Here is a 72,089-nt window from a genome sequence, read left to right as displayed (position 1 = left end):
ACCTCATCTTTCGATTAGACACTTTACAGCCTTCTGGACTCAACATTGATTTTAACAATTTCAGACCATAACCTCTGCCCCTATCTTTTTTTATCTCTCTCTCACATGGCAGCTGTCGATCATTCAGCCAGTGCCATTTACGCTTCATCTAGAGTCATCTTTTGTTTCTTTACTTGTCCCATTACCATCTCCTTTTGCCTTGCACCATCATCCCTTTTGTCTCTTAATCTCTCCTGCCTTCCATCCCATCACAGACCTACCATTTTGTTCTTTCCTCCCCTCCCCCCTTTCTCTGCCCCTACACTTGCTTAAAGACCTGTTACATCTCCAACTTTTTCCAGTTCTGACGAAGGGTCGTCGACCCGAAACATTAACTCTGTTTCTCTCTCCACAGATGCTGCCTGGCCTGCTGAGTATTTCCAGCATTTTCTGTTTTTATTGCACAGAATACCGGTTTTCCACTCTGCTTTGGTTTCTGGTTCATGATGGATCAGAATCCTGCTCACCCAATTTACATAGATTTACACTGAAATCACAGCACAGAAACAGGCCATTCGGCCTGTTGTGTATGTACCTTTAAGGGAAGAACTGGTTTTAGACTGCAGTACCGGCAGTGACCACCCCTGTATAAAAGGCCCGAGCAGGCTTCTGTATTTCAGTCTGACGTTGCCCTCCTGTTCAGTAAAGTACCTGTTAAACTGTTCTCCCGAAGTCCGTGTATTATTGAGGCACGGACTTTACAGTGGCGACGAGTAAGTTCGAACTCACCTGCAGTGTTGTATCATCTCACGGGGATCTCATCCTGAGAGGAGGTTTCTTGGAGGTCGTAGTCTGAGCAACGGGCGTCGACCGCGGGCAACCGCCCAAAGGATTCATCGGTGTTCGGAGAATTGCGGGAGAGGCTGTGGAGAGCTGTGCTTGGCTCCCCAGTTAAGGTGTTCCAGCAAATCGTGCTGGTAGCAGGTAGTGCGCTGACCCTTCCGGACTGCGGCGGGCTCAAGCTCGATCGAGCGGCTCTACAAAACGGGCCGCGCAGCATCGCCAGGGAAAGAAAACGAGAGAGAGAGAGGTTGGAGCGTACAGGGTGTGGTCGGTACTCAAGAACCAGGCAGCGGAGAGAAAATAAACGGGGGGAAGGAAAGCGAGACGCACCGAAGCCGCGGGTCGCCGCCATTACCCTGTAGAACACTAGGAGCAGCGTGGCAGCAAGGGGAAGAAGGAAAAGCGTGGGAGGCGCCATTTTATCCCGTTGGGGAAGAAGGAAAAGCGCGGGAGGCGCCATTTTATTCCATTGGGGAAGAAGAAAAAGCGCGGGAGGTGCCATTTTAAATCACCCAAGATGCCGAAAAGTGGCAGTATCACTGCTTTCGACAACGAGGTAGAAGACTGAACCATGTATGTGGAAAGAATTGAAGTGTACTGCAAGGCAAATGAGGTGGCCGATGGAAAGAGGGCGCCGGTATTATTGAATTTGATGGGCGCGAGTACGTACGGCCTATTGCGGAATTTAATTACCCCAGCTAAACCAATGGAGAAAAGTTTTGAGGAGATTGTTAATATCTTACAGGAACACCTAAACCCTACACCGCTGCTGATAGCAGAAAGATTCAAGTTCCATAAAAGAAACCGGCACAAAGAGGGACCCGGGTTCGAATCCGGCCTCGGGTGACTGTCTGTGTGGAGTTTGCACATTCTCCCCGTGTCTGCGTGGGTTTCCTCCGGGTGCTCCGGTTTCCTCCCACAGTCCAAAGATGTGCGGGTTAGGTCGATTGGCTATGATAAATTGACCCTTAGTGTTAGGGGGATTAAATACGTGGGGTTACGGGGATAGGGTGGGATATGTGTTGGTGTAGGGGTTACGGGGATCGGGTGGGATATGTGTCGGTGCAGGCTCGATGGGCCGAAATGGCCTCTATCTGCACTGTGGGGCTTCTGTGATTCTGTGATTCTGTGGAAAGATGAGAGCAATGCTGACTATCTTACGGAACTACGCAAGTTATCGAAGCACTGCCAGTTCGGAGCAGGACTGGCAGACACCTTACGGGATAAGTTTGTCTGCGGGCTCCAGAGTGAAGGAACCCAGAAACGACTACTTTCGAAAAAGTACCTGACGCTAGAACAGGCTTTCAGCGTGGCAGTATCCTACAAAGCAGCAGCACGGGGAGCTGCGGAAATACAACAGAAACCACAAGAATACAGCGCTAACGAAATGGCGTATGGAGCAGAAAAGTGCTATCGCTGCGGCAGAACAACCCATGAGCAGAAGGACTGCTGGTTTAAGGACAAAGTATGCAGACAATGTGGAAAAATGGGACATATAGCAAGAGTCTGCAGGTCGGGAAAGCAAACCAACACGACAAGAACTACTAAGGAACAATACAAGAAAGTAAAGAAATTGACAGACAGTAGTTCGGAAGATCAGGAAAGTGATAAGGACTCCGGGAGCAGGCGACTAAGTTGTCTAAAGTTACACAATGTGATCGCAAAGGAGGATCACCGAACCATTTGGGTCACCCTCATGATATCAGGGTCCCCAGTGAAGATGGAATTGGACACAGGATCAGCCCTAACTGTCATGAATCGACAAGACTATGAGCGGCTATTCTCACACATACCCTTAAAGGACACGTCCATTGTATTGAAGACATACACGGGGCAAAAGGTCTACACCAGAGGAAAAATAAGGGTGCCAGTTAAATATAATGGCAAGGAAACACAGAAACTATATATGTATATACTACGAGATGGAGGACCACCGTTATTGGGACATGAATGGATCCGAAAAATACAATTGGATTGGCATTCCATTCAGGCGCTAACTGTGACTGACAAAAAGGATGACGTCGCACCTGGACGTCTGTCACAAATCCTATCTGACGCGGAAGAGGTGTTCCAACAAGGACTTGGGACTCTAAAAGGAGTAAAGGCAACGATCAAGATTGAAGGTAACGCAAACCCAAAATTTGTTAAGGCCAGACCGGTGCCATACGCGAACCGCCCAGCCGTTAAAGCTGAACTGGAGCGTCTGCAGCGTTCGGGTGTGCTGTCCAAGGTGGACTGGAGCGAGTGGGCCACACCCATCGTTCCTGTAATGAAGAAAGCATTGAGCAGCATGCCTGGGGAGCCAAGGAAGGTTCGCATCTGTGGGGACTTCAAGGTGACTGGGAACCCAGTCCTGCACACAGTACAATGTCCACTTCCACGGATAGAAGATATTTTCGCCTCACTATCTGGAGGGAAACGTTTTACAAAGATTGATCTGGCCCAAGCGTATCTACAAATGGAGGTGGAAGAAGCATCTAGGAAATACCTCACGATAAACACTCACAAAGGCCTTTACCAGTACAATCGACTGGTATTCGGGGTAGCATCAGCCCCGGCTATTTGGCAGAGGGCGATGGAACAAGTCCTGCAAGGGATCCCGGGGACCCAGTGTTATTTGGACAACATCCTGGTTACAGGCGAAAATGACAGTGAACACCTTGCCAAACTGGAGCAGGTGCTCACGAGATTACAGGAATATGGGCTACGAGCCAACCGCCCCAAATGCGAGTTCTTCAGGAGACAAATCTCGTATTGTGGCCACATGATTGATGAGGAAGGGTTGCATAAGTCGCCGGACAAGATTGAGGCTGTAGTTAAGGCTCCAGCACCGGAAAATGTGTCGCAACTGAGGTCGTTCCTCGGGTTGGTGAACTACTACCATAAGTTCTTGCCGAATTTATCTAAAATTCTGCACCCACTGAACGCCCTGCTGCAAACTGGAGTAACATGGAAATGGAGTGATGAGTGAAAGGGTGCCTTTCAGGAATGTAAATGCCTAATCACTTCAAAAGAAGTATTGGCCCACTACAACCCAACACTACCGATTCGGTTGGCATGTGATGCGTCACCCTACGGCATTGGAGCAGTGCTGTCACACAAATTCCTTGACGGTTCAGAGAGGCCATTAGCCTTTGCGTCGCGCTCACTAACCTCAGCCGAGCGTAACTACGCCCAGATTGACAGGGAGGCCCTCAGCCTGGTGTGGGGGGTGAAGAAGTTCAATCACTATCTGCACGGGCAGAAATTCACCCTACTGACTAATCATCAGCCCCTGGTCTCCATTTTTAACCCAAAGAAGGGCGTTCCGGTGATGACGGCGCAACGGCTGCAAAGATGGTCATTTTTTCTAGGGGCACATCAGTACGACATAGAGTACAAGGGTACGAAACAGCATGGAAACGCTGATGGGCTGTCGCGCCTACCGTTGCCTACGGTAGAAGAAGCACCTGCAGTGGACCCTGTTGAGATATTCCATGCGACCATAGTCGAATGTTTGCCTGTTACAAACTCAAGTATAGAGAAGGAAACCCGAAATGACCCGACACTCTCTCGGGTCTATGATTTGACGGTGAAGGGATGGCCAGCATATGGCGACTCACTGTTGCCAGCATTCTCGCCAAGGAGAGAACAGCTGTCAGTGTGCCGGGGGACCTTGATGTGTGGATCCCGAGTGGTAATTCCACCCAAGTTGAGAGATAGAGTGCTCAATGAGCTTCATGAGGGTCATCTGGGAGGGCTAAAAATGAAGAGCCTAGCCAGGACATTTGTGTGGTGGCCGGGAATCGATAAAGAAATCGAGGATATGACCAAGAGATGCACAGGATGCCAGAAGGTCTAAAACGCTCCACCACAGGCCCCGCTACATCCATGGGAGTGGCCCTCATCTCCATGGCAATGGGTACACATTGATTTTGCTGGTCCATTTATGGACTCAATGTTTCTAATCGCTGTGGACGCCCATTCGAAATGGCCAGAGGTCATTAAAATGTCCTCCACCACCACGGAGAAAACTATTGCAGTCCTAAGGACCATCTTCGCCAGGAATGGGTTGCCAGAACAGATTTGCTCCGACAATGGGCCACAGTTTATGTCTAAGGATTTCCGGAGGTTTCTGAGGAATAATGGGGTGAAATATTACACATTTGCCCCATATCATCCAGCCACAAATGGATTGGCTGAGAGGTTTGTTCAGACCTTTAAAAAGGCCATAAAGGCAATGTATAATGACGACATACCACTACAACACAAGGTGGATAATTTCTTGTTTGCTTACCGGAATGTGACACATGCAGTCACCAACCAAGCTCCCGCCGTACTGTTCTTCAACTGAAGGCTAAGATGTCGCCTGGATTTGCTCAAACCAAACATAAGACGAGATGTTGAGGATAAGCAATTCCAGCACATAAATGAGAAGCCAACCAGGAGCTTCAAGATAGGGCAACCAGTCTTGGCCCGCGACTACCGAACAGAAAAATGGCAGCCAGGAACGATATGCACACAGCAGGGACCACTAATGTACACAGTGGACGTTGGAGAGAGCATCGTGAGGCGCCATGCTGACCAGATTCTAGAGTCACAGGAACAAGCCAAGCCCATACCACGAGCAGGTGCACCTGGTAATCAACCCGAAGTACAGATTGCGTCTACCTCAGAAGCAGTGGTATTGCAAGCTGACGAACCAACCAATGACAATGAACCAGAATCAACTCCGCCGCAAGAACAGGATACTCGAGAAAGGCGCTATCCAGTCAGGATCAGGAAGCCTCCTCAAAGACTGAACTTATAAATGATTATTTCAGTTGATGTATATAGTATCCAGAAATTGTAATTAGTTATTATTTAGTTGCTAAATGAATGTTATGTACTGTTTATCTAAAAGGGGAGGAATTGTTGTGTATGTACCTTTAAGGGAAGAATTGGTTTTAGACTGCAGTACCGGCAGTGACCACCCCTGTATAAAAGGCCCTAGCAGGCTTCTGTATTTCAGTCTGACGTTGCCCTCCTGTTCAGTAAAGTACCTGTTAAACTGTTCTCCCGAAGTCCGTGTATTATTGAGGCGCGGACTTTACACGGCCCAACTGGTCCATGTCTATGTTTAAGCTTCACACGAGGCTCCTCATGCCCTACTTCCAATGCTCTCTGTAAGCTGCGCTTTGTTCTGCACAGCCTGTCTTTTACTGCGTGTAGCAAACACGGCAGCCAATTTGCGCACAGCAAGCTCCCACAAACAGCAATGTGATAATCACCAGATTATTGTTTTTATAATGATGTCGGTCAAGGGATCAATATGGGCCCTAGGACACCGGGGATAAAACTCCCCTTTTTCTTCGAAATAGTGGCCGTGGGATCTTTTACATCCGCCCGAGAGACCAGACGGAGACTCGGTTTAACGTCTCATCCAAAAGACGGCACTTCAGGTAGTGCAGCGCTCCCTCAGCACTGGCAGCCTGGATTTTGGTGCTCAAGTCTCTGGAGTGGGACGTGCATCCACAACCTGCTGCCTCAGAGGCCAGTGCGCTGCCCACTGAGCCATGGCTGACTCCGCTCCGGTTGATTTAAGTCTTATTTTTCAATGAAGAAAATTCCAAGATCTCAAAATGGAAAAGGTGTCTGCATTGTCCAAACCCAAGACAGCCCGACTCCACATGTGACACTTCAGATAAGAACTGATTGAGGAGACAACTGGGATTTTTTTAAATCGTGAAATGTGCTCGCATTCCAATGCCAAACAATTTAGTCTCATCAATCAAGTTTGATCTACAAGAACCCCGTATGGGTGTAGTCTGTGTGTGTGGGCTCCATGTGTGTGGTGTAGTCTGCATGTGTGGGTGCAGTCTGCGTGTATGGGTGCAGTCTGCATGTGTGGGTGCAGTCTGCGTGTATGGGTGCAGTCTGCGTGTGTGGGTGCAGTCTGCGTGTATGGGTGCAGTCTGCGTGTATGGGTGCAGTCTGCGTGTGTGGGTGCAGTCTGCGTGTGTGGGTGCAGTCTGCGTGTGTGCGTGTGTAGTCTGCGTGTAGCCTGCATGTGTGTGTGTGTCTAGCCAGCATATGTGCATGTGTAGTCTGCGTGTGTGGGCTCTGTGTAGTATGGGCGTGTGTGTGGGTGTAGTCTGCGTGCGCATGTGTGTGTAGTCTGCGGGCGTGTGTAGTCTGCGGGCGTGTGTAGTCTGTGGGCGCGGCGGCGTAGTCTGCGGGTGTGGTGGCATAGTCTGCGGGCGTGTGTAGTCTGTGGGCGCGGCGGCGTAGTCTGCGGGTGTGGTGGCACAGTCTGCGGGCGTGGCGGCGTGTATTTGTGTGTAGTCTGCTTCTGTGGGTAGTCTACGTGTATCCAGTCCCAACAACCCAAGACTGCCACTCATTCCAGCAGCCCAGTCAAAAGCTGAGCTGCCCTTACCTATCACTTGGGGTAATGAGGCATTAATCCTCACGTGTCCAGTTCTTCATTTTCTTATCGAATCGTACAATTTAACAGCGCTGACAGAGGCCGTTCGGCCCATTGTGACGACTCTCTGAAGGAGCTCATCAATTAGTCTGATTCCCCTGCCCTCTCAAATTCTTGCTTGCCCAACAGTTACCCACTTCCCTTTTGCAATCTATTATGGATTCGGCTTCCACCATCCTTTCTGGTCCGATTCCCAACAACCCATCACGGGGGGGGGTGTAATGTTATCTTATATCTTAGTATTAAGAGGTTTACGAGTAGATATCGTTGAGTACTCTTTATTAGGTCTTGAGTCAGTGCCAGCTTGTGTAGTACTGCCGCATGGCCAAGATGGCTTCCTATTTATCCGACTGCCGTCAAGCAGCTGTCTTTACTACAGCTACCGTCAAGCAGCTGTCTTTACTACAGCTACAGTTATCTGTACATCTTGCCCCCTCAACAATGACATAAACAGTAAACACCATAACATAACACGTAGAACACATATTAACAACATATAAAAACAGTCAGTGTAACTACTATTAATTACTATTAACAACATGTAAAAACTGTCAGTGTAACTATACCTTGCAATAACTGCCGATACATATAAACACTACCCACACCCAGAAGTCCATTAGCTGTTTACAGTCTTTCCCTTGTCTACAGGTCGAGTCTAACGACAGGCTTTCTGGTGCGCTGTGACCTGCGTAGCTGAGCGTGTATTTGATGGGCCAACCCAGTTGTGTCCATTAAGTTCATGTCTGTACCACACGGATCCCTTGTCTCATTGTCACCCCTGTGTACTTCATCACTTTGTGGCATTGCCCTCGTCTCCTCGTCACTCTGTCGGATTTCCATCATCAGCTCATCCTCTCTGTCCTCTGACAAGCGCGGGAAAAGCCGCCAAGCGCGGGAAGCCGCCATTTTAGTAGGCGGGGGAAGAAGACAAGCGTGGGAAGCCGCCATTTTGGGAAAATAAAATATTTAAAGAAACTCTCAAGGATGCCTAAACACGGTAACATCACTGCTTTTGATAGCGATGTTGAAGATTGGGCCACATATGTAGAACGCATTGGAGTTTATTGTACAGCAAATGAGGTACCAGATGATAAGAAAGCAATAACCTTATTAAACTCAATGGGTGCGAAGACGTACGGGTTATTGAGGCACCTTGTAACACCAGATAAACCGGCGGATCAGACTTTCGCGAATATTGTTACTATCCTGCAAGAACATTTAAACCCCACGCCGCTGCTGATAGCAGAACGATTTAAATTTTACAGAAGAATGCAGCTGAAAGAGGAAAGCAACACTGAATTCTTAATTGAACTGCGCAAGCTATCAAAGTACTGTCAGTTTGGTACAGGACTAGCAGACGCTCTGAGAGATAAATTCGTGTGTGGATTACTAAAAGAAGGAACTCAAAAGCGACTGCTAGAGGAAAAGGACCTTACGCTTGATAAAGCTGTCACCATTGCAGCATCGCACGAGGCCGCAGCAAGAGGCACCGCGGAAATGCAGCTAAGGTCAACGGAACTCAGCACCAATCGAATGGCATTGGGTGCAGTAAAGTGTTATCATTGCGGAAGGACAACGTACGATCAGAACCAGTGCTGGTTCAAAAATCAGGAATGCAGAAAATGTGGCAGGCTAGGTCACATAGCTAAAGTATGCCGGTCAGGAAAGAAGACCAGCAACAAAAAGTCACCGCAGGAAAAGTGCAAAAAGGTACACAAGGTGACAGAGAACAGTTCGGATGAAGAGAAGACGGATTCAGACTCCAGCAGTAAGGAACTGGGTTGTCTAAGAATACATAATGTGGGTAACACAGCAGACCACCAAACTATCTGGGTCACACTTCAGATAGCAGGAGTCCAAGTGAAGATGGAATTGGACACTGGATCGGCATTGACGGTCATGAATAAGCAAGATTACAAAAGGTTATTTCCACACATTCCCCTAAGGGATACGGAGATTGTATTGAAAACATACACGGGGTAAAGAGTATACCCCATCGGAAAGATAAAGGTAAAGGTGGTCCACAAGGGTAAAGAAAGCCGAGGAATGGACTTATATGTGTTACCTGAGGGAGGTCCACCACTACTGGGACGGGAATGGATCAGGAGAATAAATATGGACTGGCATTCCTTAAAAGCACTAACTGTAGATTCCGGTAAAAAGGACGATGTCAAACCTAAACGACTGTCCAGAATATTGGACGATGCTAAAGAGGTGTTCCAGCAGGGACTGGGAACACTGAAAGGAATTACGGCAAACATCAAGGTTGAAGAACATGCAAACCCGAAATTTTTCAAAGCTAGACCGGTACCTTATGCGATACGACCTGCTGTGGAAGCTGAGCTGGAGGGACTAGAACGTTCCGGAGTACTGTCAAAGGTGGACTGGAGTGAATGGGCTACGCCCATTGTTCCCGTCATGAAGCGTTCATCGAGTAACAAGCCGGGGGAACCGGGGAAGGTTCGCATCTGTGGCGATTTCAAGATCACTGTTAATCCGGTGCTTCACACGGTGCAATATCCGCTTCCACGGATTGAGGGTATCTTCACTTCGTTGTCTGGCGGGAAACACTTCACCAAGATAGACCTGGCGCAGGCGTACTTACAGATGGAAGTTGATGAAGCGTCACGCCAGTATCTCACGATCAACACGCATAAGGGCTTATATCGGTATAATAGACTGGTTTTTGGAGTGGCATCGGCTCCAGCGATTTGGCAAAGGGCCATGGAGCAGGTATTACAGGGAATTCCAGGCACACAATGCTACCTGGATGACATTCTGATTACAGGAGATGATGATGAGGAACACCTTACAAATTTGGAACAGGTGCTCACCAGATTGAAAGAATATGGACTTCGAGTTAATCGCCAGAAATGTGAGTTCTTTCAGAAGCAAATCTCGTACTGTGGTCACGTCATTGACCAGGAGGGGCTTCACAAGTCACCTGACAAGATCGAAGCTGTTGTGAAGGCTCCCGCTCCGGAAAATGTATCCCAGTTGAGGTCGTTCCTAGGGTTGATTAACTATTACCATAAGTTTCTGCCAAATTTATCCACGGTGCTACACCAGCTGAACGCTCTTTTGCAGAAGGGAGTGCCATGGAAGTGGAGCGAGGACTGTAAGCGGGCCTTTCACAAAAGCAAGGCATTGATCACCTCTAAGGAAGTGTTGGCTCACTTTAACCCAACGCTGCCTATTCGTTTAGCTTGTGATGCTTCTCCATATGGTATTGGGGCAGTGCTCTCACATAAGTTGCCAAATGGCTTGGAAAGACCAGTCGCGTTCGCATCCAGATCATTGACCTCCGCTGAGCGCAACTATGCTCAGATAGATAGGGAGGCTCTCAGCCTTGTGTGGGGAGTAAAAAAATTTAATCATTACCTGCAAGGGCAAAAGTTTACGCTGCTGACAGACCACCAGCCGTTGGTTTCCATTTTTAACCCTAAGAAGGGTGTTTCGGTGATGACAGCACAGAGGCTCCAGAGATGGTCCCTTTTCCTAGGGGCACATCAATATCAGATCGAATTCAAAGGTACAAAGCAACATGGTAATGCTGATGGGCTGTCGCGCCTGCCACTACCTACAGCGGAAGAGGCACCGACAGTTGACCCTGTTGAGTTATTTCACTCGACCATCATCGAATGTTTACCAGTCACCAATGCAAGTATTGAGAGAGAAACCAGGAACGACCCAACACTGTCTCGGGTCTACGAATTGACAGTGAAGGGATGGCCAGCACATGGTGAACCACTGTTACCGGCATTCTCAGCCAGACGAGAACAGCTGTCCGTCTGTCAAGGAACATTGATGTATGGAACAAGGGTGATTATTCCTCCTAAATTAAGGGAGAGAGTTCTAAAGGAACTGCATGAAGGTCATCTGGGGGGAGTCAAGATGAAAAGCCTTGCTAGGGCTTATGTGTGGTGGCCAGGTATCGACCAACAAATAGAGGATCTGACTAAAAGCTGCTCAGGGTGCCAAAAAGTTCAAAATGCACCTCCAATTGCACCGCTGCATCCATGGGAATGGCCTTCAACGCCATGGCAACGTGTACATATTGACTTCGCAGGTCCATTCATGGACTCCATGTTTTTAATTGCGGTAGACGCACATTCTAAATGGCCAGAAGTGATTAAGATGGCGACCACTACCTCGGAAAAGACGATCGCAGTTCTAAGAACGATATTCGCAAGAAATGGATTGCCAGAACAAATATGTTCAGACAATGGACCGCAGTTCGTGTCAGAAGAATTCCAGAAATTCATGAAGAAGAATGGGGTGAAACATTATACCTCTGCCCCATATCATCCGGCTACAAATGGGTTGGCCGAGAGATTTGTACAAACGTTCAAAAAGGCGATAAAGGCCATGAGCGAAGACCAGATTCCACTACAACACAAGGTGGACAATTTCCTAATGGCATATCGAAACGCCACTCATGCAGTGACAAGCCAAAGTCCTGCCATGATGTTCTATAACAGGAGGTTGCGGTCCAGGTTGGACTTGTTAAAACCAAATGTGCGGAGGGAAGTCGAAAACAAACAGTTCCAGCATATAAATAACAAGACCACTCGGAGTTTCGAAATAGGACAACCAGTGTTAGCCCGGGACTATAAGAATGAGAAATGGCAATCTGGAACAATTCGTGCCAGACAAGGACCCCTGATGTACACGGTGGATATTGGTGAAAACGTAATACGACGTCATGCTGACCAACTTGTAGAATCGAGAACAAGGGTCGAACCCATGACTACGACAGAGACACCAGTGGAAGAAGTTAGTGAACCTGAAGCATCTACCTCAGACGCCAATGTACCATAAGAGATCAACTAGATGAGTCACCCCAGCAACGAGAATCAAAGACCCCTGAAAGGCGTTATCCAACTCGGATCAGGAGGCCTCCTCAGAGACTGAATCTTTGAACAGTTTTGCATGAAGTTGTATATATGTTATCCATGTTATGTTTAAATTGGGATGTACACTGTTAAGCTAAAAAGGGAGGAATTGTGGTGTATGTAACCTGTACCACCTTAAGAGACTACCTTAAGAGATGGACTACTTTCTCTTGGCTACTGTATATTGTAGTACCGGTGGTGACCACACCGGTATATAAACTCTGTGTAGTAATTTGCTAAGCAGTTCAGCCCTGACCTTCGATTAGTAAAGACCTGTTTAAGTTATTCTTGTTGTCTGTGTCCAGTGATTTAGAATAAGCATATCTGGGACACTCAGACTCAACAGGTGGCACTCTCACTTCTGAGTCAGAAGGTTGTGGGTTCGGGTCCCACTCCAGAGGCTTGAGCACATAATGACTGACACTCCCAGTGCAGTGCTGAGGGCGTGCTGCACTGTTGAAGGTGCCGTCTTTTGGATGAGACGTTAAACCGAGGCCCCATCTGCTCACTCAGGTGGGCATAAAAGATCCCTTGGCACTATTTCGAAGAAGAACAGGGGAGTTCTCCCCGGTGTCCTGGGCCAATATGTAGCCCTCAACCGACATCACTAAAACAGATTATCTGGTCATTATCACTGTTTGTCGGAGCTTGCTATGCACAAATTGGCTGCTGTGTTTCCTACATTACAACCGTGACCACACTTCAGAAGTATTGTACTTCGTTGGCTGCAAAGCACTCTGGGATGTCCTGAACTTGTGAAACGCACTATATAAATGCAAGTTGTTCCTTACTTCTTTCCCTTTTCCAACAATGGAACAGAAATCAGGTGAGTCCTATAATGGTTGAGCGATCCTTCCACTGGTTTACTGCCTAAGCTACAAAGGTAAAAATTACCCCAAGTGTCACCATAGAATCATAGAAAGTTACAGCACGGAAGGAGGCCATTTCGGCCCATCGTGTCCACACCGGCCAACAAAGAGCTATCCAGCCTAATCCCACTTCCCAGCTCTTGGTCCGTAGCCCTGCAGGTTAGAGCATCCCAAGTGCACATCCAAGTACTTTTTAAATGTGGTTAGGGTTCCTGCCTCTACCACCCTTTCAGGCAGTGAGTTCCAGAACCCACAACCCTCTGGGTGAAGAAATTTCCCCTCAAATCCCCTCTAAACCTTCCACCAATTACTTTAAATCTGTGCCCCCTGTTTTTTGACCCCTCTGCTAAGGGAAATAGGTCCTTTCTATCCACTTTATCTAGGCCCCTCATAATTTTATACATCTCAATTAGGTCTCCCCTCAGCCTCCTCTGTTTGAAGGAAAACAAACACAGCCTATCCAGTCTTTCCTCATAGCTAAGATTCTCTACTCCGGGCAACATCCTTGTAAATCTCCACTGTACCCTCTCTAGTACAATCACATCTTTCCTGTAATGTGGTGACCAGAGCTGCACGCAGTACTCTAGCTGAGGCCTAACTAGTGTTTTATACAGTTGAAGCATAACCCCCTGCTCTTGTATTCTATGCCACGGCTAATAAAGGCAAGCATTCCTTCATCGGGGCATTTGACTGTGGATCTGAGCCACGTGGACAGGGATGGTCCCAGGTTCAATGCCTGGCCTGTGCTGAGACAGCTGATCACACCTGGGGTAGAACACTACCTGGTGGCTTCACTGCCCCAGGATGAGGGAAGGGCCACTGGCCGCTCATAACCACTCTGCCAGTGACACCCCACCCGCCCCCTAACCATGCTGGAAAGCGGTTGCGTACAGAGGTGCCTTGCCGGGCACCACTGTGAATCCCACCACAGTCGAATAGCCCACCACTGCTCGCTGTCTTAAGAATGGTCGCCGGGGCAAAGTACTGGAGAGTGGCGAAGACATCTGGAGCTAGAACCAGGCATGAGCCATCGTCGTTGGAGGGGAAGGCGAGAGAAAAGGAGGGACGACAAAGAAATGGCGATGAATTCCTTCGTGTAACTGGCCCACGTGTTTTGCATGTTGATATGCAGTAAGTGTTTGCACAGCCAGCCCCGCAGGTCACTTTCCTCCCTCCCACATCTTCGATCACGTCCCTCTGTGCACTGTTTCTTTAAAAATTGACGCCTACATTCCTGCACAGGTTTACAAAGTAGCTGTTGAACGCTAATTCCGCCCCCCCCGCCCCCACTCCTTCCCCCCTCCAACAAACTGTGACCTCACTGTTGCCGGATCAGATGAACCTGCCTGACGACATCCTGTCTTGGTTCCTGTCCAAGTGCTGACCTCACCACTGGCACTACCTACTCACAAACTGCACGGATGAAGGACGAGCTCAATGCAATTCAGCTGGGCTAATGCTTCCGCTGAAACAGTAGACAAGGGAATGTCTTATAAATGTGTGATGTGTTCATCCACTAATATCACCAGCAGTCATTTCTAAGGTTACATCTTTTAAGACTGTACCCCATTCAACAACAACTTGCATTTATACAGCGTCTTTAATGTAGTAAAATGTCCCAAGGTGCATCACAGGAGCGATTATCAAGCAAGGTTTGACACCGAGCCACATGAGGAAATATTAGGGCAGGTGACCAAAAGCTTGGTCAAAGAGGTAGGTTTTAAGGTATGTCTTAAAGGAAGAGAGTGAACTAGAGAGGCAAAGAGGTTTAGGGAGGGAATTCCAGAGCTTAGGGCCCAGGCAGCTGAAGGCACGGCCGCCAATGGTGGAGCGATTAAAATCGGGGATGCTCAAGGGGCCAGAATTGGAGGAGTGCAGATATCTCGGGGGGTTGTGGGGCTGGAGGAGATTCTTCTTCTTCTTCTTAGGCAGTCCCTCGGAACCGAAGATGACTTGCTTCCACATTAAAAATGAGTTCTCAGGTGACTGATGAGTCCAATGCGGGACCTACCGTCTCTGTCACAGGTGGGGCAGATGGTGGTTGAAGGGGCGGGTGGGTGGGGTGCTTGGGTTGACATGCGCTCCTTGCGCTGCCTGCGCTTGGCTTCTGCTTGCTCCCGGCGAAGAGACTCGAGGTGTTCGGCGCCTTCCCGGATGCTTCTCCTCCACTTTGTGCGGTCTTGGGCCAGGGATTCCCAGCTGTCGGTGGGGATGTTACACTTTTTCAAGGAGGCTTTGAGGGTGTCCTTGAAGCGTTTCCTCTGCCCACCTGCAGAGATAGGGAGGGGCGAGGTCATGGAGGGATTTGAAAACAAGGATGAGAATTTTAAATTCGAGCAGTCAGGCCAAGATGCATCCCTGTGTTACTTGTGGGCAACATCAGTGTGAAGGAAAATGATCTTCATGCCGCCCTCGGTCCCCGAAAAGAAACAGGTTTGCCAAATGGTCTGCAGGAAGACATTGCCCTTTTAAGGGAGAGGCCACCCACCGTGGAACACGCACCATTTCTTCCAAACAACCTGAGACAGCAGTGTGCCTGTAGGCTGAAGCTATACCTCCCTGTGTCCATCCATCTGTTTTTCCAGCAGGTTTTACTGCTGCGACTAGATATTACCTTCTCCCTATATTGTTCAAGCACCTATTCCTTCACCCCCACCCCTGCCTCCCTCTGTTCTTTAGCAGAATGGTTTATAGGTTACTTTACAAGAGAAATGGTAGACAGGCACCAGTGGGGGGAGAGGAGCTAAATTGTTTTTTGCTGCAAGTTTTTTTTGCCTTTCTTTAGGTTAAGGGGAGATTTGATAGAGTTGTTTAAACTTACGAAGGGTTTTGATGGAGTAAATAAGGAAAATCTGTTTCCAATGGCAGATGGGTTGGGAACCATAGGACACAGATTTAAGATAATGGGCAAAAGAATTGGAGGGGAGATTAGGAGAATTTTTTTACGCAGCGAGTTAATATCATCTGGGATGCACTGTCTGCACTACAAGACCTCAGGATGTCCCAAAGCACTTTACAGCCAATTTAGTACTTTTTGAAGTGTAGTCGCTGTTGTAATGTAGGAAAACGCGACAGCACGGTGGCATAGTGGTTAGCACTGTTGCCTCACTAGCACCAGGGACCCGGGTTCAAATCTGGCCTCGGGCGACTGTCTGTGTGGAGTTTGCACATTCTCCCTGTGTCTGCGTGGGTTTCCTCCGGGTGCTCCGGTTTCCTCCCACAGTCCAAAGATGTGCAGGTTAGGTTGATTTGGCTATGATAAATTGACCCTTAGTGTTAGGGGATTAAATACGTGGGGTTACGGGGATAGGGTGGGATATGTGTCGGTGCAGGCTCGATGGGCCGAAATGGCCTCTATCTGCACTGTAGATTCTGTGATTCTGTGAATTTGAGCACAGCAAGCTCCCGCAAACAGCAATGTGATAATCACTTAGATAATCTGTTTTAGTGATGTCCGTTGAGGGATAAATATTGGCCAGGACACCGGGGAGAACCTCCCCTGCTCTTCTTCGAGATACAAGTATAGTTGGGTGGACCTGCAGAGAACCACAGATCCACCCATGTCTGACTCCATGGGCAGGATTTTCATTGAGCTGTGGAGGCAGGATTGGAGGCATGTGGGGGGGTTAAAATCTTGAAATCGGGGGACCCGACCCCATCCCGCCCCCAACCCAACTCCATGCCAGTTTCAAAGGAGGCGGGTACCCGACCTGCGCTGGGACCCGCCTCACCGAGGCGGGAAGGGGATTAGTGCCAATTAACTGCCTGTTAACAGATAGTTAACAGGCAGTTTTTAGCCTAATCCCTATTTTCAATGGTGAAGTATGGGATTCCCGACGGTTCCAAACCACGGCAAATTAGCGAGGTGGGCCGTCGGGCTGAAGGACTTGGAGGGGTCGAGATGTCCGGTGTTCAGGTGAGTGATGGGTGCATGAGTGCAGAGGTAAGTGTGTTTGGTGTGTGTAAAGTGTTTGAAGAAGTTTTACTTACCTTTACAGCCTTCCTTCCTTCAGGTCTCGGGAGTCCCTCATCTCACCGGCACAGAAAGCAGGATGGTCGTGAGCAGGCAAAAATTGCAGCATTCAGCTATCTGTTCTGGAGAGATCTCTAAATCAGCCTGAGAGGAGGGAATTAACTTAGAGTACAGATTGTCAGTGTTTGACAGCTTCAAACAGCTGTCAAACACTGATATTGCATCTGTCAAAAGGTCTTGACAGATGAAATATCAATCTGTGACATCACCTGTTGTCAGGTGGCCCGTAATTGGCCTGCTGAGCCCGCTGGGCGGGCTCAACAAGGTCAATCAAGGGAAAATCGCGTGGGTTGGCCACAACTCGATGGAGACGGGACTACAACCCCGAAAGTTGTAGTCCCGCCTCCTACACGCCTCCTCAATGAAAATCCAGCCCTACGAATCATCCTGGGGTTCCAGTAAAGAAAATGCAGGGAGCGTGTTCCACATGTTTGCAAATCTGGGCCTGCATAACACACAGCAGAGCCCAGCACTCCTGCAGTAATTGGCAGCCCAACACCATGGGGTACATTTTCAACTTGCCGCCTTGGGCCTAAAGCTGTAGGTGTGGATCGAGCCGCCCGTTATAGAAACCGCCCGTTGAAATTGACAGAAGTGAAAGTCGGGCGGTTTCTATAACGGGCGGTGGATCCGCAATGCTAGTTTGGCCAGAAAATTGACACACCTGTGCTGGCGGAGGCCGCCATTCTTCTCGTATTGGGAAACCCACGTGAAGGGCCAAGGCCAATAGTGCAGGACACCAACAAGGCTGAAAAGAGTGGGAGAGAAGATGAGGTGAATCGAGAAGTAGGTGACAGCAAACTTGGTCTGTAGAAGCTCGTAGTAAGGTCCATGAGGTCCTAGGAAAGAATGAGTCCGAATTAGTTTTGCTGTTACCACTGTTACAGCCTTGGAGGGAGTGCCGCGTAGGTTTACTAGAATGATACCCGGACTCCAAGGGTTAAATTACGAGGAGAGATTACACAAATTAGGGTTGTATTCCCTAGAATTTAGAAGGTTAAGGGGTGATCTGATTGAAGTTTTCAAGATATTAAGGGGAACTGTTGGGGTAGATAGAGAGAAACTATATCCGCTGGTTGGGGAGTCTAGGACTAGGGGACATAGTCTAAAAATTAGAACCAGACCTTTCAGGAGTGAAATTAGGAAACACTTCTACACACAAAGGGTGGTAGAAGTTTGGAACTCTCTTCCACAAATGACAATTGATGCGAGATCAATTGTTCATTTTAAATCTGAGATTGATAGGTTTTTGTTAACCAAAGGTATTAAGGGATATGGGCCAAAGGCGGGTATATGGAGTTAGGTCGCAGATCAGCCATGATCTCATTGAATGGCGGAACAGGTTCGAGGGACTCAATGGCCTCCTCCTGTTCCTATGTTCCTCTGTTCTATTAGATTTTTGTTAGGCAAGTGCATCAAGGGATATAGAGCAAAGGCGGGCAAATGCAGTTGAGGCACAGATCTGATTGATTAGTGTTAGCATGGCTCAGTGGTAGCACTCTCACCTCTGGGTCAGAAGATTGTGGGTTCAAGCCCCACTCTAGGATGTGAACACACAACCAGCCTGACATTTGAGTGCCAGTACTGAGGGAGTGTTGTATTATAAGAGGTACTGTCTTGTGGATGAGTGTTAAACTGACGCACCTTGTTAAACTGTTCAGGCAGACATTGAATATTTCAAAGAACTACGCAAAGAAGAGTAGGAAGTTCTTCCAATATCCTGGACAACATTTACCCCTCAGCAAAAACTCTGGAATCATTTAAGAATCAATTGGATACTACAAAAGGGGGACTTTAGGGCCATTCAGGATGGGTGAACTAAGATGAGTCAAATGGCCGTCCTCATCCATTATGATCTTATGAACCCACACTTCCAGAAACAGATGAACTGGTTGTTTTACCTCATTGTTCTTTGTTGGACCTTGCTGTGCACAAACAGGCTGCCGTGTTTGCTTACAAAATAACAGAGACTACCTCTGTAAAATAATTCACTGGCTCTGAGGCACTTTACAACAACAAATTATAGATATATTTTTTTTATTCGCTTATGGGATGTGGGCATCGCTGGCAAGGCCGGCATTTATTGCCCATCCCTAATTGCCCTTGAGAAGGTGGTGGTGAGCCGCCTTCTTGAACCGCTGCAGTCCGTGTGGTGAAGGTACTCCCACAGTGCTGTTAGGGAGGGAGTTCCAGGATTTTGACCCAGCGACGATGAAGGATCGGCGATATATTTCTAAGTCAGGATGGTGTGTGACTTGAAGGGGAACTTGGAGCCTTTAACGTAATAAAACATCCCAAGGTGCTTCAAAAAGAAAGACTTGCATTTATATAGCGCCTTTCACGACCACCAGACTTCCCAAAGCACTTTACAGCCAATGAAGTACTTTTGGAGTGTAGCCACTGTTGTCAGTGTTCTTGCTCAGGCCAACATCCCCAGCATCGAAGCTCTGACCATGCTCAATCAGTTCCAATGGACGGGTCACATTGTCCGCATGCCCGATACAAGGCTCCCAAAACAAGCGCTCTACTCGGAGCTCCGGCACGGCAAGAGAGCCCCAGGTGGGCAGAGGAAACGCTTCAAGGACACCCTCAAAGCCTCCTTGAAAAAGTGCAACATCCCCACCGACACCTGGGAATCCCTGGCCCAAGACCGCACAAAGTGGAGGAGAAGCATCCGGGAAGGCGCCGAACACCTCGAGTCTCTTCGCTGGGAGCAAGCGGAAGCCAAGCGCAAGCAGCGCAAGGAGCGCACATCAACCCAAGCATCCCACCCACCCGCCGTCTGCCCCACCTGTGACAGAGACTGTAGGTCCCGCATTGGACTAATCAGCCACCTGCGAGCTCATTTTTAATGTGGAAGCTAGTCATCCTCAGTTCCGAGGGACTGCCTAAGAAGAAGTAAGAAGAATGTAGGAAATGCAGCAGCGAATTTGCTCACAGCAATGTGATAATGACCAGATAATCTCTTTTTTAGTTATGTTGATTGAGGGATAAATATTGGTCCCAGGACATAACTCCCCTGCTCTTCGTCGGAATAGTGCCATTGGATCTTTTATGTCCACCTGAGAGAGCAGACGGGGGCCTCGGTTTAACTTCTCATCCAAAAGACGGCACCTCCGACAGTACAGCACTCCCTCACCACTGCACATGCATGTCAGCCTAGATTTTTGTGCTCAAGTCTCTGGAGTGGGACTTGAACCCACAGCTTTCTGACCCAGAGAGTGAGGAGTGCTACCAACTGAGCCACTGGCTGACTGTTAGATTGGGTAATTAATTTCAGTGGACCACACTGATCTGAGGTCAACACACTAAAATAAAAGTTTGCGAGTCCGGTGGTAAGTTTTAAATAGTCGATTTATTGCATCACTTGATTTACACTGTTTGACTTCCTTCATCTGACTAACATCATATTCAAAATGGCTGGTTTTTATACAGCAGCAGATGTACCCGCCCCCTTTATTACCATTGGCTCAGCAGCATGCATGCAGAGCTATGGTTGGTTCAACTACATCACACTGATTGGATCTCTGGTACATCAATCATTCCTTTGTTCTCTAGTTAAGCAGAATCATCACTTTCAGTTAAGCTTATATCAGCATTTTCATTGTTCTCAGTTTTTAAGTCAGCCGATGTGATGTTACCAGCTGTGATTGGATCTGATACATCACACCATCCTTTGACACGTGGTCAGCTTAAGCATAATAAGATTTCTTTAAAATATATATATATATATATATATATTCACTAACACTGACCCTTTGGAAATGTGAAAGGTTCTTTCTTTAACCAAAACCGTAATGTGCAATAGATTTGTGATGTTTAGAAAGTACGGAATGAGAAACGTCTATTCAACCCATGAAGGTGGTGCTGTGAGTCAGCTGATCTTCAATAAATTCCCCCGGGTTAAAGGTGGAACAATCAACAGGGTTCCTGCTCCCAAATGCTGTCCAGCAGCCTCGACTGGAAAGTGCACGCATGTGGCTGGTGAGTGAGCACAGCACTGGCCTCAGCTGTGATGCCACCCATGGTGGAATAGTCCACGCACACTCGCTGTCAAGGTTCACAAGTGGAGTATGGTCACTTACCGAGGTATGTGAGTGCACCCTCTGCCCTTACTGAGACCCTGGCAAGAATACGTGCCTTTAGAACAGGAAGAGAGAATAAGAGGAGGAAATTGGAAGAATTAAAAAAAACACTCGATCAGAGTTCCTAACCAGATATCATGCCAACTCTTTTGTAAAGGTATTAAAATAAGACTCGAGGGCATAATAAATATCACATTTATTGCTGGTTTTATATTTGACAGTGAATTGGAGCATAATACTGGGTTAATGACTCTTCAGAACATTCTAGTCATGTAATTATAAAATGCAAAGATGTCCTACAAAGAGAACAGTATTTTCCTGAGCTGATTTAAATCACTAACAATCTTTCGCTCAGCTAACTAGTCTCACTGTACACGAGTACTTATGTATCACATATTAACTAACACATTTCACTGGGAAATATTGCTCAAGAAAGCCATTTGCAAACCAGCACTGGGGCCTTGTGTAACGCGAGTTTGATCGTATCAGTTTGACAGATTTGGGTGGGGGGGGAAGGGGGACATGCAACAAGTAGGAATAGGCTAGATGTTGGGCAGCACTTCATTGCCCAGAGAGGAGTGAGCCTCTGAAATGTGTTGCCGGCTTGTGCTGACTGTCTACATTGCCTTCAAGAGGGAGCTGGACCGATTCATGGCTGGGGCAGAGATTGCGTCATGTGAAAGGATTAACAATTAATGTGCACATTGTCCGAGTGATCTCCTGGACTGGTTTTGATCACTTGAGGAGGGGGGCGGACAGGAATTTTCTGAAGTTTCTTTTCCCCCTTATTGACCCTGGTTTTTTTTTGCTGGGTTTTTTCCCTCTCCCAGTAGATGACATGGCCGTGGAAGGTAGGAAGCTAGTGTGGACCTGCAGGTCTTATCCTGCCTGTTATTTTCGTATGAGTTAACCTTAGTGATCTGGGTTGGGGCTGGCTCCTACTTCTGAATCCACCTAAATGTGGAGGGCAGATAACTGGGCGAGGTTTCTTTTTCATTTTCCCCTTTTCTCCTGAAGATGTTAGGAGCAATTTTCCGAGGCCCCGTGGCACCAGCGGGGCTGCACACACAATGGGCAAGTGATTGGAAAATCCCGGTGCACCGCCCGTGGTTTTCCATCCATTGATATTGATGGATGGAGAATCGCAGGCAACACATCCTCGCTCTTCCAATAAGCTGCCCACTGTGTGCGAGTACCCATCAGTGTCAGAGGGCATGAGATAATTCCGCCCCACCGATTCCCTGTTGGTGTAGTTTCATGGGCACCTGCTACCCTCTGCCACCTCCCCGAAGTTCCCAATTCTTCGTGTGTGACCGTGAGCATCGGCACGCAGGCTATTTTATCATGGATGGCATCAGGGCCCAACCCCATCCTGTCTTCACCCCATCTCATTTCTACAGGCATACAATTTTCAGCAGGTGATCACTGGATAGTGATCAGGAGCAGCAATCCTAGTTTAATGGCACTGAAACTGATTGTGGCTGCCTTGGTTGAGATCAGCCACACATGTGGAGAGATTAGAGAAGCTAGGATTGTTCTCCTTAGAGCAGAGAAGGTTAAGGGGAGATTTAATAGAGATGTTCCAAATTATGAATGATTTTGATGGAGTGGTTCGGGAGAAACTGTTTCCAATGGCAGGAGGGTCGGTAACCAGAGATTTAAGATAATTGGCAAAAGAATCAAGGGGCAGATGAGGAGAATTTTCTTTACACAGCAAGTTGTTGTGATCTGCAATGCCCTGCCTGAAAGGAAGCAGATTCAATAACTTTCAAAATGGAATTGGATAAATACTAGAAGGGTTATGGGGAAAGAGGGGTGGGACTAATTGGACAGCTCTTCAAAGAGCCGGCACAGGCACGATGGGACAAATGGCCTCCTTCTGTGACCTTCCAATTGTGTATGTCTTCACGCCTGGTAGGGATGGCATGAAAAATAAAAAAGACAAACAGGAAATACTGGAAATACACAGCAGGTCTGTCAGCACTTGCAAAGAGAAAAGGCAGGTATTGATGTTTCGGAGGCTGACCCCTCTTCAGAACAGATCTTCCTTTCCTTTCTCATCTGCGCCTCTGTATTTGTTAAGACCCGCTTTTATGGCCATGTCTCTTTAGTCAATTCCTGACTCCAGCTCCGACTCATTCTGCATTTCGCTTAAATTTTGCCCTTCCTCTTTCAGATCCACTCATGGCCACTGTTACGTTTGAGGCATCCATATTTTCACTGACTGCTGCTCTCTGCGCTTCATGTGACCCACCCTCGCGACCATATCACCGCAAGCACACCTCTCTCTTCAACACCTTCAGCTCAACCTGCACTAGATGTCCTGGTCCTCTGATCCACAGTTCTGATGAAGGGATTCTATGCGGCTTCAACAAACCAGAATAAAACATGGAAATAAATAATTAATCGTGATGCTGTGGGATCAGCTCATTACCTATTCTATCTGAAGAGTTCTTTCTAGGGGAATTTCAGATCCCCAAGGGGAGGAAATGTAGGTCATTTATTATCAGTAGCTTCTTTCTTGCAGCATTTGCTCTTGAAATAGAAAATTGACATCGTGTAATGTGGCAATTTCATTTGCAAGACTAACATTCTGTACATATCCAGCGTATAATTTTAGACTTACCGTTTTGCAATTGCTGGGATTTGCATAATTCTGAACTTACACCCATCAGTGTTTAGGCTCCTATACTGCTATTTTTTTTAATCAATTGTCTCCTCTCCTGAGGATGTTAGCTCATGTTGAGATACATAGACACAGGACGAGATCATTTAGCCCCTCGAGCTTGTTCTGCCATTCAGTTAGATCATGGCTGATCTGCACTTAGCTCCATTTACCTGCCTTTATTCCATATCCCTTGATACCCTTACCTAACAAAAATTTATTGATCTCAGTCTTGAAAATTTCAATTGACCCCGCACCAACAGCCTTGTGGAACGCGAGTTTCAGATTTTCACGACCCTTTGTGTGAAAAAGAGCTTCTGATTTCAGTTCTAAATGCCCTGGCTCTAATTTTAAGATTATGGCCCCTTGTTCTGGATTCCCCCACCAGGGGGAATAGTTTCTCTGTATCTACCCCATCGAATCCCTTTATCAGTTTAAAGATCTCGATTAGATCATCCCTCAATTTTCTAAATTCAAGGGAATACTAGCCACGTTTATACAACCTGTCCTCGTAATTTAATCCCTTAAACCCGGGTATAATTCTGGTGTATCTGCGCTGTACCCCCTCCAAGATCAATATGTCTTTCCTGAGGGTTGGTGCCAATAACTAACGCAGTATTCCAGACAGGGTCTGACCAAGGCTCTGTACAACTGAAGCACAACTTCCTCCCATTTGTATTCCAGCCCCCCTTGAGGTAAAGGCCATCATTCCATTAGCCTTTTTGATTCAATGTTTGTACCTGTGCATTAGGTTTTAGTGACCTATGCACATGGGCACCCAAATACATTTGCTCCTCTACAGCACCTAGTCTTTCACCATTAAAACAATATTTTGTGCACTATCAGCAGGGCTGCAGCTTTGATGCCGGGAGGGGAAGGGGGGTGGCGGGGGTGGGATGTGGCAGGAAGTGTGGAATGCAACTCTCCGAAAGCCAGTGAAAAAAAAAAATCGCAATCCCATGTTTAAGAATATAAGTGACTCATTCAATCACAATGAACCAGTAGTCTGATAATAAAGGAAAGGCATCTAATTCCCCCACCATAGAAACATAGAAGATAGGAGCAGGAGTAGGCCATTCGGCCCCTCGAGTCTGCTCTGCCATTCAATGCGATCATGGCTGATCATCCCTGTCCCTGCCTTCTCCCCATATCCCTTGATCTCTTTAGCCTTAAGAAATATATCTAACTCCTTCTTGAATATATTTAATGAATTGGCCTCAACTGCCTTCTGTGGTAGAGAATTCCACAGGTTCACCACTCTCTGGGTGAAGAAATTCCTCATCTCTGTCCTAAATGGCTTACCCCTTATCCTTGGACTGTGACCCCTGGTTCTGGACTCCCCCGCCATCGGGAACAGCCTTCCTGCATCTAGTCTGTCTAGTCCTGTTAGAATTTTATGTTTGAATGAGATCCCCTCTCATTCTTCTAAACTCCAGCAAGTATAAGCCCAATCGACCCAATCTCTCCTCATACGTCATTCCTGCCATCCCAGGTGTCAGCCTGGTGAATCTTCGCTGCACTCCCTCCATGGCAAGAACATCCTTCCTCAGATAAAGCGACCAAAACTGCACACAATACTCAAGGTGTGGTCTCACCAAGGCCCTGTACAACTGCAGCAAGACATCCTTGCTCCTGTACTCGAATCCTCTCGCTACGAAGGCCATCCCAAACGTAGTAAAAATCCCAGACGCTAACGTAACAAAAGACAGACTTGCATTTATATAGCGCCTTTCATGACCACCGGACATCCCAACGCGCTTTGCAGCCAATGAAATACTTTTTGAAGTGTAGTCGCTGTTGCAATGTAGGAAATGCGGCAGCCAATTTGCGAACAGTAAGCTCCCACAAACAGCAATGTGATAACGACCAGATAATCTGTTTTAGTGATGTTGGTTGAGGGATAAATATTGGCCAGGGCATCGGGGATAACTCCCCTGCTCTGCTTCAAAATAGTGCCATGGGATCTTTTACATCCACCCGAGAGAGCAGAGGGGCCTCGGTTTAACGTCTCATCTGAAGGACGGCACCTCCGACGGTGCGGCACTTCCTCAGTACTACACTGGGAGTGTCAGCCTAGATTTTTGTGCTCAAGTGTCTGGGGTGGGACCTGAACTCACAACCTTCTGACGCAGAGATGAGAATGCTACCAACTGAGCCACAGCTGAACACTTGGATTTGGATTTGACTTATAGCCTCACAATAAACCCAGTAAGCGTGACCGTCAAGCACCGAATTGGTCCCTGTAGACCTGGGTCATTAAAATAATTGGTAGAAGGATTAGCGGGGAGTTGTGGAGAAATTTTTTCACCCAGAGGGTGGTGGGGGTTTGGAACTCACTGCCTGAAAGGGTGGTAGAGGCATAAAGCCTCATCGCATTTTTAAAAAGTACTTGGATATGCACTTACATAGAAGATAGGAGCAGGAGTAGGCCATTCGGCCCTTCGAGCCTGTTCCGCCATTCAACGAGATCATGGCTGATCATCCAAACCCTAGCACCCGGTCCCTACACTGACAGCCATCCCACCCAAGCCCTATCCCCGTATTTAATCCCCCCTAACACTAAGGGCCAATTTTTATCATGGCCAATCAACCTAACCCGCACATCTTTGGACTGTGGGAGGAAACCGGAGCACCGGGAGAAAACCCACGCAAACACAGGGAGAATGTGCAAACTCCCACAGACAGTCACCCGAGGCCGGATTTGAACCCGGGTCCCTGGTGCTGTGAGTCAACAGTGCTAACCACTATGCCACCGTGCTGCTTTTGAAGTGCTTTAACCTACAAGCCATGGTGTGGAGATGCCGGAGTTGGACTGGGGTGGACAAATGTAAGAAGTCACACAACACCAGGTTATAGTCCAATAGCTTTATTTGAAATCACAAGCTTTCGGAGCGCTGCTCCTTCGTCAGGTGAAGTGGCGAAATGCATAAAGACACAGCTTATATAGTCGGAGAATCATGTCAGATGTTTACAGGTAATGTTTCCAACTGCCATTTATCACACCTCGGCAGAGAGATAATCACAGCAATCAAAGGTGTGAATGGTGTCCAAACAGGTCAGTCAGGAAAACATTACATCAAAGAACAATGAGGTGGGGTCACAAGGTGTCAAATATTGCAGATGCTGGGGTCTGTATGAAAAACAAAAAAACAGACAAAAAACATTTTTTTTGCTGGAAATCACAGCAGGTCCGGCCGCATCTGTGTAGCGAGAGCAAGCCAATGTCGACTCGAGTCTGGATGACCCTGCGTCAGGTGGGGTTACATGTAGCGTGACATGAACCCAAGATCTCAGTTGAGGCCGTCCTCATGGGTGCGGAACTTGGCTATCAGTTTCTGCTCGACGATTTTGCGTTGTCGTGTGTCTTGAAGGCCGCCTTGGAGAATGCTTACCCGAACCTGTCCGGCCACACCCTTCAACCAGACGAAATTGAAGTTCTCAGCCGAGGGCTCAATTTCTGCCCCACCACCAAAATGGACCCCATCGGTCTCGCGGCAGACACAGAGGAATTCATCAGGAGAATGAGGCTCCGGGAATTCTTCCACAAATCCCAAGATGTCAGCAGCAAACCCAATGAGACAATCAATGATCCGGAACAGCAGACAGAGGGATCCGCAGTGCAGCAACCGAAGAAGAAAGAGTCAAATTGGACCCCTCCGGAGGATCGCTGCCCTAAGCTTGACATGTATGCTCAAGCTGTCAGGAGATGCATCAATGCCAGATTCATCAGCCGCACTCACAAGACAGTCCAGAATGTCACCCGAGAACAACGCAACGCCATCCACGCTCTCAAGACCAACCGCAACATCGTCATCAAACCAGCAGACAAAGGAGGCGCCATCGTCATACAGAACAGAACGGACTATTGCAAAGAAGTATACCGACAACTGGACAACCAGGAACACTACAGACAGTTACCCGCAGATCCGACCAAAGAACACACCCGCCAACTCAACAGACTGATCAAGACCTTCGATCCAGACCTTCAAAGCATCCTACATGCTCTCATCCCACGTACTCCCCGCGTGGGAGACTTCTACTGCATCCCAAAGATACACAAAGCCAACACACCCGGATGTCCTATCGCATCAGGCAATGGAACCCTGTGTGAGAACCTCTCTGGATATGTCGAGGGCATCCTGAAACCCATCGTACAGGGAACCCCCAGCTTCTGTCGCGACACTACAGACTTCTTACAGAAACTCAGCACCCACGGACCAGTTGAACCAGGAACACTCCTCGCTACGATGGACGTCTCGGCACTCTACACCAGTATCCCCCATGATGACGGCATCGCTGCGACAGCCTCAGTACTCAACACCAACAACAGCCAATCTCCAGACGCCATCCTACAACTCATCCGCTTCATCCTTGACCACAATGTCTTCACCTTCGACAAACAGTTCTTTACACAAACACACGGAACAGCCATGGGGACCAAATTCGCACCCCAATACGCAAACATCTTCATGCACAAGTTTGAGCAAGACTTCTTCGCTGCACAGGATCTCCAACCAACGCTATACACCAGATACATCGACGACATTTTCTTCCTATGGACCCACGGCGAAGAATCACTGAAAGGACTACACGATAACATCAACAAGTTCCATCCCACCATCAAACTCACCATGGACTACTCCTCAGAATCGGTTTCATTCCTGGACACATGAATCTCCATCAAAGATGGACACCTCAGCACTTCACTCTACCGCAAGCCCACGGACAACCTCACGATGCTTCACTTCTCCAGCTTCCACCCCAACCACGTTAAAGAAGCCATCCCCTATGGACAAGCCCTGCGAATACACAGGATCTGCTCAGACGAGGAGGAACGCGATGGACACCTACAGACACTGAAAGATGCCCTTGTAAGAATGGGATAGGACACTCGACTCGTCGATCGACAGTTCCGACGGGCCACAGCGAAAAATCGCATAGACCTCCTCAGAAGACAAACACGGGACACAACCAACAGAGTACCCCTCGTCATCCAGTACTTCCCCGGAGCGGAGAAACTACGCCATGTTCTTCGCCGCCTTCAACATGTCATTGATGACGACGAACACCTCGCTAAGGCCATCCCCACGCCTCCACTACTCGCTTTCAAACAGCCGCCTAACCTCAAACAGGCCATTGTTCGCAGCATGGTACATCGGCGAGACCATGCAGACACTGCGACAACGGATGAATGGACACCGCGCAACAATCACCAGGCAGGAGTGTTCCCTCCCAGTCGGGGAACACTTCAGCAGTCAAGGACATTCAGCCTCCGATCTTTGGGTAAGCATTCTCCAAGGCGGCCTTCGAGACACACGACAACGCAAAATTGTCGAGCAGAAACTGATAGCCAAGTTCCGCACCCATGAGGACGGCCTCAACCGAGATCTTGGGTACATGTCACGCTACATGTAACCCCACTTGACGCAGGGTCATCCAGACTCGAGTCGACATTGGCTTGCTCTCTCTACACAGATGCGGCCGGACCTGCTGTGATTTCCAGCAAAAAAAATGTTTTTTGTCTGTTTTTTTGTTTTTCATACAGACCCCAGCATCTGCAATATTTGACCCCTTGTGACCCCACCGCATTGTTCTTTGATGTAATGTTTTCCTGACTGACCTGTTTGGACACCATTCACACCTTTGATTGCTGCGATTATCTCTCTGCCGAGGTGTGATAAATGGCAGGTGGAAACATTACCTGTAAACATCTGACATGATTCTCTGACTATATAAGCTGTGTCTTTATGCATTTCTCCACTTCACCTGACGAAGGAGCAGCGCTCCGAAAGCTTGTGATTTCAAATAAAGCTGTTGGACTAAAGCCTGGTGTTGTGTGACTTCTTACATTTAACCTACAAGGGTTATGGACCAAGAGTTGGAAAGTGGGATTAGGCTGGATAGCTCTTTTTTGGCCGGCATGGTCAGGATGGGCTGAATGGCCTCCTTCTGTGCGGTACATTTCTATGATACTAATAAAAAAAGGACCACAACTCCCAGAACCCCTTTCGCGGCAGCCTGGCATGACGTCATCCGGTTAATTACTGCAACACTTTGGATCCAATGGCAGAGGCGCTGCTGGCCCACGTGGCTCCACGGCCCAATAGGAAGCGGCGGCGCCGCGGCGTTTATAAGCTTTGTTGCAAGCGGGCTCCAGGAGCTGAGAGCGGTGCAGTTACAGTTACAGTGTAGCTAGCAGAGTCTAATTATAAATCTGTTTTCCCCCCGTCCCGTGCAAATAAATAACATTTACAATGCGGGAGATCGTGCATGTACAAGCTGGTCAGTGTGGCAACCAGATCGGGGCCAAGGTAAATATGTATCCATGAATTTTTTTTGTTGCAATTTTAATACCCAACATTAAAACTGATTGATACAAATTTGCATTGCAGTAGCTGACATGTGCTGAGCTCTGATATGGACCTTCTTTATATAGAAGAAGAGGGGAGTATCGTTTCTTGTAGGAATGAACTGTGGAAATATTTATTTCTCAAAGGCCGTTATGTTTTTGGATCTTTTATGTATTAAAATATATGTTTCAAGTCTCGATTTACACTTGTGAGCCCCGGGGGGTGAGTGAATGGGTTGCGATGTGTAAGTGCAGGAATTTGAAATGCAATCTTGTTAATACACACTTACTGACCTGTCGAAATAGGATTGGAGGGATTAAGGATAAATCTGTTGAACAAAGCAATGTAAAAATATTTTTAAAATTGCAATTTAGCATAGCTCTGGACGATCAGTAACACTTACGGGGGTGGATCTTTTATTTTAACCTGCAACACTGTTTATTTCCAAGCTAGCACTAAAGCGGCTGTGCAAGGGTCCTGCAGGGGAGCTGCATTAGTGGAAGGGCATTTAAAAAATGAAATAATCTCCAACCGTTTAAGGTTCATTGAATATAACGAATGGCAAATCTGCATAATTACAAAATGTTAATCCTTTAAAAAAAATATTTAGAAATAATGCAAGGTGCCTGTCCCTAATCACCAACCACCGTATCACATTGTGCGGAGGGAGCATAAGTAGAAATATTAATTTTACAATATGGTTATTACCAATTTCCTTTTGGCCCAGGACGTAACTAGGACCTAAATATTTTTTTTTAGTAAGGTGCAATTCGATGCAATTTCCTTGCATTAATTTCCAGGGAAAGGAACTTGATTTCGTGGGATTTTTTGTCGTTGCGAGAGTCAATTTCCTTTGTTGAATCCTTTAGGGAAAAGGGGGGAGGGGTGATGCCCTCCTGATATAACAAGGGATGGGGAATATTACCGGTCCCTAGAGGGATGGATATCCCACTATTTTATACATTATTGTACGATCGGGTTTCTTTCTTTTAAAGAGCAATAAACTTGAATTGGAAGGGGTGGTAACTATCTGGTAGCTCGCATTAGCTGGTCTGCTGTTGGTCAGTGTGTTGGAGGGAAATATCATCTTTCCGTTATAAACGCGCCAAAGTGGTTTAGCCAATGGGGCTAAGGGAGATGTGGCGCCAAACGGTTCATTTTTTGAATTTAAATGTTTTCTTTTTTCAGAGCTCCTCTCTCTCTCCCTCCCCGCCCGCTTGTTGTGCCCTCTGCTCCCAACAGGTGTGCAATGGGACGGGATCGCGCCCAGATCAAAGGCACCCGGGGCTGTCCCGCACTTTTGCTGCAACCGTGAACGATCGGTGATTTTTTGCTTCTTGTAGTTTAAATCATTTAAACATTGATGGATGTGCTTAGTGGAACTGACGCAACCTGCGCTGCTGTTGGACTAAGTGGATTGAGGGGGGGGGGGGGGTGGGGGGTAACATTAATTGGATGTGTGTGTGTAATTTTTAATTTTTTTTAAGAATAGATTGGCTATTTTGCTAAACTCCAAATCAAATGGGAAGCTGCAGGGTGACCCCCTTCTCTAGATCTACCCACCCGTGTGAGCAGTCCAGTTATGCACCCAATAGCGAAAACTGCAGACGTTTCTATTGCAGCTCTAGACTTTGATCCCTATTGCTGTAACACTGACCTCAATTAATGGCCTCATTTCAATTATAGCGAGTTCCAAATCACTCTGACTTCGACGAAAGGTCATCGACCTGAAACGTTAACTGTTTCTCTCTTCACAGATGCTGCCTGACCTGCTGAGGCACCTCCAGCATTTTCTGTTTTTATTTCAGATTTCCAGCATCTGCAGTATTTTCTTTTTGCACTCTGACTTCTTTTTTGGTACAGTTTTCAATTTAATCTTGTTCCCCCCCCCCCCACTTGTCAGAAACCCATTCTAGGATCTCCCAGTGCAGAAGGAGGCCATTCAGCCCGTCGTGCCTGTGCTGGCCCTTTGGAAGAACAGTCCAATTACCCCCCCCCCCCCCGCTCCTTTTCCCCATAGCCCTGCACATTTTTCCTATTCAAGTATATATCCAATTTCTGTTTGAATGTTACTATTGGATCTGCATCCACCACCTTTTCTGGCAGTGCATTACAGATCATCACAACGCGTTGCATTTATAAAAAAAAAAAAAAAAATTCTCCTAACCTCCTCCCCGGCGCTAAGAAAGACTGATCAATCAAATTGCAGAGTGGTTTCGAACCTTGCTAAACAATTTAGCACCTTCCTTTATATTCAAATTAATTCATGGTCTGAATAGCCTGAGGAAACTAGTCCGTATTCAACTTGTCAGGAGATGTCTGCAGAATATATTCTGAATGGGCTCTTTTCAGTAGACAAGGAAGCAGCTCCTTATTCATGGTGCCATACTCTTTGCCCCATCTCCACTAATGACGACAGATAACACCGATCGAGTATTATTGGTTGGGGTAGGGATTAATATCCCGTAAATACTTCAAAATGATCGCCTGCGGACACAGAAGAAAATTATTCTATTCTGCTGGGATTTTTCTTTGCACACTGGGAATCTTAGGAGGTCCATGTGATCATCAGATTCCTGTACTTGACTTGTTATTATGTTTATTTCTGCTGTATACTAATAAAAGTCTTTCTACAATTTTCCTAGGGCAGCCTTTTAGAACTTTGTGTAGGAATACTGGAGGGGGTTCGTACTCGAAGGGAGGGTTTGTCACTGGGAGTGTCGATAGTGTACGTCACAGTCACTACACTTGGGAAGGAATTCATTGACTGCAACGGTCATTTGTTCGTCCTGGGAACCTGTGCTGTGAACCCCCCGCCCCCCCCCCCCCCCCCCAAGAATGTTTTAGAAATGGGCAGATGCTGTAGATTCTTTCTGCATGCCTGAGTTTGGATGGGTCAAATTGGCTTCCTCGTTTTTCTCTGCTAGGGGAGCGGTTTAAATCCAGCTCTCGTGCACGGCACAGGCTTGAGAATGCGCCAACAAACTAACATTTGATAGAAAGGAAGTGGGTTGGAAACGGTCCACTTGGGAATCCACCCGTCTTGCCATTTGGAACAAGCAAGGCATATCATTAAATGGGAATTAGCACTGGGCAACCAAATAAAGTACATTGTATATGTCTACATATGTGGCCACTGTTGAAGGGAGATAAGAGGTCACAAGATAACAATTTTACTTTAAAGTAGGTTTTAAGTATTTTGGCTAACTAGCAATGTGTGGAGGAATAAAGGGATGATCCAAGGTATGGAGGGTATAGCAGTCGGCTTTAGTATGTCATTTGAGGGCAAGCATGTAGTGTTTTGCAGTTAAAATGAACAACAAAGTGTCTTTTAGAGTCCATTTATGGGTGAGGTTTATGTTGCTGAAATACAGTGGCTGTGGTGCACTGGAGATGGTTGGTGATGTATAATGCATTTCCCCAATGGCTTGGTGAGTAGAGATGCCAAGATATGTAGTTCTAATTATGTAGACCACTAGATGAGCAGATGTGATTCCTCAGCTGGGACAGAAATTGGCTGTGGGAATAGATCAACTTGATCTTGATTGCTACCCAGTAATCCAAGCTGACCAGAGTGTTTCTCGTGCAACTGTAATGCCCTCTACATTTGAATAACATCGACACCTGCTGTATAGATTGAGGTATGGATAATTATCAGTTGGCTGAGGTACTAGAGGGTGGTTAGTGCCTGTGGAATCATGCCCCACTGATTTGGCACCAACTGACATTTGCTAATTTGGCACAGTGGGTATTGAGTTGAGAACTTCTGGTCTACAGGACCAGCAATTCAAGGACCTTTGCACATTGTGGAGCTTGAATGTTACAGATTTGGTTTGACCTTGAAGACCATTTGGGGTAATGAGGGGGCGGGGGTGACATGGATTTTCACTTCTTACCAAACAGTCTTCTAAACCAGGTGTAGCATGGCTTGGATGAATCCCTAACCACTGCTTCATCCCAACACCTGCAGCAGCTGCTGCAAACAGCCAGTTGGGACTAAGTTACTGGGTGATCTGTACTGTGGATGCCTGCAATGAACTGTGGTGGCTGAGCTGGTCTCTAGCTATTTGGGAATCTCGCAGAAAACTTTCATTGTGTCGGACTGAATCTCAGCCCTGTGATGCAACCAGATTGTGACAGCAGTGTGCCAACCTTAAATTTGTGCTTTGCCAAGATGTGTAGCAGCCTTTTTGTATTAAACATTGTCACTATCTGAGGGAAAATTATATTTTTGTAAATGGAATCGGTTGCTGGCAGTATAATTGAAGCCTTGTGCCTTTCAATTGAGGATGAAAGATCTGCCCCTCTAATTCCCCTCACCCAACTCCCTGTATATCCTGAATTCCTACAGCCACAAAAATGATTTAGCTCTAATTAATATTACAAAGATACAATCTGGAAATTTTCTAGGGGTAATCAGTAATGTCCTTCTGCACTTTGAAACCTCACCCAGAGTGGATTCCCCCCCCCCCCCCCCCCATCCAATAAAGCCACCAGATCCTAGCATCCCTATGTTATTTGGACCAGCACATTAATTCCTCTGTAATAAAGGACCATAAATCAAAATTATTCTATCATCGTATAACTTGACATTTTCAAAACCTTATTCAACGTAGCATTTACTTCAACCCCAGGTTGCTGACCCTCTGCTTCTTTCCAAGACTGCAATGGTCCATACCTCCAGGTGACCAGTCTGGTGGAGATGGTTTTACAGAGGTACTGAATTATAATAACACAAAACGCTGGAAAAACTCAGGCCAGGCAACTCCCGTGGAGAGAGAGAAATAGAGTCAATGTTTCAGGTCGACCTGAAACGTTAACTCTGTTTCTCTCTCCACGGATGTTGCCTGGCCTGCTGAGTTTTTCTAGCATTTTCTGTTTTGGATTTCCAGCATCCGCAGTATTTTGCTATCGTACTGAATTATAATGGCTGGACATTTCAGTGGTTGGTGTGTCTTCAGTGCAGATAGACTTGCTACTTATATACTGACGATCTGTCAATTCAGTTCGGGCACAACAGACTTGAGGCTCCGTTCTGAGCATCTGAGAGAAGGGCAACAAACATTTCTCTCTGCTTTGCAGTCTTCACTCCTGCCCCTCTTCCTTGGCTGTGCAGGATGTAGTGATGGGCTCGGGTCTGCTGTGTGGGTCCAGCTGAATTTGTGTACCTTTTTCAGAAGTACCTGCTTCTTAAAGCAGGCTTCCAGTTAGGGTTTTTGCAGAGTTGTCACATGTCTTAGTATTGGAACACGGCCCCAGGTGGCTTGTGAGGTCACCTATCATTCAAGCTCAACAATGGCTGGGTGGGTAAAGGCCTTTGCTTTTCAAGACTTATAGACTAGGAAGGTTCCTGACTCGATGCCCATTCACACAGAATCACAGAATCCCCACAGTGCAGATAGAGGCCACTTCGACCCATCGAGCCTGCACCGACACATATCCCACCCTATCCCCATAACCCCACGCATTTACTCCCCTAACACTAAGGGTCAATTTATTATAGCCAAATCAACCTAACCCGCACATCTTTGGACTGTGGGAGGAAACCGGAGCACCCGGAGGAAACCCACGCAGACACAGGGAGACTGTGCAAACTCCACACAGCTGCGATGGCTGATCTCAACTCGGGCAGCACTTGATGCTACAACTGGCCTCTGTCATTGGACTGGAGGGTGAAAACATCTCGGGTTCAAGTACTTGATTGCTATCCAGCGATTTTTATGGCTGGAAAGTGGATGGTTATGTGTGAGGATTGGGATCGAGATTAGCTTTTGTGCTTCCACAGTTTTAACGGCTTGTGGATGCTCACTGTGTGAACTCGTGTAAGAAGTGTCACATGTTGGAGAGCAACTGGCACCTGTAACTGGAGCCACCTTCTGAAGGGGGGGAAGGGAGAGATCTAGCACGCCTTGTTGCTTGAAACTCGCCTTGCCTTGTTGGTAAGGACAGCCTGATGGGAGGTAAAATGGGAAATCGAACCCTAGATGGCTGTTGTGGGCAAATCTCACCACTGTGGAGGAGAATGAAAGGTTAACATGTGGAGAAGAAGTAAGCCATTGCGTATCAAAATCTTCTGCCTCCTTTCCCAGACATTGGCGCAGTGCTGGCTGGGAGTTCTTGCCCACCTGCTTGGTGTCTTGCAGAGGGGAACTGATGGAGGGAGCTCTACACAATTGGACATGGTACTTTGAGGATATGTGGGGGTGGGAGGGTCATTATTTACTGTGTTAATATCCAGTTACCTATGCAACTAAAGTATGTTCGTGGGGGGGGGGGGGGTGCGGTGGTGGCAGATGAGGTGCCAGCGGGGTTAGGATTGGATGTGATGTGTTCCATTGTTGAATAGCCTGCAAAGATTCAAAGTTGAGGCTCGTGTGAAAACTCGCCAGTTGGGTGAAGTGCTGGAGGGAAGCCAGTGGCAATGGCAGCATGAGTCCGAGCTGCCTGGAGTAGGGGTTGGGGAGGAGGAAGGCAGAGAGAGAGAAAGAGGAACAAAGCCAGATTGTCTCGTTGCTTTCCTTTGTTCAAACGCAGGAATTCTACGCTTAACAAAACGGCGCCATTCCAGTTGTCTATCTGTACTTTCTTTTTAAGCTATCCCTCGTTCTAATGTGTGATTGAGCCATAGCACTTATCGAATGGCCTCGGCGTTTTAATGAGGGCACGAATCTCTCTCCGGATAAGATGGTGCAGCAGAAAGGAGCCTTTTGTCTTAAAGACAATTCTTTGGGGTTTTTCTTTTCTCTCGCTCTGATTTTTCTGGTGGATTTTCTTGTACAGGATTGCAGATCTTCAGTAGCCAGCCGGGTAGATTTATTTTTGCCTCAGTTCTTTTGTTCTTCAGCCTCTTGTCGTAGGAAGAGGAGTTTCCCATTTGGGTGGGGCCTCTTGACTAGAGCTTGCTGCAGATATGTCCTTCTCCCAGCAGCTCCCCACCACCCCCTCCACAGGCTGCTGTGTTTTTATTGCTATGCCTGATCTGGAGGGTTCCCCACAACTTGCTGCTAGCAATGGTGTTTGACTTGATCGGGCTGCAGCAGGCAGAGTGTAGACATTGCTCAGACAAGCGCACGTCGCAGATCTGTGTCTAGACTGGGCGGGGGGAGGGGGAAAAGAGCAGAATGGTGATCTCGGTCCAAATGAAATGCCATATTAACTTAACCCCTGGCAGTGGGTGTCATTTGGAAGATCTCTCTAATTGACTCCATTATGAACATTAAAATAAATTTATTGCGGGTAATGTTTCTTTTGTGTCTCAAACGATTTTCCAGATTGGATTTCTCTCGGTATAAACCGTCGTCACTGGTATTTCAATGAAATGCAATGCCCATTTGGATGGGTAAGAACACCCAGCAATGCAATTTATAGATAGCTCCCAGGAGAGAGCATTTTGAGCTTGATCAGTACTGGGTGGGAGGTGTGAGAGCAATTTGAGATGATGAATTCGGAGTTGTCACACATGCGGCAGGTCAGTGTAACCTATTGGTTAGGAACAGGAAGAGGCCATTCAGCCCCTTGAACCTGTTCTGCCATTTAATTAGAACATGGCTGATCTGTATCTTAACTCCCAACTACCCGGCAGAGTTCCATTACCCTTGCCTAACAATCAGTCTCCGTTTAATTGACCCCCCAGCCTCGATAGCTTTTGGGGGAGCGAGATTTCCACTATCCTTTGTGTGACGAAGTGCTTTCTGGCATTGCCCTGTTGCTGGATTTCCCTGCTTCCCCCCCCCCCCCCCCCCGCCACACAGTTTTGTGTTCTCGATACCCTAATAAGCCATGAGATGTTTTCAAATTTGGATATGACTATATTTGGGGGAATGTAGTGGATTAATTTTTTTAGTTGGGAGAGGGGACGAGGAGGAGACGGGAGGCTGTGGCTGCTTGCACATTTCCCCCGTGGGAACAATATGTAAAATGGAGTGGACCTGTCCTCTTGGTTGTTGCTTTGTGATCCACCCGGGCCTGTGTAAAGTGGGAGGTGCTTTGTGTGGATGTAATTCCTGGTCGATGTGCGCCCCTCCACCCTCCCACCATTGCAGAATGACTTAAACAATGGGCTATTTATAAATCTGCAGTGAGTGTTCCTGCCTTTGTGCTATGGTGGGGGGGACTCGCTGCTGCAGATGCCACTTAAAACTAGACCAGTTTAAATTAGTGAGCCATTTAAATCGAGTGGAGTTTTTGAATGTCTGTCTGTAACCCTTCCCCCATTTTCCAGCCAGCATTTGCTTTTAATCCCTTGCCAATTTAATTTTCTAGCTAGCTGAAGATCAGTGTTGTATCCCAGGCCGTCACAATGGAGTGTCTCGCCAGTTGTACTGGTGCCCATGTCCGTCATGCTTTGGATCTGTGCCTGTTACTGTGCTGTGGCTGGGGAATTATCTCCCTTGTTAATTAAGAGTCCTGACTAAGTCAGGAGGTGGTGATTTAGTGTGAATGTTTCTCGCTTTTCATTGCAGCGCCAACACATTTTTGTTTCTGAGACTTGCGATGATCTTTGCGGTGGTGAAAGTTGATTTGAAATGTGACATTTAACTCTATGCACATGTGCCAGAACTGAGGTACTGGCCTGCAATGTCCTTTCCTTTCTTCGAACAAGACAGTCCTCTCGTTTGCTGGCAAATTAACAATCCTTTATAAGATTTGGTAAAATTTCGGGTAGGAGAACAAGAAGCACCATGTCACTATTTATTGATCCAAGAAATCCAGTAGGGAATTCAGGAGGAACTTCTTTACCACCTCCCCTTGACATTCAACGGCATTACCATCGCCAAACCCCTCACCATCAATATCCTGGGGGGTCACCATTAACCAGAAACTTAACTGGACCATTAACCAGAAACTTAACTGGACCAGCCACAACAAGAGCAGGTCAGAAGCTAGGTATTCTGCGGCGAGTGTCTCACCTCTTGACTCCCCAAAGCCTTTCCACCATCTACATGGCACAAGTAAGGAGTGTGATGGAATACTCTCCACTTGCCTGGATGGGTGCAGCTCCAACAACACTCGGAAGTTCGACACCATCCAGGACAAAGCAGCCCGCTTGATTGGCACCCATCCACCCCCTTAAACATTCACTCCCTCCACCACCGGCGTACCGTGACTGCAGTGTGTACCATCTACAAGATGCACTGCAGCAACTCGCCAAGGCTTCTTTGGCAGCACCTCCCAAACCCGCGACCTCTTCCACCTAGAAGGACAAGGGCAGCAGGCGCATGAGAACACCACCACCTCCAAGTTCCCCTCCAAGTCACACACCATCCTGACTTGGAAGTATATCACTGACCCTTCATCGTCGCTTGGTCAATATCCTGGAACTCCCTACCTAACAGCACTGTGGGAGCACCTTCACCACATGGACTGCAGCAGTTCAAGAAGGCGGCTCACCACCACCTTCTCAAGGGCAACTAGGGATGGGCAATAAATGCTGGCATTGCCAGTGATGCCCTGATCCCATAAACAATTTTTTTTTTAAATGTGGAACTCACTACCACATGGAGTAGTTAAGGCGAATAGCATAGATGCATTTAAGGGGAAGCTAGGTAAGTACATGAGGGAGAAAGTAAGAGAAGGATACACTGTTGGGGTGAGATGAAGTAGGGTGGGAGGAGGCTTGGGGAGAACATAAAAGCCGGCATAGACCAGTTGGGCCGAATGGCCTGTTTCTGCTGTATATTCCATGACTGAACTTTGTCTTGTAATGGCAATAGATGGATTTGATGTAACGGTACTGTTTTTTGAGTTCAGAACTTAACTGGTAGCCTTTCCTATGTGTGTATATCTCCCAGGCTGTTCTAACTCCAGCCTCTGGTCTCCTCCACAGTTCTGGGAAGTGATCAGCGACGAGCACGGCATCGACCCCACTGGCACCTACCATGGAGACAGTGACCTGCAGCTGGACCGCATCAACGTCTACTACAATGAGGCAACAGGTACTGGCTCGTCTTATGGTGTGGGGGAGAGTTCTCGTTTAGGAGACTGGTGGGTGGGGTGGGGTGGGGTGTAATGGTGGGGGTTACTGCTTCTAATGTGCACACCTGCCATGGTGGGTGTGGGCATGCAATGGATCTTGAGTGACCCTGTATGACATTAGGAAGTACAACTACCCACAGAATGGCTGTACTCGTGTGTTCAGTCCTGCACATGGAATATAGTCACTTGGCTATCACAGGGTTCCTGTGAAACTACTCCAATTGGTGCCATTTGCAATGCTGGGCTATAGGGCTTAACTTGTCAACCACTGATTGTAATTGCCGTGGGATCTCCTTTCTCTGGCATAATGGAAGCCCCTTGGGTAAATAATGGAAATTGGTGGTGGACTATCTCCAAAATTGTGTCTATATTCACGCCTCGGACGTCTTGCACGGGGGGGGGGGGCGCGGTGTGATTTTGGTGGATGGTGGAGAAGGTCGTTAGAGATTTTGTGGATTTAGATAGTTCCACTGTGAACAGACTGGACTGCAGTTATGACCAATGCTTCTTCTTTCAAAAAGCGATACAAGGGTGGACTGAAGGCACTGTGCCCTGTTGAGGAAAGTTACAGTCGAGAAGGTCATTTACAAACGACCCTGTCCTCTTTTACCCCTAGGAGGTAAATATGTGCCCCGTGCAATCCTGGTTGACCTGGAACCTGGCACCATGGACTCTGTTCGTTCCGGACCATTTGGGCAGATCTTCAGACCAGATAACTTTGTGTTTGGTAAGTCAGGACCTGTCGAGGTTTTTCCTTTGCATGTTGATTTTTGCTTTGCTTTTCAAGTTGGGAAATCCCTCTTCACTATCTGGGAGATCCTAGAGCCCTGCAGTTACCATGTGGGTGAGAAGGTGGACCTCTATTAATGCCACTGGGTGGGGAGGAGTTTGGAGCACTACTGAGGCCTAGGAAAATGGCTCCCTTCCTTTCCTCCTTCCTAGTGTCAGGTTGTGGGTTCACGTCCCACTCCAGAGACTTGAGCACAAAAATCTAGGCTGACACTGCAGTGCCAGTACTGAGGGAGTGCTACACTGTCGGAGGTGCTGTCTTTCAGATGGAGACGTTAAACCGAGGCCCTGTCAGCTCTCTGGTGGATGTAAAAGATCCCATGGCACTATTTCGAAGAAGAGCAGGAAAGTTCTCAGTGTCCCGGCCAATATTTATCCCTCAATCAACATCACTAAAACAGGTGATCTGGTCATTTATTACATTGCTGTTTGTGGGAGCTTGCTGTGCACAAATTGGCTGCCTCGTTTCCTACATTACAACAGTGACTGTTATTCAAAAAGCATTCATTGGCTGTAAAGCGCTTTGGGAGGTCATGAAAGGTACGATATAAATGCGAGTCTTACAGGAGAATCTGGAGGGAAGAAAATTAACTCTGTTCAATTTCAGGGTTATAATTACTAAAAGTTGAGGCGTGTATGCTTCAAACTTTTTAGGGAAATGTAACAGATCCTGGAAGGATTTCCACGTTCCTAGGTCTGTGCTTCAACCAATAGTTTTTCAGGGATATGTAGGCTAGAAATTATTGGCGGCAATTAGCACAGCATGCTTGATGATGTCCATTTGCCCATTGCCTCCAGTGGCGGTTAATCCTCTGAAGAGGTATGTATAATAAATGGAGCATTTGTCTGCTAATATCAACATTAATTCCGAAATCAATAGCTTTGTGGTCCAACTGTAATAAATTACTTTAAACCAGCCTCCTGGATGGAATCAAAATGCCACCACTTGGTATACCGATCATAGGCCCCAAAAGTCCCATGTTCAATTGCTGATCTGTGCTGCAATATTTAACCTCACTGCTTCTGGGTTGGGGAGAGGGCTTTGGCCACTGTTCTTGTTCCTGATCATTCTGCCGCTTGGCCACCGGGTGAGGTTCTGGAGGGATGCATGGAGCTGTAGAAACCGTGCAACGGCGCGAGCCTCCGTTTGTTTTGTTAATCTCGCCTTGGTGTTTGTTTTCCAGGCCAGAGCGGTGCAGGAAACAACTGGGCCAAAGGTCACTATACGGAAGGCGCCGAGCTGGTCGACTCTGTCCTGGACGTTGTGCGGAAGGAGGCCGAGAGCTGCGACTGCCTGCAGGGCTTCCAGCTCACCCACTCGCTGGGCGGGGGCACTGGCTCCGGCATGGGCACACTCCTCATTAGCAAGGTCCGTGAAGAGTACCCGGACAGAATCATGAACACTTTCAGTGTGGTGCCCTCCCCAAAGGTCTCTGACACGGTGGTGGAGCCATACAACGCCACGCTGTCGGTCCACCAGCTGGTGGAGAACACAGACGAGACCTACTGCATTGACAACGAGGCCCTCTATGACATCTGCTTCCGCACCCTTAAGCTGACCACCCCGACATACGGCGACCTGAACCATCTGGTCTCTGCCACCATGAGCGGCGTGACCACCTGCCTCCGCTTCCCCGGCCAGCTGAACGCCGACCTGCGCAAGCTGGCGGTCAACATGGTCCCCTTCCCCCGCCTCCATTTCTTCATGCCGGGCTTCGCCCCACTCACCAGCCGGGGCAGCCAGCAGTACCGGGCCCTGACTGTGCCCGAGCTCACACAGCAGGTCTTCGACGCCAAGAACATGATGGCGGCCTGCGACCCACGCCACGGCCGCTACCTGACGGTGGCGGCCGTCTTCCGCGGCCGCATGTCCATGAAGGAGGTGGACGAGCAAATGCTGAACGTCCAGAACAAGAACAGCAGCTACTTCGTGGAGTGGATCCCCAACAACGTCAAGACCGCCGTCTGCGACATCCCGCCCCGCGGCCTCAAGATGGCCGTCACCTTCATCGGCAACAGCACCGCCATCCAGGAGCTCTTCAAGCGCATCTCTGAGCAGTTCACCGCCATGTTCCGCCGCAAGGCCTTCCTCCACTGGTACACCGGCGAGGGCATGGACGAGATGGAGTTCACCGAGGCCGAGAGCAACATGAACGACCTGGTGTCCGAGTACCAGCAGTACCAGGACGCCACGGCAGAGGAAGAGGGGGAATTTGAAGAGGAGGTCGAACAAGATGAGGCTTAAAAAAAAAAAAACCATCGTTCCTCCGTTGTGAACATAAAACATCCTTTTTAAAAACAATATGTAACGAGCAAGGTCCGCGGGCTTTTACAGGTTCCGCAGGGCTCGAGTTTAAAATCTGCCCGTGTGAGAAACATTTTGCACTGGCGAGTTCAATCGTAAGGAACTCCCATGAATTCCGAAGCTTAGAACCACAACCGTAAATCTGAATGAATCAGTCCAAGTCCTCCTTGCACGTTAAAATTGAAATTGGCTGCATTCGCTGTGCGAGTGTGGTGATGACCATTTTTTTGTTTGTTTTGTAAGTGGTTATTAAGCACACTATCAAATTGGGGATGGGGGTGAAATTAGAGAAATGGAAATTGAATGCTGGAAGTCTGAAATTTGAAGAAATAAACAGGAAATGGTGGAAAGTGAAGCCGGGTGAAAGGAATTGTCCAGAATTGTTCATTTGAATGAGTGGGTCTAATTGGATAGCTCTTTCAAAGAGCCAACACAGGCATGATGGGCCGATTGGCCTCATTCTGTGCTGTATCGTTCTATGGTAATGTAGGTTAGTGCCAGAAGTATTAACTTTATCTCTACTGGGTTCTGATTTCCATGCCCCCACCCCCTCCAACCACTTTTGGTTGAATGGTCCACTGTTGAACTCGAGCCCTGTGCTGCAGAACAATATTCCACCACAATGCTAAGATCGTTTTTTTTTTTTTGGTTTTCTTTTTTAAAACTTTCTGAGCTGTGTTTTTCTACTTTTTTCAGGATTTTAGATGCCTCTCCCTGTGGCACAGCTGGCATTGCCATGAAGCCAATTTAGCAAAGCTCTTTACTAGTGCTGGGCACACAATAGGGATGGTAGCATTCCTCGAACATACAAAAGCAAAATACTGCGGCTGCTGGAAATCTGAAATAAAAACAGAAAGTGCTGGAAATACTCAGCAGGTCAGGCAGCCTCTGTGGAGAGAGAGAGAAACAGAGTTAACGTTTCAGGTCGATGACCTTTCGTCAGAATATACATCTTTTCAATTAAGCCAATTCCATGCAGGTGAATAGAAATCAAAGGTGTTTTACGATTCACAGTTACGCCCATCCTTCTGTTCAACTGGCTGGGCACATGGTATCTCACTTCTTGTTGCTTGGCGAGTGTCTAAATCATGAGTAATTATTAGTATTATTTGACCAAGACTCCTAACATAGTAATTGGTCTAAAATGTGGAACCGGTCTTGTTTGGGTCGCAGTTGAACATGGTGCTAGTTGGAAACGTGATAATACTAGGATGTATATGTCCTCGTGTCTGAGTCTACTTTCTAGAATTTAATTATTGGCCATAGAGTTTCCCCCCAAAATGTCTGCAGGGCGATATGAGAATGTCCATTTTCCTACAGCGTGCTATTATTTTGGTACTTGCCTTGGCAGGCACTTCTGAGACCAGATCATAGATCTGTAACCTTTTTATAGTCCAAATTGGTTCAGTTTTTTTGACTTAAGTTATTCATTTTCTGTGGATCTGCTTGAAGCTCTGGCCTAGTTCTAGCACCTAACTATCCAGTGTCTCTCTCTTAGGCAGAACCGAGGATGACTTGCTTCCACCCTAAAAATGAGTTCTCAGCTGACTGAGTCCAATGCAGGACCTACAGTCTCTGTCACAGGTGGGGCAGATGGTGGTTGAAGGGGCGGGTGGGGTGCTTGGGTTGATGTGCGTTGCTTGCGCTTGGCTTGCGCTTGCTCCCGGCGAAGAGACTCGAGGCGCCTTCCCAGATGCTTCTCCTCCACTTTGTGCGGTCTTGGGCCAGGGATTCCCAGGTGTCGGTGGGGATGTTGCACTTTTTCAAGGAGACTTTGAGGGTGTCCTTGAAGCGTTTCCTCTGCCCACCTGGGGCTCTCCTGCCATGTCGGAGCTCCGAGTAGAGCACTTGTTTTGGGAGTCTTGTATCGGGCATGCGGACAATGTGGCCAGTCCATCGGAGCTGATCGAGCGTGGTCAAAGCTTCGATGCCGAGCGAGAACACTGACGTTGGTGCGCCTATCCTGCCAATATATTTGCAGGATCTTGCGGAGGCAGCATTGGTGGTACCTCCAGTGCTTTGAGGTGCCTGCTGTACATGGTTCATGTTTCTGAAGCACAGGAGAGCGGGTACCCCTGCTGCTCTGTAGACCATGAGCTTGGTGCCGGGTTTGAGGTCCTGGTCTTCAAACACACTCTTCCTCAGGCGACTGAAGGCTGCACTGGCACACTGAAGGTGGTGTTGGAATTTGTCATAAATGTCTTCCCTTGTTGACAGTAGGCTCCTGAGGTATGGAAAGTGGTCCACGTTGTCCAAGGCCTCGTCGTGGATTTTGATAATCGGGGGGCAGTACTGTGTGGCGGGGGCAGGTTGGTAGAGGATCTTTGTCTTACGGATGTTTAGTGTAAGGCCCATGCTCTCGTACACTTTGGTGAAGGTGTTCACAATGGTTTGGAGTTCGACCTCCGAGAGTGCGCAGACGCAAGCGTCGTCTGCATACTGTAATTCAATAACAGGATGGGGCGACCTTGGATCTGGACTGGAGGCGACGGAGGTTGAACAGTTTCCTGTTTGTTCTGTAAATTAGCTCCACTCCAACGGGGAGCTTACTGAGGGTGAGCTGGAGCATTGCAGCAAGGAAGATCGAGAAGAGCGTTGGTGCGATGACAGCCTTGCTTGACCCCGGTCCGTATGTGGATTGGGTCTGTGGCGGCTCCATTGGTCAGGATCACGGCTTGCATGTCGTCGTGAAGCAGGCGGAGGATGGTGACAAACTTTTGAGGGCAGCCGCATTTGAGGAGGATAATCCATAATCCCTCACGGTTGACTGTGTCGAAGGCCTTTGTGAGGTCAAAGAAGGCCATGTACAGCAGTTGGCGCTGTTCCCTTCTGTATTTCTCTTGTAATTGATGCGCGGTGAAGAGCATGTCCATTGTGCCCCTTAGTGGGCGGAATCCACATTGCGACTCTAGGAGGAGCTCTTCAGCCACTGGGAGAAGGCGATTGAGGCAAATTGCATCAAGCACAAGAGCTATTGCACAATGTGTGCGTACACTTGGGTTGTTTTGCTGCTATTTCCACGGCAACTACTTGCCCTCCAGTGGCCAAGGTGCTGATGGCCTGTTACTGGACTAGTACTCAATTCAATTCAATTCAAATCGCTTTATTGGCATGATAAGGTACATCTTATGTTGCCAAAGCATCGAAAAACATTTATGGTTGAACACATAGACGCAGATCTATTCATACAGTGTATAAACAGATATATCCCTGAGTGTATAAATATACATTCGTATAATTTGTATATACTCTTTTCTTAGGTTTACTGGTTGTCCCTCTGTTTATGGCAAGCTGTAACATAGTGTGCCGCTAAGGTTACACAGTTTCTCTGTTCCCCTAGTAGGTATGGGAGTTTTTGGTTGTCATTCAAATTTCTGAATTCGGGGCATATTTGTGAGAATTTTTGGTAGAAATTCTCCCTGATGCCCTGATATTTTCCACAAGCTGTGAGGAAGTGCATCTCTGTCTCCACCACTCCCTGACTGCAGTGAGAGCATATCCTGTCCCCTCTTGGCAGCCGGGTCTGTCTGTGTCTGCCTTTTTCGATCACCAGGCTATGTTCACTAAGTCTGTACCTTGTCAAGGTTTTTCTCAGTTTGCTATCCTTTACCATGGTCAGGTATTCAGCCATGTTGTATTGTCTGTTTAGGGCCAAGTAGCAATTGAGTTTGTTTTGGGTTTTTGTTGTTTCTGCCCAATATGACAGGTATTTTTCCTTTTGCTTAGTGACAATTGTGTTGGGTCGAATTCTCTGTGCTACGATGTCACTGTCCTGGGGCTGGCTACTCACTTCCTGGTCAGATTGGCAGAAACTGTCCCACCTCTGTTAACTGAGGAATGGATGGAGCTGCATAGTTGGAGCATCCACATTTGTTGATCTCTGAAGTTGGGACCAAGAAATACTTCCAATCCCAATGCCAAGTGGCCAGAATCTCAGACCATCTTCTTGCTGGTTCACCCCTGAGTCTAAAAACACTCAAATTTTATTTATTTTAAAATCCCCAAATCTGATCTTTATTCACTCGCCAAATAAATTGTGCTTGCTGTAGAGAAGAACAAATCCTGTTTCTCCCTTGCCAAATTGCCCGGCAGCTAGTGAGATTGCTGATGACCTGTGACACAGTACATTTTGTCTTGTAGTCTCTCTTTTTATACAGGTGTGTCTTGTTTTTCAACTTCATTGTTTGGAATTTAAACTGTCTGTGGTTGAATTTCGGTGCTGACCCAATATAACTTGCCGCCACCTTTTCCCATCCTCGACCTTTCTTCCAATGGCCGTGGGTGTTTTTTTAAAGGTTTGTTTCCATCTTCACAATTGCTGGCTGGCACTGAGAGGTGAAGGTAAGTTGCATTCCACACCAGCAGCCCTTCCCAGCTGAAGTACTCTGCAAATCGAAGCGGGGTTCTTCATTTAAAAAAAATAAAATAATTCAGAATTGTGGCTTTCAATTGCGTCAATAGTTAATGTGACGCCACTGGGAAGAGCATCTGTCGTTTGTGTGCTAGCGGCCATTTTGGGTGTTGGCAGCAATTTTGTGAATGGAGTGGGTGGCGTGAAGTTGTGTGGGCGACTCTCGTTTTGCTGTTAAGCCTGAACCCTTGAAATAGATACTGCTCAGAATTTTGACCTGGAAGCTCTCGAGCTTGTATCCATACTGCTCGCTGAGCACTTTTCAATCTTTCAGTCTTGTATTTTTTTTCCCTCACTTTTCACTACTGTGTCTGTTTTTGAATCACACTATTTTATTTCTCTTCTTTTTTTTTCATATTGAAAAATGTAGAGCCAGCCTGTTTCTTAACTGACAAATAAAACAATTTTTTTGTGATAAAGTTTTGTGTGTACCAGAAATTTCTGCAGGGCGAGACTCACTAAGCACTCTGCTCATTTTTAAAACTCACTTTAGAAGTTCATGAAGGAATTAAAAACATCAACTGGGTACGGTACTGCAGTGGTTATGGTAATTGCACCAACCACCCAGAGAACATCAGTTCACATCCCACCATGACCATTTGAGAATTTGAATACTGTTTTTTTTTTACAAAAAATAGGGTAATAATCATGAAACTGTCAGATGGTCTTAGAGTTATACAGCGCAGAAAGAGGCCCTTCGGCCCATCGTGTCTGCACCGGCCATCAAGCCCTGTCTATTCTAATCCCATTTTCCAGCACTTGGTCCGTAGCCTTGTATGCTATGGCGTTTCAAGTGCTCATCTAAATGCTTCTTGAATGTTGTGAGGGTTCCTGCCTCTACCACCCTTTCAGGCAGTTGAGTTCCAGATTCCAACCACCCTCTGGGTGAAAAAGTTTTTCCTCAAATCCCCTCTAAACCTCCTGCCCCTTACCTTGAAACTGTGCCCCCTGGTTATTGACCCCTCTACTAAGGGGAAAAGTTCCTTTCTATCTACCCTATCTGCCCCTCATAATTTTGTACACCTCAATGAGGTCCCCCCTCAGCCTTCTCTGCTCCAAGGAAAACAACCCCAGCCTGTCCAGTCTCTCTTCATAGCTGAAGCGCTCCAGCCCAGTAAAAAACCTAACTTGTTCACTAATGAAGGAAACCTGCTGACCCTGGCCTATGTGATTCCAGTCCCGCATCAACATCTCTGAAGTGGCCCCAGCAAATTGGTCAGTTGCAACAAACTGCTACCAGTGATTCAAGAAGGCCCACCACCGTCACCATCCCAGCAGCCACGCATGGCCAATAAATGGTGGCCTTGCCAGCGATGCCCACGTCCCATGAATTATTTGTCAATTCGTTTTAAACAGCTCGTGCCGAACCAAGCCATCCAGTTCAGAAAGGTCTCGGGTACCATTACACGGTCCATGATCAGTTCCAGACCCTCGTGGAACTGATTCCCAGTCTGAATGCTTCGGGTGGGGGTGGCGGGTTGCCTTTCCCCCAAAAAACAAGTCCTCCTTGCTGGCATGCTGCTGAAAGGTCCCAGGTTTGACCCCTGATCTCTGCAGTTGGCTGACCCCGAGGTCAGTTATAGTTGATCTTGGTTCCCCTGGGGAAAGTTGGCCGTAGTTCTCGCTCCTGATCGCGCTGCTGCTGCAGTTGCACCTTTGTGGACAGGATATGGCTTTACTATCTGCCCTACAAGTTCGGTTTGCACCACCTTCAATGAATTAAGGCAAGAAATTGGGCACAGTATAAGTATAAGCAATTGAAACTAGAACTATAGTTAAAACAAATAACTATCTAAGCAGATAGAATTCACCCACACTTGCTGCACCACTGATATTTGAAAAAGGAAGGATATTGTGTGGGGAAGTATTAGCGTTGTTGCACTATAATCACTGCGGGTGGACTTTCAACTGGCTGTTTCCGAGCAGGTTCAAAGGATTCTACAGTACTTGGATCTAAGATGTTTGATTGCTTTGATGGTTTACCACAGGAAGTATTTCAGCTAATCCTTCCCCCTTCAAGCAAGGTTTAATCCTTCCCCCTTCAAGCATAACAGTCAAAAATACATTTTGTAAAACTACAACTTGAATCTAGCATCACATGGGCCTTCAAACTTCACAAAATAAACCAAGCTGGTTACAATCGGCTCAAATAATAGAGCTAGGAAACGTGGATGTTTGTCCCATAGAAAATAGGAGCAGGTGTAGCCTGTTCCGCCATTTAATGAGATCAAATTCAGTACCCTGTCCCTGCCTTCTCCCCATATCCCTTGATCCCTTTAGCCTTAAGAAATATATCCAACTCCTTCTTGAATATATTTAATGAATTGGCCTCAACTGCCTCCTGTGGTAGAGAATTCCACAGGTTCACCACTCTCTGGGTGAAGAAATTCCTCCTCATCTCTGTCCTAAATGGCTTACCCCTTATCCTTAGACTGTGACCCCTGGTTCTGGACTCCCCCGCCATCCGAAACATCCTTCCTGCATCCAGTCTATCTAGTCCTGTTAGAATTTTATAAGTTCCAATGAGATCCCCTATCATTCTTCTAAACTCCAGCGAGTACAAGCCCAATCGACCCAATCTCTCCTCATACGTCATTCCTGCCATCCCAGGTATCAGCCTGCTGAATCGTTGCTGCACTCCCTTCATGGCAAGAACATCCTTCCTCAGATAAAAGTCCCCTTTTAATAGCTCACCCTGCTATCTCATTGGCTTGGTAAGTAAATGGTGTACTTGACTATACGCATAAAGGAAAGATTGGCCCATTGTCCGCTCAGAAAGATGGGAAACACCATAGTCTCAGACCAGATAATTCTGTCTAAAGCTCATGGTCGACTCTATTCATATGGAATATAATTACACAGAACCAACAAAATTCTAGAAACAGTTTTTCCTTATTTACTCTTATCGCAACCGCTCATGATCTAATTAAATGGCGGAACAGGCTCGAGGGGCTGAATGGCTTTCTCCTGTTCCTGTATATTTCTTCTGAAGCTCCAGATTTTTGCATGTGGACAAAATTCCCTTCTCCTTTAATGGGGACTGAGCTACGGCTGATCCCGAGGAGTCAGAGCGTATCTGGGGAAGAGGGCGGACCCTTGGGAGTACCGACCTATCTCATGGGGGTCTTGCGTTCCTCACGACACCAGCACCACCCGCCGCGTCTGAGAGAAGCGTTCAGTACAATTAAGTTCTGGAAAATTAACAACAAATCGTCATAAAAATCAATATTTTCTTGGGGGGGTGGGTTGCCATAAACCCCTTGGAAAATAAATTTTGCAATCGAGAGCTAATTCCTCCCCCCTTCAAAAATGTCTAAATTCACCATTTAAAAAATTGTATTTTTGTGTACTTAAGATTCCCCCCCTCCATATGACAACAGATGGGATATTGAGCGTATCTGAAGATTATGTAATGACAGGTTCATGTCCTACTGCACTCCCATTTTATCTCATCTTTTCTTATGTCACAGCTGAGGCCGTTGAGTTTAAATTTTCACTGGCAAATAAACTGAATTGGGGAACGTGATCCCAAAACACTAATAAAGATCCTAAATTCAGTGTCATAAAGCAGAATTTAAAAAAAATAATTCTCGGGATGTGGGTGTCGCTGGCAAGGCCGGCATTTAAGAAACATAAGGACATAAACATAAGAAATAGGACCTGGAGTCGGCCATTCGGCCCTTCGAGCCTGCTCCGCCATTCAGTAAGGTTATGGCTGATCTTCTACCTCATCTCCACTTTCCTGCACTATCCCCATATCCCTTGATTCCCTTAATATTCAAAAATCTATCGACTTCTGTCTTGAATATACCCAACGACTGAGCCTCCACAGCCCTCTGGGGTAGAGAATTCCAAAGATTCACCACCCTCCGAGTGAAGAGATTTCTCCTCATCTCAGTCCTAAATGGCCGACCCCTTATTCTGAGACCATGACCCCTGGTTCTGGACTCCCCAGCCAGGGGAAACATCCTCCCTGCATCTACCCTGTCAAGCCCTGTAAGAATTGTGTATGTTTCAATGCGATCACCTCTCATTCTTCTAAACTCTAGAGAATACAGGCCTAGTCTATTCTTAAACATGCGAGCGTAAGACTGCCAGCACTCCAGTGCTGGGCTTTAACCAGAAAATCTACCCTACTGTCATTTGTTACTTCATTTTTTTCCCTTGAGAGCGTTTTTATTTTATTTCTACTTATATCCGGAATTCTGGAAATCCGAAATAACAACAGAAAACACTGGAAAAACTCAGCAGGCCAGGGCAGCATCCGTGGAGAGAGAAAGTTAGCGTTTCAGGTCGATGACCTTTCGAAAGTTCTGATGAAAGGTCATCGACCTGAAACGTTAACTCCGCTTCTCTCTCCACGGATGCTGCCCTGGCCTGCTGAGTATTTCCAGCGTTTCCTGTTGTTATTTCGGATTTCCAGAATTCCGCAGTATTTTGCCATCGTATATATTACACTAGTTGATCTCTCATGGCATTGTGCACAGGGAGTCGAGAACAAGTATAGTCTTCAGGTGACGTGGAGTGTCAGATTTGGCCACTCCAGCTAATCTAATTAATTAATAGGTTCGAGAGTCTCTTGTCAGCAACTTTAATACTTTACAACTGAGGTTATACCCATCAGGAAAGATTGGATAGGCTGGGGCTCTTTTCTCTAGAAAAGAGAAGGCTGAGAGGTGACCTAATAGAGGTCTTTAAAATTATGAATGGGTTTGACAGACATAGAGGTTTCTACCTGTGGAGGAGTACAAAACTAAGGGCCATAAATATCAGATAGTCACTAATAAATCCAATAGGGAATTCAGAAGAAACTTCTTTACACAGAGAGTGGTGAGAATGTGGAACTTGCTACCACAGGGAGCGGTTGAGGCGAATAGTATAGATGCATTTAAGGGAAAGCTGGATAAACACATGAGGGAAAAGGACTAGAAGGATATGCTGATAGGGTGAGATGAAGAGGGGTGGGAGGAGGCTTCTGTGGAGCATAAACAACGCATGGGCCAGTTGGGCCGAATGGCCTGCTTCTGTGCTGTGCATTCTATGTAAATTAAGACATCGTAAATGTGCAAGCATCGTGTGTTCACCTTAGTTAGACTGGTCAGCCTGTTGGATGGAACCTTTAGACGCCAGGGGTTTACCTCTAGGATGCTCAGACTCTTATGCCCTGTAGTGATCCATCTATGTCACCTGACCCCTCTTTGCTTCCTTGGTTGGGTTCTGGCGGGAAGCTAGTATGAGAGAGCTGAACCTTTCTTATCTGTGATACACAAGGACACCAGAAAGCAGGTAAGTGATTGGTTGGTGAGTATTTCTTTCTTTTTTTAAACTCTAACTCTGTGGTTTATAGTTTCTAGGGTCTCTGTGGTGTAGCGGGGACTGTTTATAAACCAGGGCCCTAAAATATATCATTTATCTGTAGTGTAATTGTTGGGATTGATTTGATTTAATTTAATTTCCATTAATTAAAAGGTAAGTCATGGCAGGACAGCCCGGTGCTGTGGTATGCTCCTCCTGCGCTATGTGCGAACTCAGGGACACTTCCTGTGTGCCTGACAACTACGTGTGCAGGAAGTGTGTCCAGCTGCAGCTACTGGCAGACCGCATTGCGGTGCTGGAGCAGCGATTGGATACATACTGGACCATTCGCGATGCTAAGGACGTCGTGAATAGCACGATTAATCAGTTGGTCACACCGCAGATAAAGGTGGCACAGGCAGAAAGGGAACGGGTGACCAACAGGCAGAGTAGTAGGCACAGGCAGGTAGTGCAGGGGTCCCCTGTGGCCATCCCCCTCTCAAACAGATATACCACTTTGGATACTGATGGGGGGGATGGCTTACCAGAGGAAGGCAGCAGCAGCCAATTTCCTGGCACCAGGGGTGGTTCTGCTGCACAGGACGGGAGGAAAAAGAGGGGGAGAGCTGTAGTAATAGGGGATTCTATTGTAAGGGGACAAGATAGGCATTTCTGCGGCCATAAACGAGACTCCAGGATGGTGTGTTGCCTCCCTGGTGCAAGGATTAAGGATGTCTTGGAGCGGCTGCAGAACCTCTTGGAAGGGGAGGGTGAACAGCCAGTTGTCATGGTGCATATAGGAACCAACGATATAGGTAAAAACCGGGATGAGGTCCTAAAAGCTGAATATAGGGAGTTAGGAGGTAAATTAAAAAATAGGACCTCAAAGGTAGTAATCTCAGGATTGCTACCAGTGCCACGTGCTAGTCAGAGTAGAAATAGAAGGATATTTCAAATGAATACGTGGCTAGAGAAATGGTGCAAGGGGGAGGGATTCAAATTCCTGGGACATTGGAACCGGTTCTGGGGGAGGTGAGACCAGTACAAAGCAGACGGTTTGCACCTGGGCAGGGCCGGGACCGATGTCCTAGGGGGAGTGTTTGCTAATACTCTGGGGGAGGGTTTAAACTAAAATGGCAGGGGGTTGGGAACCTGAGCAGGGAAACAGAGGAAAGGGAAACAAGGATAAAAGCAAAAGACAGGAAGGAGAAAAACAAAAGTGACAGTCAGAGAAATCAATGGTTTAAATCAAACATGGCCACAGTAAATAATAATTCTAAAAGATCTAAGAGCGTTAAAAAAACAAGCCTGAAGGCTTTGTGTCTTAATGCGAGGAGCATTCGTAATAAGATGGATGAATTAGCTGCGCAAATAGAGGTAAACGAATATGATATGATTGGGATTACGGAAACATGGCTCCAGGGTGGCCAAGGCTGGGAACTCAACATCCAGGGGTATTCAATATTCAGGAAAGATAGGCAGAAAGGAAGAGGAGGTGGGGTAGCATTGCTGATTAAAGAGGGGATTAACACAATTGAAAGGAAGGATATTAGCTCTGATGATGTGGAATCTGTATGGGTAGAACAGAGAAATACCAAGTGGCAGAAAACATTAGTGGGAGTGGTATATAGACCACCAAACAGTAATGCGGAGGTCAGGGATGGCATTAAATGGGAAATTACAGAAGCGTGCAATAAGGGCACAGCAGTTACCATGGGTGACTTTAATCTACATATAGATTGGGCTAACCAAGTTAGTAACAATACTGTGGAGGAGGAATTCCTGGAGTGTCATAGAGTCATACAGCACGGATAGAGGCCCTTCGGCCCATCGTGTCCGCGCCGGCCATCAAGCGCTGTCTGATCTAATCCCATATTCCAGCATTTGGTCCGTAGCCAAGTGTATACGGGATGGTTTCCTGGACCAATATGTCGAGGAACCAACTAGAAATCATGCCATCTTAGACTGGGTATTATATAATGAGAAAGGATTAATTAGCAATCTTGTTGTGCGAGGCCTCTTGGGTCGGAGCGATCATAATATGATAGAATTAGATGGAGAGTGAAATAGTTGACTCAGAGACTAGGGTCCTGAATTTAAATAAAGGAGACTATGATGGTATGAGGTGCGAGTTGGGTAGGATTGATTGGGGAATGTCACTCAAAGGGTTGACGGTGGATGGGCAATGGCAAACATTCAAAGATCGCATGGATGAACTGCAGAATTTGTTCATCCCAGTTTGGCATAAAAATAAATCAAAAAAGGTGACTCAACCGTGGCAAACAAGGGAAATTAGGGATAGCATAAGATCCAAGGAGAGGACATATGAATTGGCCAGAAAAAGCAGTAAACCTGAGGATTGGGAGCAGTTTAAGATCCAACAAAGGAGGACAAAGGGATTAAGTAAGAGGGGGAAAATAGAGTATGAGAATAAGCTTGCAGGGAACATAAAAACTGACTGTAAAAGCTTTTATAGATATGTGAAGAGAAAAAGATTGGTGAAGTCAAGCGTAGGTCCCTTGCAGACAGAATCAGGGGAATTTATAATGGGGAACAAAGAAATGGCTGACCAATTAAATACATACTTTGGTTCTGACTTCACAAAGGAGGACACAAAAAAACCTCCCAGAGATGTCGGGGAACATAGCGTCTAATGAAAGGGAGGAACTGATAGAAATCAGTATTTGTAGGGAAATGGTGTTAGGGAAATTGACAGGATTGAGGGCCGGTAAATCCCCAGGGCCTGATAATCTATATCCTAGGGTACTTAAGGAAGTGGCCCTAGATATAGTAGATGCATTGCTGGTCATCTTCCAAAATTCGATAGACTCTGGAACAGTACCCATGGATTGGCGGGTAGCTAATGTTACCCCACTGTCCAAAAAGGGTGGTAGAGAGAAAACGGGGAATTACAGACCGGTAAGCCTGACATCCGTAGTGGGGAAAATGCTAGAGTCCATTATAAAGGATGTAATAGCAGAGCACTTGGAACAAAATGACCGGATCGGACAAAGTCAACATGGCTTTACAAAAGGTAAATCGTGCTTGACTAATCTACTGGAACTTTTTGAGGATGTAACTGGTAAAATAGATAAGGGAGAACCAGTGGATGTGGTGTATTTGGATTTTCAAAAGGCTTTTGATAAGGTCCCGCATAAGAGATTAGCGTGTAAAATTAAGGCACATTGGATTGGGGGCAAGGTATTGACTTGGATAGAGAACTGGTTGGCGGATAGAGAACTGGTTGGCAGATAGAAAGCAAAGAGTTGGAATAAACGGGTCTTTTTCCGAGTGGCAGGCAGTGACTAGTGGGGTACCGCAGGGATCGGTCCTAGGACCCCAGCTATTCACAATATATATTAATAACCTGGACGAGGGAACTAGATATAATATCTCCAAGTTTGCAGACGACACAAAGCTGGGTGGGCGTGTGTGCTGTGAGGTGGATGCCGAGAAACTCCAGTATGATTTGGCCAGGTTGGGTGATTGGGCAGATGCATGGCAGATGCAGTATAACTTCGCAACCGGAGCGAAGTGTTCAGCGAGTCGGGCAGAGGCAGCGCAGCGGCCACGACGACCCGCTGGAGCACGTCGGCCGGCAGCTCCTCGGCGGGAAGGGATTCCGACTGGGAGGAGGGGAGCCAAGCATGGCAGCCAGAGGCCGGACCGGAAGCGGGAGAAGCAGGCCCCGGGCCGTCGGACCGTGGAGCCAGCGACGGTGAGGAGGAGGCCGCGGCAACCGGAGCATTCACATCCCGACGATGTGTTTGGCGTGTCGGGCGGGGGCAGCACAGCGCAACGAGCAGCAGCAGCAGCCACAACGACCTGCTGCAGCACGTCGGCCGGCAGCTCCATGGCGGGAAGCTCGCAGTCCGACTGGGAGGAGGGGAGCCGGGTATGGCGGCCAGAGGTCGGATCGTGAGAAGCAGGCCACCACACGTGGAGCCGGCAACAATGAGGAGGAGGCCGTGGTGACGAGGAGGACGGAGCGGCTGAGGGACAGCGTGCTCCCACTGCCACTGGAAGCCATTGTATTGACTTTCTGAACACTGCGCTGTATGACTAGCTGACGTGTCCCTACGGGGAGTAAGCATTCCATTGTAATTGTACTTGTACTGGTTACATATGGCAAATAAAATTGAATTGATTGATAACGTAGATAAATGCGAGGTTATCCACTTTGGTGTCAAAAACTGGAAGGCAGATTATTATCTAAATGGCAATAGATTGGAAGAAGGGGAAGTGCAACGAGACCTGGGTGTCCTTGTGCACCAGTCGCTGAAGGTAAGCATGCAGGTGCAGCAGGCGGTTAAGAAGGCAAATGGTATGTTGGCCTTCGCAGCGAGACGGTTTGAGTACAGGAACAAGGATGTCTTGCTGCAGTTGTACAGGGCCTTGGCGAGACCACATCTTGAGTATTGTGTGCAGTTTTGGTCACCTTATCTGAGGAAGGATGTTCTTGCCATGGAAGGAGTGCAGCGAAGATTCGCCAGGCTGATACCTGGGATGGCAGGAATGACGTATGAGGAGATATTGGGTCGATTGGGCTTATACTCGCTGGAGTTTAGAAGAATAAGAGGGGATCTCATCGAAACTTATAAAATTCTAACAGGACTAGACAGACTAGATGCTGGAAGGATGTTCCCGATGGTCGGGGAGTCCAGAACCAGGGGTCACAGTCTAAGCATAAGGGGTAAGCCATTTAGGACTGAGATGAGGAGGAATTTCTTCACCCAGAGAGTGGTGAACCTGTGGAATTCTCTGCCAACGAAGGCAGTAGAGGCCAATTCATTAAATATATTCAAGAAGGAGTTGGATATATTTCTTAAGGCTAAAGGGATCAAGGGATATGGAGAGAACGCAGGAACAGGGTACTGAATTTGGATGATCAGCCATGATCTCATTGAATGGCGGAGCAGGCTCGAGGGGCCGAATGGCCTACTCCTGCTCCTATCTTCTATGACACATTCCTTGGTGTCTAGTAGCATTCATTCGCTTTTCTTTAATGATTTTCTCATTATTCCCAAACTAACTTGCTTGCTGTTATTTCTTGTAGTTTCACAAACATAGGTATAAACAGCCCACATTATAATCTAATCTATTCTGTTACTCACTCTTGCTGAAGCTTATATTATGGCTAATGATAGAAAAAGACCTGTTCTTCTTCCCTTATCTCGCTCTGTTCCATCTAGCTGGCTACAAGGAATCAGTGTTGCCTTGGAAACCTGTCAGCATTGACATGCCTGTCTGCATTTCTAACTTAAGCTAGTTCCACTTTCTCATAACGTATGTTATAACAGCCATTTTATGTCAAGGTATGTTAGTCATTTTAATATTATTATCTCTAAAACCTACATGGAACTCTAGTGGTTTGGATAATTGGACATGCTGATGCACTTCAGTCCCCACATTAATGTTATACAATCTGTCCTTATATTTTTATATTTCCATTACAAATCCCTATGTCCACATTGATAATGAAAACTGGTTTTGTAAAATTGCCATGGTGTAATGACACCCTCCCACCAGCGGGTGCACTGCAGCACTTCCACTGGCAGCAGGCTGTAATTAGAGTGACCAGATTATGTAGGCCGTTTCCAGTGTAACAATCTATAATGTGAAAGTTGGCAGGAAATGCACACAGATGTAAGATTCTTAGTATAGCACAAGGAAATATGATTCTCTTTTCTTTACCCACAAAAGAAAAAGAAAGACTTGCATTTCTATAGTGCCTTCACAACATCAGAACATCCCAAAGCGCTTTACAGCCAATTAAGTACTTTTGAAGTGGAGACCTGTTGTCATGTAGAAAACATAGCAGCCAATTTGCGCACAGCAAGCTCCCAGAAACAGTAATGTGATAATGACCAGATAATTTGTTTTAGTGATGTTGATTGAGGGATAAATAACTCCCTTGCTTTTCTTCGAAATGGTGCCGTGGGATCTTTTACATCCACCTGAGAGAGCAGATGGGGCCTCGGTTTAACGTCTCATCCGAAAGACGGCACCTCTGACAGTGCAGCGCTCCCTCAGTACTGCACTGGGACCGTCAGCTTAGATTTTTGTGCTCAAGAGAGTGGTGAGGTTGTGGAACTCGCTGCCACATGGAGTGGTGAAGCAGAGAGCACTGACACGGAAGCTTGATGCATACACGAAGGAGAAGGGAACAGAGGAATAAGAGGGCAGGATGGGAAGAGGTCGTTAGAGTGGGTGGAGATTCGTTTGGAGCATATACACTGGAGTGCAGGAGTTCCTCAGGGAGTGTCCTAGGCCCAACAATCTTCAGCTGCTTCCTCAATGACCTTCCCTGTGTTCAGTGCCATTCACAACTTCTCAGATAGTGAAGCAGTCCATGCCCGCATGCAACAAGACCTGGACGACATTCAGGCTTGGGCTGATAAGTGGCAGGTAACATTCGCACCACAGAAGTGTCAGGCAATGACTATCTCCAACAAGCGAGAGTCTAACCACCACCCCTTGACATTCAACGGCATTACCATCATCGAATCCCCCACCATCAACAACCTGGGGGTCACCATTGACCTGAAATTTAACTGGACCAGCCACATAAATACTGTGGCAACAAGAGCAGGTCAGAGGCTGGGTATTCTGCGGCGAGTGTCTCACCTCCTGACTCTCCAAAGCCTTTCCACCATTTACAAGGCACAAGTAAGGACTGTGATGGAATACTCTCCACTTGCCTTAATGAGTGCAGCTCCAACAACACTCAAGAAGCTCGACACCATCCAGGACAAAGCAGCCTGTTTGATTGGCACCCGATCCACCACCTTAAACATTCACTCCCTCCACCACTGGTGCACCGTGGCTGCGGTGTGTACCATCTACAAGATGCACTGCAGCAACTCGCCAAGGCTTCTTTGGCAGCACCTCCCAAAACCGTGACCTCTTCCACCGAGAAGGACAAGGGCAGCAGATGCATGGAAACACCACCACCTCCAAGTTCCCCTCCAAGCCATACACCATCCTGACTTCAATTCAATTTTATTTGCCATATGTAACCAGTACAAGTACAATTACAAAGGAATGCTTACTCCCCGTAGGGACACGTCAGCTATTCTTACAGCGCCGTGTTTAGAAAGTCAATACAATGGCTTCCCGTGGCAGTGGGAGCACGATGTCCCTCAGCCGCTCCGTCCTCCTCGTCACCGCCGCCTCCTCCTCACTGTTGCCGGCTCCACGTGTGGTGGCCTGCTTCTCCCGCTCACGATCCGACCTCTGGCCGCCATGCCCGGCTCCCCTCCTCCCAGTCGGACTGTGACCTTCCTGGCATGGAGCTTAGAAGTATATCGCCGTTCCTTCATCGTCGCTGGGTCAAAATCCTGGAACTCCCTACCTAACAGCACTGTGGGAGTACCATCACCACACGGACTGCAGCGGTTCAGGAAGGCGGCTCACCACCACCTTCTCAAGGGCAATTAGGGATGGGCAATAAATGCGGGCCTTGCCAGCGACACCCACATTCCATAAACGAATAAATAAAAACACTAAAATAACAACAGAAAATGCTGGAAACACTCAGCAGGCCAGGCAGCATCTGTGGATAGAGAAACCGAGTTAACATTTCAGGTCTGGAACCCTTCATCAGAACTGGAAAAAGCTGGAGATGTAACAGATATTAAGCAAGTGCAGAGAGAGGGAGGGGGTGGGGTGGATGGGAGGGGAGGAAGGAATTGAAGGAATATACTGTGCTGAGGTAAGAGGCAGGAAAGATAAAATGTTGCAAATGGAGATGGCAAAATCATACAGCATGAAAATTGGGAGCAGGGGTTATAGTTTGAAATTGTTGAACTCAATGTTGAGTCCAGAAGGCTATAAAGTGCCTAATTGAAAGATGAGGTGCTGTTCCTCGAGCTTACGTTGAGCTTCGTTGGAACAATGTAAGAGGCCGAGGACAGCGAGATCAGCGTGAGAGTGAAGCGGATAATTAAAGTGACAGGCGACCGGAAGCTCAGGGTCACCCTTACGGACTGAACGGAGGTGTTCCGCAAAGCGGTCGCCCAATCTGCATTTGGACTCCCCAATGTAGAAAGGGCAGGTGTTGCATCTCCTGCGCTTGCATGGGAAGGTGCCAGGCGAAGAGGAAGAGCAGTTAGGGGCGATTGAGGAGTGGACCAGGGTGTGAAGTGAGGGGAAGATGGGTTTGGTGGTGGGATCACTTTGGAGGGACTGCTCCCTCCGCGACACCCTGGTCCACTCCTCAATCACCCCTAACAGCGCTTCCCCTTCGCCCGGCACCTTCCCGTGCAAGCGCAGGAGATGCAACACCTGTCCTTTTACCTCCTCCCTTCCCACTGTCCAGGGCCCCAAACACGCCTTCTGTTATATCCGTGTATCTTAATGTTGTGTCCTTCAATAATCAGACAACAGACTGCAGGGAACGATTCAACAGGTGTTTACTGAATGAGGGTTACTCTAGAACTAACTATACAGATCACTACTCAGGGTTTATATACAGGTGTGGTCACTGCCGGTACTACAGTATACAGGAGCTGTAAAAAGTAGTTCTCTCCCTTAAGGTATATATACATTACATACATTACAATTCCTCCCCTTTTAGATTAACAGTACCATAATACTCATTTAACAATTAACATTTTTAATATACAATGTTATATGAAAATAGTCCATTCATATATTCAGTCTCTGGGGAGGCTTCCTGATTCTTTCTGGATAACGCCTTTCCCGAGTGTCTCGCTCTTGGTGCGGAGGCGATTCTAGCACCTTGTCGTCAGTTGATTCATCAGCTTCCAATGCTATTGTTTCTGAGGTAGATGCGACCTGTACGTCGGGTTCCTCACCAGGTACATATGGCCGAGACATGGGGTTGACTCGTTCCTGTGACTCTAGGATCTGGTCAGCATGGCGTCTCACAATGTTCTCCCCAACATCCACTGTGTACATTAGTGGCCCCTGCCATGTGCATATCGTTCCTGGTTGCCATTTCTCTGTTCGGTAGTCACGGGCCAAGACTGGTTGCCCTACATTGAAGCTCCTTGTCAGCTTCTCATTGATGTGCTGGAATTGCTTACTTTCAACATCTCTTCGTACATTTGGTCCGAGTAAATCCAGACGAGATCTCAACCTTCGGTTAAAGAACATCATGGCCGGGGCCTGGTTGGTGACTGCATGTGTCGCATTTCTGTAGGCTAACAGGAAATTGTCCACCTTATGCTGCAGTGGAATGTCGTCATCGCACATGGCCTTTACTGCTTTTTTAAAGGTTTGTACGAACCTCTCAGCCAATCCATTTGTGGCTGGATGATACGGGGCGGATGTGTAATGCCTTACCCCATTCCTTTTCATAAATCTTCGAAACTCTTCGGACAAAAACTGTGGTCCGTTATCAGAGCAAATCTGCTCTGGCAAGCCGTTCCTGGCAAAAATGGTCCGTAGGACTGCAATAGTTTTCTCCGTGGTGGTGGAGGACATTTTGATCACCTCAGGCCATTTCGAGTGCGCATCCACGGCTATTAAAAACATTGAGTCCATGAATGGACCAGCAAAATCAATATGCACCAGTTGCCATGGAGATGAGGGCCACTCCCATGGGTGTAGAGGGGCATGTGGTGGTGCATTTTGGACCTTCTGGCATCCTGAGCAGCTCTTTGTCAGGTCCTCGATTTGCTGATCGATCCCTGGCCACCACACATAAGCCCTAGCAAGGCTTTTCATTTTCACCCCTCCAAGATGACCTTCGTGAAGCTCATTGAGCACTCTCTCCCTTAACTTGGGTGGAATTACCATTCGGGATCCACACATCAAGGTCCCTTGGCATACTGACAGCTGTTCTCTTCTGGATGAGAATGCTGGCAACAGTGAGTCGCCATGTGCTGGCCATCCCTTCACCGTCAAATCATATACCCGAGACAGTGTCGGGTCATTTCAGGTCTCCTTCTCTATACCAGCGTTAGTTACTGGCAAGCATTCAATTATAGTCGAATGAAATATTTCGACAGGATCCACTGCTGGTGCTTCCTCCGCAGTAGGCAGTGGCAGGCGTGATAGCCCATCAGCGTTTCCATGCTGTTTCGTGCCCTTATACTCGATTTCATATTGGTGCACCCCTAGAAAAAGGGACCATCTTTGTAGCCGTTGCGCAGTCATCACCGGAACGCCCTTCTTTGGATTAAAGATGGAGACAAGTGGTTGGTGGTCAGTCAGCAAGGTGAACTTTTGCCCGTGCAGATAGTGATTGAACTTTTTCACTCCCCACACTAGACTGAGGGCCTCCCTGTCAATCTGGGCGTAGTTACGCTCAGCTGAGGTTAGTGACCGAGACGCAAAGGCTACTGGCCTCTCCGAGCCGTCCGGGAATTTGTGCGACAGCACCGCTCCAATGCCGTAGGGTGATGCATCACACGCCAACCGAATTGGTAGTGCTGGGTTGAAATGAGCCAACATCTCTTTTGATGTGATCAATGCTTTGCTCTTCTGGAAAGCTCGTTTACATTCATCACTCCACTTCCATGGTACCCCCGTTTGCAGTAGGGTGTTCAGTGGGTGTAGTGCGGTAGACAAATTCGGCAAGAACTTATGGTAGTAGTTCACCAGCCCGAGGAACGACCTCAGTTGTGACACATTTTCCGGTGCTGGAGCCTTGACTACTGCCTCAATCTTTTCAGGGGACTTATGTAACCCCTCTTTATCAATAACGTGGCCACAATACGAGATCTGCTTCTGGAAAAACTCGCATTTGTGGCGATTAGCTCGGAGCCCATATTCCTTCAATCTAGTGAGCACCTGCTCCAGGTTGGCAAGGTGATCACTGTCATTTTCACCCGTGACCAGGATGTCGTCCAAATAACACTGGGTCCCTGGAATCCCTTGCAGGACTTGTTCCATTGCCCTTTGCCAAATAGCCGGAGCTGATGCTACCCCGAACACCAGCCGGTTGTATTGGTAGAGACCTTTATGAGTGTTGATCGTGAGGTACTGTTTCGAGGCTTCTTCTATCTCCATTTGCAGGTACGCCTGGGCCAGATCAATCTTAGTGTAGCGTTTCCCTCCAGATAGCGAGGCGAAAATATCTTCAATCCGCGGAAGCGGATATTGTACAGTGTGAAGGACTGGGTTCACTGTCACCTTAAAGTCCCCACAGATGCGAACCTTCCTTGGTTCCCCAGGCGTATTACTCAACGACCTCTTCATTACAGGAACGATGGGTGTAGCCCACTCGCTCCAGTCCACTTTGGACAGTATTCCTGAATGTTCCAAACCTTCCAGCTCTGCTTCGACGGCTGGGCGGATCGCATAGGGTACCGGTCTGGCCTTAAAAAACTTTGGGCTTGCATTTTCCTCTATTTTGATCGTCGCTGTTCTGCCTTTTAGTGTTCCGAGTCCCTGCTGGAACACTTCTTGTGCGTCAGTTAGCATTTTTGACAGTCGTCCAGGTGTGACGTCGTCATCCTTTTTGGCATCTACAGTCAGTGCTTGTATGGAATGCCAATCTAGCTGTATCTTCCGGATCCATTCACGTCCTAGTAGTGGTGGTCCTCCATCTGGCAATACATATAGGTCCATTTTTGGTGTTTCCTTGCCGTTATATATAATGTTCACCCTTATTTTTCCTTTGGGGTAGACTTTTTGCCCCATGTACATCTTCAAGACAATCTTTGTATCTCTCAAGGGTATATGTGAGAATAGCCGCTTGTAGTCCCTTCGGTTTATGACTGTTAGGGCTGATCCTGTGTCCAATTCCATTTTCACTTGGACTCCTGCTATCTTGAGCGTGACCCAGATAGTTTGGTGATCCTCCGTTTTGATCACATTATGTAGTTTCAGACAACCCAGCTCCTTGCTTCCAGAGTCTGTATCACTTTTCTGTTCATCTGAACTACTCTCCGTCACCTTATGTACCTTCTTGTACTTCTCCTGTGGAGATTTCTTGCTGCTGGTTTTCTTTCCCGACCTGCAGACTCTTGCTATGTGTCCTACTTTTCCACACTGTCTGCACACTTTGTCCTTGAACCAGCAATCATTATGGTCGTGTGTTGTTCTGCCACAGCGATAGCACTTCACTGTTCCGTATGACATTTCATTTGTGCCATATTCTTGCGGTCTCCGTTGTATCTCTGCAGCGCCCCATGCTGCTGCTTCGTGTGATACTGCAATGCTGAAAGCATTGTCCAGCGTAAGATCCTTTTCAGATAGAAGCCATTTCTGGGTTCCTTCACTTTGAAGCCCACACACAAACTTGTCCCTTAAAGTATCTGCTAGTCCTGTTCCAAACTGGCAGTGTTTCAATAGCTTGCGCAGTTCCGTTAACTACTCAGCATTACTTTCATCTTTATGCTGGTTCCTTTTGTGAAACTTAAATCTTTCTGCTATCAGCAGCGGTGCGGGATTTAAGTGGTCCTGTAGGATTGACACTATGTTTTCAAAATCCTTTTCTACTGGCTTCTCTGGGGTTACTAGGTTTCGTAGTAAGCCATACGTTTTTGCACCCATTGAATTCAACAATACCAGCGCTTTCTTGTCATCTGGCACTTCATTCGCCTTACAGTATACTTATATGCGTTCGACATATGTCGTCCAATCTTCGACTTCATTGTCGAACGCTGTGATACTGCCACTCTTCGGCATTTTTGGGTGTGGTTAGACTGGCTTAAAATGGCGTCTCCCGCGCTTTCCTTTCTTCCCCGCTGCGGCTTAAAATGGCGTCTCCCGCGCTTTCCTTTCTTCCCCGCTGCGGCTTAAAATGGCGTCTCCCGCGCTGCTGCCAACGCCGCTCTCAGCGGTCCTCGTGGCAAATGGCGACGCCCTGTGGGTTTCGTGCGCTGCTCCTGCGCTGCTGCAAATGCCGCTCTCTGCGGTCCTCATGGCAATGGCAGCGCCTCACATTTTCCTGCGTGCCTCTCTCCCCCATTGACGCTGCTCGGCCCTTGAACACCGGCTGCGCTCTGCTCTCTCTCGTCTCTCTCCCCGTTGACGCCGCTCGGTCCTGAACACCGGCTGCGCCCTGTGCGCTCTGCCCTCTCTCTCTCCCCCGTCGACGCTGCTCGGCCTTTTTCTGTGCCGCTCGGTCGGGCTCTAGCCGCCGCTGTCCGGGAAGGGTCTGCGCAGTACCTGTTGCCAGCCCGTTTCGCTGGACCACTGTGACTGGAAAGCCAAGCCTGGCTCTTGACAGCCTCCCCTGCGATGCTCAAATCTCCGCTGGATGACTGGGCGGTTGCCCGTGGTCGACGCCCGTGCTTCCGGACTCAACCTCCTTCCACTGTTCTCCAGGAGCGAATCCCTGGGAGGTGCTGCAGAGTTGCAGGTAGGTTCGAATCTGCGTCGTCGCCAATGTTATATCCGTGTATCTTAATGTTGTGTCCTTCAATAATCAGACAACAGACTGCAGGGAACGATTCAACAGGTGTTTACTGAATGAGGGTTACTCTAGAACTAACTCTACAGATCACTACTCAGGGTTTATATACAGGTGTGGTCACTGCCGGTACTACAGTATACAGGAGCTGTAAAAAGTAGTTCTCTCCCTTAAGGTATATATACATTACATACATTACACCTTCCAGGTGAAACAGCGATTTACTTGTACTTCTCGCAATCTAGTATACTGTATTCGCTGCTCACGATGCGGTCTCCTCTACATTGGGGAGACCAAACGCAGATTGGGTGACCGCTTTGTGGAACACCTCCGTTCAGTCCGTAAGGGTGACCCTGAGCTTCCGGTCGCCTGTCACTTTAATTCTCTGCTTCACTCTCACTCTGACCTCTCTGTCCTCGGCCTCCTACACTGTTCCAATGAAGCTCAACATAAGCTCGAGGAACAGCACCTCATCTTTCGATTAGGCACTTTACAGCCTTCTGGACTCAACATTGAGTTTAACAATTTCAAACTGTAACCCCTGCCCCCATTTTTCATGCTGTATGATTTTGCCATCCCCATTTGCAACATTTTATCTTTCCTGCCTCTTACCTCAGCACAGTATGCTCCTTCAATTCCTTCCTCCCCTCCCTGTCTCTGCACCTGCTTAATATCTGTTACATCTCCAGCTTTTTCTAGTTCTGATGAAGGGTCCCAGACCTGAAACGTTAACTCTGTTTCTCTCTCCACGGATGCTGCCTGGCCTGCTGAGCGTTTCCAGCATTTTCTGTTGTTATTTCAGATTTCCAGCATCCGCAGTATTTTGCTATTGAAATAAAAACACTAGTTGGGCGGAACGGCCTGTTTATGTGCTATAGATTCTATGGCCGCGATTTCACCATCGGAGGCGGGTTCCCGGTGGGAGAGGTCGTTGGCAGGTCCCGCTCCTGCTCCCGGTTCCAGCCCCTCTGTGAAAAGGATTTTCCCTTGATTGGGCTTGCTAAGCCCGCCCTGCGAGGTTCCCGGCCAATTAAAAGGAAGCGGGTCTGATGACGTCATTTGATGACGCGTCAAAAGCCGGTTTCCTTAAAGTAACCATGGCCACATTCATTTTGACAGTAGTTCTGTCAGCGTTCTGCAGCACTGAGGTGCTGCAAACACTGACAAGCACTGCACAGAGGTGCACGGCTGCACTCAGGCTCCCGCATGACCCCCCTCCACGTGCTTATGGAGAGAGTCACAGCACGCAGGGAGATTCTCTTCTCTTCCAAGGGCAGAAGAGACCTCCCCAGGAGATCAACGCAGCCTGGTTGCACATTGCACAGGAGGGCAAAAGCAGGGATGTCATCAGGAGGACCAGGCTGCAGTGGCGCAATCCTTTCAATGATCTCAGTAGATCACAAAATGTTAATGCAAATCCACACCCAACCTCATCCTGCTGTGCCACTCATCACATCCCCATCACTCTGCCTCCCCTACAGTACTCCTGCACATCCTTACTCACACCAACTTACCTGGCACCTCCACCCATCCCTCTCGATCTACATTATCACTTCCCCATCTCACTAGCCACCCCTCACACTCACCCTCATCCTAGTGCAATCATACCAACTGACAACACACAAGGGTAGGTGCTTGTGTGTTTTATGAAATGTTTATGTAAATTTTCTGTTATTGTGTTGTCAAACATTGAAATCTATATTTTCAACACTTTACCTTATTGGACAGATCTGTGCTCACCTTTGGAAATGGCTTAGTGAGTTCTGTTGTGTATTTTGAATGTTGTATTTGAATTGTCCCACATAGCTTACTATTATGTCCGTGTACAATTGAGACACGGACAGCAGGAGTTGATTATAACAAGTCTTTACTGAATGGAGACAATCGGGAAACTGAAACTACAGAAGATTGCTAGCGCCTTTTATACAGGGGTGGTCACTGCCGGTACTGCAGTCTGAGACCAGTTATTCCCTTAAAGGTACATACACAACAATTCCTCCCCTTTTAGATAAACAGTACATAACATTCATTTAACAAATAATGATAACTAATTACAATCACAATTACGGTTGCTAGATACATTGGTTGAGGTTAAGCAATTATAAGTTCAGTCTTTGAGGAGGCTTCCTGATTCTGTCTGGATAACGCCTCTTTGGGGTATCAGGTTCTTCTGGCAAGGTTGAGTCGGGATCAATGTCGTTGTTTGGTTCATCTGCTTCCAATATCACCGATTCTGCGGTAGCTGCAATTGGTACGTTGGTTTCATCGCCAGGTGTATCAGATCGTGATGTGGAGTTGACGTTTTCCAGTGACTGTAGAATCTGGTCAGCATGGCGTCTTACAATGCTCTCTCCAATGTCCACGGTATACATGAGAGGTCCTTGCCGTGTACAAATCGTTCCTGGCTGCCATTTCTCTGTGCGGTAGTCCCGGGCCAAAACTGGTTGACCTATCTTGAAACTCCTGGTCGGCCTTTCATTCATATTCTGAAACTGCCTGTTCTCCACATCTCTTCGGACGTTTGGCTTAACCAAATCCAAGCGACATCGTAGTCTTCGATTGAAGAACATCATGGCTGGAGTTTGGTTGGTAACCGCATGTGTCGCATTCCGGTAGGCAAACAAGAAGTTGTCCACCTTGTGTTGTAGGGGTATATCTTCATTACACATTGCCTTGATAGCCTTCTTGAATGTTTGAACAAACCTCTCGGCCAATCCATTAGTGGCTGGATGATATGGGGCAGATGTGTAATGCTTAACACCATTGTTCTTTAAGAACCTCCGGAACTCTTCAGACACAAACTGTGGTCCATTGTCAGAGCAAATCTGTTCAGGCAGCCCATTCCTGGCGAATATGGTTTGTAAGACTGTGATAGTTTTTTCTGTGGTGGTTGAGGACATTTTTATTACCTCTGGCCACTTTGAATGTGCATCCACCGCAATTAAAAACATCGAGTCCATGAAGGGACCAGCAAAATCAATGTGCACCCTTTGCCATGGAGATGAGGGCCACTCCCATGGATGTAGAGGGGCTTGTGGTGGGGCATTTTGGACCTTCTGGCATCCTGTACAGCTCTTGGTCATCTCTTCGATTTCTCTATCGATTCCCGGCCACCACACAAACGCTCTGGCTAAGTTCTTCATTTTTACCCCTCCCAGATGACCCTCATGAAGCTCATTGAGCACTCTATCCTTCAATTTGGGTGGAATTACTACTCTGGATCCACACATCAAGGTTCTTCTGCACACTGACAGCTGTTCTCTTCTCGGCGAGAATGCTGGCAGCAGTGGTTCACCATGTGCTGGCCATCCCTTCACTGTTAAATCATAGACCCGGGATAGTGTCGGGTCATTTCGTGTTTCCTTTTCTATGTTTGCATTCGTCACAGGGAGACATTCGACTATGGTCGAGTGGAATATCTCCATTGGATCCACTGCAAGTTCTTCTTCCACCGTCGGCAACGGTAGGCGCGACAATCCATCAGCATTCCCATGCTGTTTAGTTCCTTTGTACTCGACGTCATATTGGTGTGCCCCTAGGAAAAGGGACCACCTCTGCAGCCGTTGTGCTGTCATTATCGGTACGCCCTTCTGAGGGTTGAAAATGGAGACAAGAGGTTGATGATCAGTTAGTAGAGTAAATTTTTGACCGTGCAGGTAATGATTGAACTTCTTCACCCCCCACACTAGGCTGAGGGCCTCTCTGTCAATCTGGGCATAGTTACGCTCGGCTGAAGTTAACGAGCGTGACGCAAAAGCTATCGGCCTCTCTAAACCATCAAGGAATTTATGTGACAGTACCGCCCCAATGCCGTAGGGAGACGCATCACACGCCAGTCTTATCGGTAGTGATGGGTTGTAGTGAGCCAATACTTTTCTTGAAGTGATTAAGTCCTTACTCTTCTGAAAGGCCCGCTTACAGTCATTGCTCCATTTCCATGCTACTCCCGTTCGTAGTAGGGCGTTCAGTGGGTGCAGAATTGTGGACAAATTTGGTAAAAACTTACTGTAGTAATTCACCAATTCGAGAAATGACCTCAGTTGCGACACATTTTCAGGCACTGGGGCCTTAACAACTGCTTCAATTTTGTCAGGGGACTTATGTAACCCCTCTTCATCAATCACGTGGCCACAATACGATATCTGTTTCTTAAAAAACTCGCACTTGGGGCGGTTGGCTCGTAGCCCATGTTCCCGTAGTCTAGTGAGCACCTGTTCTAGGTTGTTAAGGTGTTCACTGTCATCTTCACCTGTCACTAGGATGTCGTCCAAGTAACACTGAGTCCCCGGAATCCCTTGCAGGACTTGTTCCATCGCTCTTTGCCATATCGCCGGAGCTGATGCTACTCCGAATACCAATCGATGATACTGGTAAAGACCTTTGTGAGTGTTTATCGTGAGATACTTCCTAGAGGATTCTTCAACCGCCATCTGCAAATACGCTTGTGCTAGGTCAATTTTTGTAAAACGCTTCCCTCCAGATAGTGAGGCGAAGATGTCTTCTATCCTTGGAAGAGGATATTGTACTGTGTGAAGGACTGGGTTCACCGTCACCTTGAAGTCCCCACAGATGCAAACCTTCCTTGGCTCCTCAGACTTATTGTTTAATGTTTTCTTCATGACAGGAACGATGGGTGTCGCCCACTCGCTCCAGTCTACCTTAGACAACATGCCTGCATTCTCCAGATTCTCCAGCTCTGCCTCGACGGCTGGGCGAATTGCATATGGTACCGGTCTTGCTTTGAAAAACTTGGGAATTGCATTCTCTTCTATTTTTATCGAGGCAGTTACACCTTTAAGAGTGCCCAGTTCTTGTTGAAATACCTCTTTGGCGTTAGCTAAGATTGTTGACAATCATCCAGGAGTGACGTCTTCATCTTTTTTACCATCCACCGTCATTGCATGAATGGAGTGCCAATCTAAGCTTATCTTTCTGATCCATTCACGTCCCAATAACAGTGGTCCACCATCTTGCAGTATGTAGAGATACAATTTCCGTATTTTCTTGCCGTTGTATTCGACAGGCACCCTTATTTTTCCTCTGGGGTATACTTTTTGCCCCGTATACGTCTTCAAGACGATGGATGTCTCTCTCAAGGGTATGTGTGAGAATTGCCGCTCGTAGTCTCGTCGATTCATGACGGTTAGCGCTGATCCTGTATCCAATTCCATTTTAACTTGGGACCCTGCTATCGTGAGGGTGACCCAAATGGTTCGGTGATCCTCTTTTGCGATTACATTGTGAAGTTTGAGACAGCTTAGTCTCTTGTTCTCGGATTCACTATCGCTCATCTGGTCTTCGGAACTACTGTCCGTCATCTTTTGTACTTTCTTGTACGGTTCCTTAGTAGCCTTTTTGTTGTCGTTGGTCTTCTTCCCAGGCCTGCAAACTCGTGCAATGTGTCCCATCTTTCCGCATTGCCTGCATATTTTGTCCTTGGACCAGCAGTCCTTCTGGTCATGGTTCGTTCTGCCGCAGCGATAACATTTTGCAAATCCCCGTGTCATTTCGTGGGTGCCGTATTCCTGTGGCTTTTGTTGTATTTCCGCAGCTCCCCTGGCTGCTGCTTCGTATGATACTGCCACGCTGAAAGCCTTATCCAGCGTCAGCTCTTTCTCTAAGAGTAACTTCTTCTGTGTTCCTTCACTCAGGAGTCCACAGACAAATTTGTCCCGTAGGGTATCTGCCAGTCCTGCTCCAAACTGGCAGTGCTTTGATAGCTTGCGTAGTTCCGTAAGGTACTCAGCATTGCTCTCATCTTTATGCTGAGTTCTCCTGTGGAATTTAAATCTTTCTGCTATCAGCAGCGGTGCAGGGTTT

At 47.4% G+C, this 72,089-nt stretch overlaps 1 protein-coding gene across 1 annotated transcript; it reads left to right on the top strand.

Annotated features, from left to right (window-relative positions):
- Positions 1 to 29,965: 29,965 nt before the first annotated feature.
- Positions 29,966 to 48,063, top strand: LOC147096180 (tubulin beta chain). Its single transcript, XM_085975055.1, has 4 exons — positions 29,966 to 30,125; positions 39,991 to 40,099; positions 40,756 to 40,866; positions 42,113 to 48,063. Exons 1-4 carry the CDS (start codon positions 30,069 to 30,071, stop codon positions 43,171 to 43,173), a joined length of 1,338 nt encoding a protein of 445 aa, XP_085831181.1. The 5' UTR covers positions 29,966 to 30,068; the 3' UTR covers positions 43,174 to 48,063.
- The last annotated feature ends 24,026 nt before the right edge of the window (positions 48,064 to 72,089 follow it).

This window comes from Somniosus microcephalus, unplaced genomic scaffold (assembly GCF_052327205.1).
Source record: "Somniosus microcephalus isolate GS21.2 unplaced genomic scaffold, FLI_Smic_1.0 unresolved_chr1, whole genome shotgun sequence".
In the NCBI taxonomy this organism is placed as follows: domain Eukaryota; kingdom Metazoa; phylum Chordata; class Chondrichthyes; order Squaliformes; family Somniosidae; genus Somniosus; species Somniosus microcephalus.
The sequence above is the reverse complement of the archived record's forward strand: the minus strand, read 5'-3'. Positions and strand labels throughout refer to the sequence as shown.

Excerpts from the sequence above, each read along its gene's own strand:
- LOC147096180 (XM_085975055.1), top strand. The coding sequence starts at position 30,069 with ATGCGGGAGATCGTGCATGTACAAGCTGGTCAGTGTGGCAACCAGATC. Across the intron at positions 40,100-40,755 it reads CTACTACAATGAGGCAACAG|GAGGTAAATATGTGCCCCGT; the intron begins GTACTGGCTCGT and ends TTTTACCCCTAG. Across the intron at positions 40,867-42,112 it reads ACCAGATAACTTTGTGTTTG|GCCAGAGCGGTGCAGGAAAC; the intron begins GTAAGTCAGGAC and ends TTTGTTTTCCAG.